The 51170-nt window shown below is 32.9% G+C and overlaps 10 protein-coding genes across 12 annotated transcripts; 6 read left to right on the forward strand and 4 right to left on the reverse strand.

Moving 5' to 3' along the window:
• The first annotated feature begins 282 nt into the window (after nucleotides 1-282).
• LOC118030934 (DEAD-box ATP-dependent RNA helicase 10-like) lies at nucleotides 283-5060 on the forward strand. Its single transcript, XM_035035204.1, has 12 exons — nucleotides 283-659; nucleotides 900-969; nucleotides 1550-1615; nucleotides 1984-2058; nucleotides 2147-2266; nucleotides 2799-2840; nucleotides 2922-2996; nucleotides 3516-3662; nucleotides 3805-3942; nucleotides 4293-4407; nucleotides 4508-4599; nucleotides 4727-5060. Exons 1-12 carry the CDS (start codon nucleotides 379-381, stop codon nucleotides 4835-4837), a joined length of 1332 nt encoding a protein of 443 aa, XP_034891095.1. The 5' UTR covers nucleotides 283-378; the 3' UTR covers nucleotides 4838-5060.
• Nucleotides 5061-5560: 500 nt separating this feature from the next.
• LOC118030932 (uncharacterized) lies at nucleotides 5561-10013 on the forward strand. 2 transcript variants are annotated; one of them, XM_035035202.2, is made up of 10 exons: nucleotides 5561-5700; nucleotides 5927-6291; nucleotides 6787-7031; nucleotides 7232-7316; nucleotides 7493-7678; nucleotides 7778-7945; nucleotides 8046-8243; nucleotides 9020-9191; nucleotides 9277-9448; nucleotides 9526-10013. In XM_035035202.2, the coding sequence occupies exons 2-10, from the start codon at nucleotides 5974-5976 to the stop codon at nucleotides 9617-9619; spliced, it is 1638 nt and encodes a 545-aa protein (XP_034891093.1). In that variant the 5' UTR covers nucleotides 5561-5700; nucleotides 5927-5973; the 3' UTR covers nucleotides 9620-10013. The 2 variants fall into 2 exon arrangements, with proteins under 2 accessions (XP_034891093.1, XP_034891094.1); XM_035035203.2 differs by lacking the exons at nucleotides 5561-5700; nucleotides 6787-7031 and having other exon boundaries at nucleotides 6158-6291.
• Nucleotides 10014-12777: 2764 nt separating this feature from the next.
• LOC118030923 (UDP-glycosyltransferase 71K1-like) lies at nucleotides 12778-14392 on the reverse strand. The gene has a single exon (XM_035035195.2). The coding sequence runs from the start codon at nucleotides 14333-14335 to the stop codon at nucleotides 12908-12910; it is 1428 nt and encodes a 475-aa protein (XP_034891086.1). The 5' UTR covers nucleotides 14336-14392; the 3' UTR covers nucleotides 12778-12907.
• A 3576-nt stretch (nucleotides 14393-17968) lies between these two features.
• On the reverse strand, nucleotides 17969-19076 carry LOC118030929 (UDP-glycosyltransferase 71K2-like). Its single transcript, XM_073405247.1, has one exon. It carries the CDS (start codon nucleotides 18969-18971, stop codon nucleotides 18051-18053), a length of 921 nt encoding a protein of 306 aa, XP_073261348.1. The 5' UTR covers nucleotides 18972-19076; the 3' UTR covers nucleotides 17969-18050.
• A 4424-nt stretch (nucleotides 19077-23500) lies between these two features.
• Nucleotides 23501-25302, forward strand: LOC118030928 (UDP-glycosyltransferase 71K1-like). Its single transcript, XM_035035199.2, has one exon. It carries the CDS (start codon nucleotides 23612-23614, stop codon nucleotides 25064-25066), a length of 1455 nt encoding a protein of 484 aa, XP_034891090.1. The 5' UTR covers nucleotides 23501-23611; the 3' UTR covers nucleotides 25067-25302.
• Nucleotides 25303-28655: 3353 nt separating this feature from the next.
• LOC118030921 (anthocyanidin 3-O-glucosyltransferase 2) lies at nucleotides 28656-30850 on the forward strand. Its single transcript, XM_035035194.2, has one exon. It carries the CDS (start codon nucleotides 28746-28748, stop codon nucleotides 30186-30188), a length of 1443 nt encoding a protein of 480 aa, XP_034891085.1. The 5' UTR covers nucleotides 28656-28745; the 3' UTR covers nucleotides 30189-30850.
• Nucleotides 30851-34454: 3604 nt separating this feature from the next.
• LOC118030927 (acyl-CoA--sterol O-acyltransferase 1) lies at nucleotides 34455-36140 on the forward strand. The gene has a single exon (XM_035035198.2). It carries the CDS (start codon nucleotides 34896-34898, stop codon nucleotides 36024-36026), a length of 1131 nt encoding a protein of 376 aa, XP_034891089.1. The 5' UTR covers nucleotides 34455-34895; the 3' UTR covers nucleotides 36027-36140.
• Nucleotides 36141-38333: 2193 nt separating this feature from the next.
• Nucleotides 38334-39972, forward strand: LOC118030926 (acyl-CoA--sterol O-acyltransferase 1). The gene has a single exon (XM_035035197.2). The coding sequence runs from the start codon at nucleotides 38789-38791 to the stop codon at nucleotides 39944-39946; it is 1158 nt and encodes a 385-aa protein (XP_034891088.1). The 5' UTR covers nucleotides 38334-38788; the 3' UTR covers nucleotides 39947-39972.
• Nucleotides 39973-43569: 3597 nt separating this feature from the next.
• LOC118030931 (mannan endo-1,4-beta-mannosidase 6-like) lies at nucleotides 43570-46195 on the reverse strand. Of its 2 annotated transcripts, none has more exons than XM_073405238.1 (5): nucleotides 45626-46195; nucleotides 45227-45424; nucleotides 44729-44850; nucleotides 44229-44460; nucleotides 43570-43829 (listed from the first exon to the last, which is right to left on the reverse strand). In XM_073405238.1, exons 1-4 carry the CDS (start codon nucleotides 45896-45898, stop codon nucleotides 44442-44444), a joined length of 612 nt encoding a protein of 203 aa, XP_073261339.1. In that variant the 5' UTR covers nucleotides 45899-46195; the 3' UTR covers nucleotides 43570-43829; nucleotides 44229-44441. The 2 variants fall into 2 exon arrangements, with proteins under 2 accessions (XP_073261339.1, XP_073261338.1); XM_073405237.1 differs by having other exon boundaries at nucleotides 44229-44440; nucleotides 45626-46193.
• A 1044-nt stretch (nucleotides 46196-47239) lies between these two features.
• Nucleotides 47240-48227, reverse strand: LOC118030930 (BAG family molecular chaperone regulator 5, mitochondrial). Its single transcript, XM_035035201.2, has one exon. The coding sequence runs from the start codon at nucleotides 47991-47993 to the stop codon at nucleotides 47358-47360; it is 636 nt and encodes a 211-aa protein (XP_034891092.1). The 5' UTR covers nucleotides 47994-48227; the 3' UTR covers nucleotides 47240-47357.
• Between the last annotated feature and the right edge of the window lie 2943 nt (nucleotides 48228-51170).

A 51170-nucleotide genomic window follows, 5' to 3' on the forward strand; every position in this document is an offset into this window, starting at 1 on the left:
TATAAAAATAATAAAAATAAATAAACAAGTTTATGTGTCTTTAACTATAGTTATAAAACCAGTATAATTAAAAAAAAAAAAAAAAAACCAGTATAATAAGTTAACTTGGTAGTGGTGGATTTGAAGCTTAATTTATGCTGGTTTTAATTTCGACTTTTTTTTTTTAATCTAAACAATGACCTGTCAATCAATGAATTAGCATGCCCAACCTGCCGGGTCCACCCGAGTTTGGTCGTATAACTATCGTCTTGACCTGGAATTTCCATAAGCAGAAGGTATATATATATAGCTAGCGACGATCTCTACAGCCAAAAAAACGGCCAGAGAGAGAAATCAGACCAAAGCAAACTTTTGCACATTAACGTTATCAGACAAAACATGGCAGAAGACAAGCAAGAAACAGAGAAAACATTCGCTGATTTAGGTTTATGTAAAGAACTAGTAGAAGCATGTGAAAATCTGGGATGGAAAAAGCCAACAAAGATACAAGAAGAAGCAATACCTTATGCACTTCAAGGCAAAGACTTGATTGGTGTAGCAGCTACAGGTTCAGGCAAGACTGGAGCTTTTGTGCTTCCAACACTGGAAGCACTTTTGAAAGATTCACAAGAGAGAAAATCTGTGCAACCCTTCTTTGTTTGTGTTCTTTCTCCTACAAGGTTGGCTTTTTTTTTTGTTGGTTTTCTTTGAATTTGAACCCAGATGATTTTTTGTTTTGTTTATTATATGTTTAAAGTTGGGTTTTTTTTATTGAATTATTTGAATGTGAAAAACCCAGATGCTTTGTTCTTGTGTATTTAGTGTTGTAAGCTTTAAAGTGTGTGTGTGTGTGTGTGTGTGTGTATTTTACGATGTAGTATAAATTTTTCAACTGGGTTTTGTTTTGCTCTTGTTCAAAGGGAGTTGGCAATTCAGATTGCTGAGCAGTTTGAAGCTTTGGGATCTGGCATTGGTGTGAGATGTGTAGTGGTAAGTTTTAAGGTTGCCCCTTTATTTCTTTTTGTTTTTTCGTTAGATAGACAGGAAGTAAATTGAGAGTTTTTTTTTTGTGATTATCTGTTCACTTCCATCACAAATTTATTATAGACATTTGGGTTGGTACATAAGTACATTAATAAAAACAAATCTTGATTTGCTGATAGAATATTTTAGCTTCAAATTAAAGACTCAGGTCATGTAGTTCTGTGCTAGGCACAAAATTGAGCTGTGCTATTTAATTATATAATTCACAAAATGGGCTTTGAGCATTGAAGGTGAGTAGTTTTGAAATCATGCCTGACAGCAGGACTAATTATGATAAGGAAATGATTTGCGACTGGGTAGAAGTTATGTAGGTGGTTTATTTTGTGGAGTAAATGATGGTGAAATGTTAAAGTTCAATGTTTATTAAAGAAGTATTGGAGTTAGAAGAAAAAACAAGGTTATGGTTTGAATCACTTTGAAGGGTAGATTCTGAAGATTGAACTGTATCATATAGTTTTCCATTCAAACTTGTTATTTTTTTTCCAAAATTATGTGAATGATAATCCTTGTTGTTCTTTTGAAATAGCTTGTTGGAGGAGAGGATATGTTGCAGCAATCTATTGTCCTTGCAAAAAAGCGGCCACACGTTATTGTAAGAGTTTCATTTACTAGTATGATACTTTGAGCTTCCTTTGACATACAGAGAGGATATAACTGTTTGGTTTTGTTATTCGATGTGGTCTTTGCATCTTTCTATCATAATCTGATAAGTCATAGAGCATATCTTAGCTTGTTGGCTCCCCCTTTCTCATTGTATAGGCGCGTGGGGTGGGATTGGTGCCTAATGTATGAACAAGATTGTTATATTCAATTTTGGTTGGAATTATTCTAAGTGGAAATTTCAACTTAAAGGTGCTTGCAAGAGAAGGAAGGAGATTTATGTGGATATATATTAAAACTACTACATGTTTTCAGTTGGAGGAAGCTCTCAATTTATCTCGGTTTGTTATTTCTTTGTAGGTTGGAACACCTGGTCGCCTTGCGGATCATTTGTCAAACACAAAAGGCTTCTCTCTTCATGCATTGAAATATTTAGTACGTCACATCTTATCCTTGGGCCTAGAACCTCCTTTTTTTGTTTTTTAAATTGTTCATGTTGCTTTATTATTTGTGCTGTGAACAGATCTTGGATGAAGCAGACAGATTACTGAGTATGGATTTTGAGAAATCACTGGATGAAATTTTAAAGGCCATTCCAAGGAATAGAAGAACCTATTTATTTTCTGCCACTATGACAAATAAGGCAGGTGTCATATACATTGAGATTGCCAGAGTTTTCTTCTTGTTTTTCTTTCTTTCTTCATCTATTTTTTTTATGAATATGCTGGAGTCTTCTTGATTCCAATGTTCGTGTTGCTGTGGTTGCTATGGAGCATAAAACAAGTCATTGCAAAATAAATTGCAGATAAGAACGTAATTTTTCTGCAATTTTTATCTATTCAAAGCTGATTAAAATAGTTTGTCGTAGCTAATTTCCTGAATTGGCTCACTAACATGAGTAGGAAATGGAAGCTAAAATATAAAATGGTTCAAAATATCACATCATCTTTTCTTTTGTTGTGGCTGATTGTATCTGTTTTTGGCCTTGTGGTTCTTCCAACTAAAAAGTTCATAAGGTTTGCAATAAAGTGAAATTAGAACAAATGCAACGAGCTTGAAATAATAAAATCCAAAATATTTTTTGTGTTGACAATTGAAATATTTTCCGTACATCCTAATGGAGGGAAATGAGATAAGGTTCAAAGTTTGATCAAGTTCTTATCTTGGTTTTGCAGGTGAAGAAACTCCAAAGGGCTTGTTTAAGGAATCCTGTAAAGGTGCAATGGAACAACTTTCATGCATCTATCACTTTCCTCTTCTAATTGTTTTCCTCACAAGCCAGAATTTCAATTTTCCAGATCGAAGCAGCATTTAAATATTCCACTGTTGACACACTGGAGCAGGGGTTTTACTTCATGCCAGCTGCGCTCAAGGTTTCTTCCTTTTCCATTGCTGCATTGCTTCACACATATTCTTCCTTTTTTACATATATGATGTATTCCACAAGCCCATTTGAAATTCTCTGTCATCTGCTGGTTATCCAAATACACATCAAGAATACTGAAGTTCTGGTTACAAGGAACTTGTTGTCTGCAATATCAGATGTTTCATTGTTTCCTGGTTTTCATAGCTGATTTGATTTTGTATGCCTGCAACAATTTTTTTCTAATTTTAAGATTGGAACGCTTGGAAGAACTTAAAGAATAAAAGGGATTATATTTGGTGCTGACCACCAAATACCTTGAGAAGGCATGAGTACTTGAGAGTTTGTGCATGGTTCACAGTGAGCCATGCATCTGGTGGTGTTTGAAGATGTTAGTCGTGGAATTATTCATGAGACTGCAGCATTTTATACCCCAATGGAAGCTTCGTGAAGCAAAAACTGCTTCCATTCTTTTACTCTATAATTAATCTCTCTCTTAGGTTCGTTTCATTTTGTATGCTTGCTGCAGGATTGCTATCTTGTACATGTAATATCATCAAAGAAAGGAGCTACTTCCATGGTTTTCACTCGGACATGCAGAGAAACTGACTTTTTGGCTTTGGTTCTTCGAAAGCTTGGTCTAGGGGCCATCCCCATTAATGGTCAAATGAGCCAGGTGTGCCTTAAATAATCGAAATATATGCATTTTTTTCTCTCTCCATCTATTCACGTTTCTTCTCCTCTGCCCATTTTTGTTACCTAAATGTTCTTGTGATTATAAATCAGCCCTCACTTTGTTAGAACAATGTTTTCTATAGTCAAACAGACTTGGAGCGTTAAATAAGTTCAAAGCTGGCGAGTTCAATATTCTGATATGCACTGATGTCGCAAGTAGAGGGCTCGATATTCCTTCTGTGGATGTTGTTGTTAATTATAATATCCCCACAAACGCCAAGGTTTGCCTTCTAATTTTCCAGCACTCTCACTCATACTTGAGTACACCATGTTTAAAGGTCTTGTTTCTAATCTATCTTCAGTCATAATTATTGCGGAGCTTTGAATCGCTTTTGGTTGTTTCCCTTTTTCCATTCATGATATTTCCCTGCATTTTCATCACTTTTCTGCAACACGCGCTATTATTTTCAGCAATTTGAATTTGTCACCACAATCTTGAAATCTTGCATCCAAACATTCACATCTACATGACAAACACAATAATTCCTTTAGATGATGAATGACTAGATGGAGTTGTTCGTGGATCATTTTGCATATATTTACAATCTCCTCTTTTCTAATTTGTTTACAGGATTATTTTCACCGTGTGGGTCGAACTGCTCGTGCAGGACGATCAGGGCTTGCAATCTCACTTGTAAATCAATTCGATATAGGACCATTTAAACAGATAGAGAAGCACATTGGAGGTTAGACTTAGACAAGCTGTTTTTTTGTTAGGAGCCACCAGGAGTATTTTTGGAAAAAAATGTGCTTACCCATAGACTAAACAGTTTGCTATGCTTTCAGATGATTTCAAGATACCCAAGTATACGGCAAATGAAGATGAAGTCTTGCTATTGGCAGAGCGTGTTACAGAAGCCAAAAGAATTTCCAGAAAGGTATTCCCTTAATTTTTCCATCATAATTGATAGGACTAAGTGTAGTGAAATAATGATATTGTTTTTATTACAATCTCATTCGAGTGTTTCTTGATTGATGTTCCTGTTGTATGCTGAACTTCCATAGAGCATCAAAGAGGGTGGAGGCAACAAGAGAACAGACCGACTAGACGACGAAGATGAGGAGGATATAGAGAAGTATTTAGGCATCAAGAACAAGAAGTTGAAGAGAAAATGAGACCAGCAAGCAACTCTTCTGCCTGAATGTTTCACCATCTGAGGATTCTTCCTCAGGAGATTTTTGTAGCATAACAAACACTACTCTGATCATCCAGTAAGGGGATGTGAGATTACTAGTTTACTACTTGTTTTGGCAAAGTTAAATTATAGGTTTTGTGATATTAATTATTTTTCATATGATAAAATCTTATAATATTAAATTTTATCCCATACTCTTAACACGTGCACGAGCCATGAAGATCAAAATATTGTTTGAGAATTACAGTATATGAAAAGCCAAATCATGGAAGATACAAAAAATGCCAAATTATTGGAAAATGTCGTTTTCTATTTTTTTTAGCTAATTTTATATCCAAAAATATTAGTAACCTTAAAAACACTCTAAATTATTATGATAGTATTAATCCTAAACAATTTTTTATATCGATTTTACTATCCGGCTGCTTAAATTTTTTAATAAAGCTCTCTGTTGGCATCATTTTATAAAATAATATCATTTCTAACTTAAATAAATTAAATTAATCAAGTATTTTTAAAAATTTTAAAATAAAATTAATACATATAATTATTTGATGGTAAAGGTAAAGTCCAAGACGAGTTGTATGGTATTTTTGAGATTTGTGAAAAAGAAAAAACTCTTGATAGTGTAATGGGCTGGACTTCCTTCTAAATGGTATTTTTCAACCCAGTCCACCAATTCAAAATTATGAAAACCACACGTCATTCCAAGCTGCAGAAGGTGCAGAAACGACGTGTCGTTTTGTCTTGGTTTGGCAAAACGCTCTTCAAGCAGCAGCAAGCAGCAGTCCAGTCTCGAAACTGGAAATATTTTGGGTTCTTTTCAAGATCACCAGATCAAAGGTAAGCTGTTTTCTTGAAAACCCTTTTGTTATTTTTATCCAAGTGTTTTTTTAAGGATTAAGGTTTTGGTTTTTAGATGTTTTAGAGCTTCAAATTTGCTTATTTTTATCATGAAATGTTCTTTTTATTGGTTACAGTTTTAATTTTTAGATGTATTAGAGTTTGGAATTTGCTTAAATCTTGCATAAACTGAGCTAGTATTTTGATATTTAATGTGCATAAACAGTGAGGGAAGAAAAGATTGTGAAAAACAAGAGAGTAGAGGAAGATAATATGGGGACTGAAGAAAGTGGCGGTGTTTCAAAGAGGCAGAGATTGGATGAGCTGTCTTCAGCTTCTGGTATTGAAAACCCACTTGTGCCTTACAATGATGTGGATGATGAAGAGGAGGATTTTGAAAGAGGGAAAACGGCTAATGGTGGTGGAAGGGTGGAGGAGAATAGGGGACAAGTTGTTGCAGCAGAGAATGGTGAGGAGAATGAGGAGGAAGAGGAGGAGGATTTGTATGGAGAAGAGAATAGTTTGGAGAAGAGGAAGAGTCAATTTGAGCCTCGTGAGGATTGCCCGTATTTAGACACTGTTAATCGACAGGTAAAGATTGCATCTTTTTGGGATAATTTATATAGATTTTGGGTTTATAAGTTGTTGAATGTGTTAAGTATTGGCGGTTTTGGATATGATAATATGGATTTTTGTTTAAATAAGGTTATCTGTATATTGTTGTGCAAAAATGCGTTAAGGATATGTTTTCTTGGGGTGTTTTGTGTTTTTGTACTTGAATATGTGGAAGGATGCTTTTTGCTAGATAATTTGTGTAGTTTGTAGGCATAAGTGTGTTAAAGGATTCATTTTTCTGGGTTGTATATGTGAGTTTTTGTGTGTAATTATGTGCACATAAATGTGTTAAAGGCTTCATTTTTTTGGGCTATATATCCGGGTACATTTTTGTGTAGTTATGTGGATATGTGTGTTCATGAATAAGTACAGTCAACATTATTTTGGAGAATATATCAGGATTGTGGTTTATATGTCTGTGTCTGTGTGCTTAAAATATGTGTTTGATTATTGTTTTTTGGGGGTTTGCAGGTCTTGGACTTTGATTTTGAGAAATTTTGCTCTGTTTCCCTGTCAAATTTGAATGTGTATGCGTGTTTGGTTTGTGGGAAGTATTACCAAGGAAGAGGGAAGAAATCTCATGCTTATACTCATAGTCTTGAGGCAGGACACCATGTCTACGTCAATCTTAGGACAGAGAAGGTTTATTGTCTTCCTGATGGATATGAGATTATTGACCCATCACTAGATGATATACGGCATGTTCTCAATCCAAGGTCTTTCTCCCCCTCTCTCCGTGGTGCATTATGCTTTTCCTGTGGGCATGGGGTTCTTGTTAGTATTCTTTCTTAGAGTTCCTGACATATAATTGAGATGGTAACAGGGGATGGCTATCTGTGGTGTTATTGGTTGCATTTTCTTTTTAACCCTCTTTATATGTTTACCAACTTCCAAGAACTTTGTATCATCCATGCAGGTTTACTAGGGATCAAGTCAAACAGCTTGACAAAAACAGGCAATGGTCCAGGGCACTTGATGGGTCTGATTACCTTCCTGGAATGGTAACCATCTGTCGTCTTACTTGATCACCAATTCATCACATTCATCACTGAATTATTGCTCATGATACAACTTCCTTGTGTAATAAGATGCAGATTGGTCCTACTTATTTATGTAAAAGATGCATATTTTGGACATTTTAACATTGTTTACTATCTTGCTTGATTTTGATCATCAGGTGGGTCTGAATAACATCAAGGAAACTGATTTTGTAAATGTCACAATTCAGTCGCTAATGAGAGTTACACCCTTGAGGAATTTCTTCCTCATCCCTGAAAACTATCAACATTGCAAGTCTCCTCTTGTTCAACGCTATGGAGAACTCACTCGTAAAATATGGCATGCTCGGAACTTTAAAGGACAGGTTTGATCCTTTGATTACTTCTTCGAAGTCATGGTTTTCCAATGTTTAAGTTTTGTTTCCTAATTTTATTTGGTCATCTATTCTCTTGGGACTTTTCAGGTGAGCCCACATGAGTTTCTCCAGGCTGTAATGAAAGCTAGTAAGAAACGGTTTCGCATTGGTCAACAGTCTGATCCAGTGGAATTCATGGCATGGCTTCTTAATACATTGCACACAAATCTTAGAACTTCAAAGAAAAATAACAGTATCATTTACGAGTGCTTTCAGGTGCTTTTTTACTTTTCCAATGCTCTTCAGTTTGTTTCAAGTTTGCGTGTTGATATTATTTATCTCAGTGGTGCTGGTCTAAAACTTCTTTTCCTGTTAGGGTGAGTTGGAGGTTGTGAAAGAGATTCCTAACAAAGCTATCACTGAGAAGAAAGAAAATGGTGATGGCCAGATTGATGGTAGAGCTGGTCATGATATTTTCACAGAAACGTCTAGAATGCCATTCTTGATGCTTGGACTGGATTTGCCACCACCTCCTCTGTTTAAAGATGTGATGGAGAAAAATATAATACCTCAGGTATTTATGCATTATGTTTTAGCTAGGTTGGAAATATTATTATTATGTCTGCTGCATAGTGCCAAAAGGCTCTCTATCTGAGCTAGATGGTATCATCCTGCACTATTGTTTGTGTTATAGAGATCCTAGTTATACGCATCAAATCATGTTTAATTCTCATTCCAAATGAAAGGATTCAAAAGACATGCTTGGTTAGAGCCCTAGGAGCGAATGTAGATGTCACTGCTCTGGTAATAGAACATTTAGTTGATTCTTCTTTTCAGATCTTTAAACAAGTCAAATTCTCAGCTTATGCCTCCATTATTCCTGGGAAATCAAGGGTTAATTATTGACCATGGAAGATAGAACATAGTTAAGTTTCTCTTCTTCTTCTTCTTTTTTTCTCACTTCTTATTCATCTATTGAGAGGAAGTGTTAATTTTTGCATCTGTTTCAACTCCTAGTTTAGTGCTTTTGTTGGTTGCCATACAAGTCTATATTTTTCTCAAATGGTTAAATTAAAACCTTATTGACCTGGAATTTAGATGAAAGCTGAATCAACTTAAGTATCCTAGTTTGGGTTTTCAGCTATCAGTATTTGCATGTGATGATCAGATGTGACCCAGAAACACTGGCTGTGTACTTTTGAGCTTATATATGTTGGGGTTTGTTTTCTCTAAGGTAGGGTAGCAAGGTTTTGGCTTGATCCATGGGTGGAAAATGAAGGATTTCCTTGGGTAAATTCTACTTATTCCCTTTCTTGGTGGATACTTATTTTGCATGTGCTATTGTTTCAGGTTCCTCTGTTCAATATACTGAAGAAATTTGATGGTGAGACTGTGACTGAAGTTGTTCGTCCTCGTGTTGCCCGGATGAAATATCGCGTCACCAAATTGCCACAGTATTTAATACTACATATGCAGCGGTTTAAAAGGAACAACTTTTTCATCGAGAAGAATCCCACCTTAGGTAAGGCTCGACACTAACAGTGGATTTTACTTGGAACTTTGTTTGGTTTTGAACTATCCTGTGCTAATTGTTTCTATGATTACAGTCAACTTTCCTGTGAAGAACTTGGAGTTGAAAGATTTTATTCCTTTGCCAATGCCTAAAGAACATGAGAGATTGCGCTCGAAGTATGATTTGATTGCCGATATTGTCCATGATGGAAAGCCTAATGAGGGTTTCTACAGGGTTTTTGTGCAGCGAAAGTCAGAAGAGCTATGGTAATTCAATTTCTAATCCACTTGTATGGTTGTGAATGAAACTTATAATTACATATCTGATAATCAATGTTTTGCAGGTATGAGATGCAGGATCTGCATGTTTCTGAGACCCTTCCTCAAATGGTTGCTCTCTCTGAGGCATACCTGCAGATATATGAGCAGCAGCAGTAGCACTGGAGTTTAGAAGTCCTATTGTCAACATGTTGTCATACTGTTTTTGGGTACAAGTAACACAAGAGTCTTACCTTCTGTACATGGTTGAGGAAAAATCGGAATATGATGGCACCATTGCTTGACAGGCACTTGGCAGATTTACTAAGCTTAGAAAAACATTGAGGTTTTGTAGAAAAAAGGCAGTACTTTGTCTGTTTCATACCATTAAAAGGATGAACAGTTTTGTTACTAAAAAACTTTCCATCTATTGTAGCAGAGCAGGAAACTTGAATAATTCGGTGATTATTGACTTGGGTGATTCAGATAGTGACTTCGGTTTGGTTGTCCTGCTTTGTGTACAACTTTGATCTGTAGGGATAAAAAAATGATATGCTAGCCTTTGGTTTGTTCATTGTTACCGAGTTCTCTTGGCAGTAATGTCATGAAAAGCAGTATTCGTAGGCTTCTCTTGTTTTATTGTCGACACTTCATTGCCTGGATTTCTTTCTGCTAGTATTTTTCTTACAGTGATGTGGTAGATAGTATTCTGCTTCGTATTGTTGTGATTTTTTAAAGTGCAGCAGTTTCTACTTGAAAAAAGTGTTAATGCACCCATCCACCCACGCACGCACGCAGAGACAGAGACAGCCTGAATTGAAGGTATGTATGCGTCCTTTCAAATACACACAGCCCTGCTTGAATGGTATATGTGCCTCCTTTCAGATAAAGTAGTCCAGCACACGGGGAAGCCCTAATATTGAATGGAGTGCTCAGTGATGGAGATTGCAAGCAATGCCCTCGGTAGGGAAGTCACTGAATGGAGGCCACGAGCCAGCAACCGAGACTTGATCCCCGAGTCTTTGTCGGGACGGAGACAGTAAAGATGCCCCCTTGATTCATAGCCACTTTCTAAAGGTTTCAAGTTGAGACTTGATCTCCTGGTTTTGGACATCGCTCTTTGGAGGTATAAAACTAGTATAAATGTAATAATGTTTTTTTTTTTTTTGTATGATTAAATTTGGATTGGGTTTGATTGACTCAATCGAATGAGTTTGACAGAATTAATATTTTATTTGATTTAAATAAAAACTTAACTCACATTAAATTATTCAATAAATCTTAACTAACACATCGAGGAATCTAGATTATTTAATTTGCACTGAACCATTTCGATCCTTCTGTATTTTTTTTCTCTCTAAATGATAAAAATGATAAAGGAGAGGCACCAAACAATTATCACCTCCACATATTTTTCATGACTAAACTACATGGATTGTCTAACAGAGTTATTTATCGATCAATAAGACATTGTTAAGTTCAAGAATCTCCCTTGGAATCCGTGGTAATAGGAATGCAAGAGGTGTTGTAGGGGGGGCTGAGAAGACTGATCTGCAGAATCATTCTTAAAATATAAGATAATAAGAATGGACAACTCTTGAATCAAAATGCATGTCTGCAGTTGTGGAGGATAAGTGCATATTGCGATTGCCATCTACTTTAGAGTCTGCAGAACCGTGTTCAGAGCGTGTATTAACGGGACTGACATTCCCTTCATTAGTAGCCATACCATCAGGGAATGAGGAAGTGTTGTCTGCAGTAAATAATGTATTAGCAGATGGTGCCAAGTCTGTAGAAGCAGCATTAAATAGATGAAACAATTATGTCAAGTCATTTTGTTGATTCCTATTTTTAAAGTATAAAAGCTTTCTTCAATCAGACTTCTCTTGATATAAACAATTTTTAAGGAGAATGATAGTATTTATATCCCTTTTACGTTGCAGAATATCCCAAAAAAACACACTTAGCGGCACGGCTCTTGGATCAAGCTTGTCCCGATGTAAAGCTTGTATATAAACAAAATAAAAGTAACCAAACACCCGTAAATGAGATAAATTAAATGATTGCTTCTGTAAAACTTTAAGAGAAGATTTAAAATATAATACTTGGCTAAGTAATCGTTTGATTAGATATGTAACAAATAACACTTTGTGAGTCCAAAATATTTTAGGAACATGCACGTGTATCTCTAGTTTTTTTTCAATAAATCTTTGTTTTTACATTCAGCTGCCTCAGGTATGCCAACACCGCTGGAACAGACCCTTGGATGGTGGTTTCCGAATGGATTATAAGAACTTTTGTGCACTCTATTCGAGCCCATTTGCTATGTCTTTCAATTGAGGTTCACTAAAGCATGTGGTTTGCTAACTTAATTGCTGACACAAGATGGCCATTTTTAGCTGTGGTTTCTTCTTTCCAATAATAACTGGAGGAAAAAGGTGAATGTTAAGTTTGTCGGAACAAGACCCCGTCTAGCTTGACATGTTAATTTTAATTTAATGACTCATTTATTCAAAGTTTGGCTTGGTGGGTCAATTTGGTGACCAGGTCAACACAATGACCCACTGACTCAGAGCTTGGCTTGGCCAAGTTTGTGAAAAAATCAAGTATATTTTTTTAACCAAAATTATTAGTTTTATTGCTTGGTATTTTATGATTAGGACTTTTAGTTTCATTTCTTGTTTCCGTCAATTTTTTAGATTTATTTAAATGATTATAAATATATTAAAAGATACAAACTATTGAAGAGAAAATATGTAGTAATAAATTTTTAAATTAAAATTTTTATGTCGTTATTCTACAAGATTTAACGGGTTTGTGTTTCATGTTTTTTTATTATTACTATTATCCCTCGCATCACTTCCTTCCAAACGATGGTGGGGTAGCTGAAACCAATCAGTGATGATTTACTGGTGGAGGAAGCAAATATCACTTGCTTTGTTGTGTGGTCAAGAACAAGATGCATATCCCCTTGCACGTCACTACACATGCAAGCAAGTTGGCATTTGGTGGTAATACCGAGGGTCATTAGATTTTAGAATTGCTTTGGTTTTATTATTAATTTGAGTTTTATAAAATGTTATGTTATTAGATATTTATATAATTATTAATTTTAAAATTTATAAAATTAATTGATACATATGTAAACCGGTCAAGTATCCATATTAATAATAATAATAATAATAATAATAATAATAATAATAAAATTAATATTAGTTGATGTGATAGATTTTAATGCTATAAAACAAAAGGAAAAAAAAAAAAAAGGAACAGTCATTTCATAAGGTCTCAACTTTAATTAACTTCTTCAGAAGGATAGGAAATAGATCACTACAACATGACCAAATCAAACAAACTATATATATGATAATTAAAGACTAACTTAATTTAATTTGAGGAATGAAATTAAGTCACAGTAGGAATTGATGATCATTGATGCAATCAACATGGTAGAAAGGCCTAAGCTCTTCAAGGTTCGCTTCCTAACCATTGATCAATCAAGTTTCCAAAAGCAACATACGAAGATCCACCCTCCACAACAGCTTTCTTCGCCATTTCACTGGTTTCTTCGGCCTTGTTCCTCAGTTCACCACCTTGTTCCATCATGGTTTTCACAGCTTTTGTTATCACCTCCGCCTTGACAAAATCTGTAGGACAATCTCTCCTAAAATCCAACGTCAATTCCACTGCTAATCCCAAGTCTTTCACCAGCTGAAATGCATTCATGTGTTGCTCAGCGTATAATGGCCAAGTTATAATAGGCACAGCATACCACAAGGTCTCCAAAGTTGAGTTCCATCCACAGTGTGATACGAAAGCGCCTACTGCTTTATGAGCCAAGATTTCTACTTGTGGTGCCCATCCACATAGCATCCCAACGTTTTTAGTTCTTTCCAAGAATCCCTGCGGCAAGATCTCTCCATAGTTGTCAAAAAAACTAGCTTGCAGCATCCCCTTGGAGGGTTTCAACCGGATGGACCATAAGAACCTATGTCCACTCCTCTCGAGCCCGATTGCAATTTCTTTCAACTGAGCTTCATCAAAGCCTCCTCCACTCCCGAAGCACAAGAACACCACTGATTTTTCAGGTTGATCATCAAGCCATTTCAAGATCTCGTCACGCTTGACGGCATCGGATCCTGACAGACTCTTTCCCTTGTGATCAATCAATGGCCCAACATTGAAAATAGGTGGTATATCATCTCTAGCCAAAAGAGCACTAACTGCATGGGACTCAGCTTCTGAAAATGTATTAACAATGATACCGTTGGAGTCCTTAAACTTTCTTCCATGGTTTGCAAAAGTCTCGTATTCCACATCGGTGTGCAATAACGACATAACACGGTAAGGCACGGGATTTGAAAAACAGGGGATGATATAGTCAGGGTCAGTAGGGCTAAACTTAGGCTCACCCTTGTCTTGTCTATCTGAAAGGTAAAGCGTCATGGCAAGAAAGGCAGCATCAGAAGTGTAAAAAACATGAGAAGGGACCCCAAGTTCTTTGGCAACATCAATAAAGGCAGTGCAGAACATATCAACAACAACACTAGCAATTGGTGCAGGATTGTGGGCCATGACTTGGTTAACAATAGTATCTTTTACAAGGGTTTTGTGATCATTGATGTAAGAAGTATAAGCACTTGCAGGGCTTACAGCTAAAGCTTCTGGAGGAGGTGCAGGTATGGTCTCAGGAATTTTGATGAACCTGATTTCTGTATGAATTGAAGCAAGCGATTCGCTGTTCTTGCTTATGCTACCGTAAAATGGATTGTTGATGGCAAGCATGGTTATCAAGAAACTGTCGTTTCTCTCAAGAACCATCTTTGCTAACTGAACAGCTGATACAAGGTGGCCAAATCCAGGTGCAGGGACAAAGACTAGCTGTGTTTTCTTCATTTTGGAGGTTTTGAATGTTCAATGTGGTGATCCTTGTTTGCCTTATAAGGGGCGCAAGGTCAATGCCAGCTGTTATGTTTTTTTTTTTTTTTTTTCCTAAATTAATCATCAAATTGGATATGACAAATATTACGAAGATTGATTTCATAGAAAAATTTTCTTGTAATATTTTTAAACAATTCAAATTAAATAAAAAAAATATAAATATAAAAGAAATACGTAAACATAATATTAGAACTAAAACTCTATACATAATAATCTATCCTTTCTAAATAGAAATTTACTAGTTTTTTTAGGGATAGTTTGTGTGAATTACTATTAGAGATCAGGTAATAAAACTATTTATAGTTTATGAAAACATAACTTTTAAAAAATAATTTAAAATAAAATAAATAGATATTGAAATAATAAATCTCTAAATAATTTTAAATTTAAGCTAATATGATATAAGACATTATATCCAGTTAGTGCGAGTTTGTGTGTATTGACAACTTAATATATTCAGTCATGCGAATTCTTTGTAGTTGTTAACTTGTTATGGTTTCAAATTGAGGAAGGACGTAGTTTTTAATGTCAACAACAATGATTGATTGTGATTGCATTTAATAGCTAGACAGTTGCATGGCTAGAAAGAATCCAAAGATATAATATATACATGATGATATTCTATTTAAATTTATTAAATGGCAATTTCGTAGGAATTGCTGAAGTGTTAAATTGTCGATGAAGTTTTTTATGAATTTTTATTTTTATTTCATTCTATTGTACTTTTCATCATTGGTAGTTATTTATGAAAAATATTATATCACAATTTATATCAAAATTATTGACACAAAAATTCTATCACTATTATCTTCTAAAATTATTGATGAAAATTTTTCATTGTCATTTCTGATTTTTATTTATTAATTTTATGGTAATAATAATAATAATAATCTTATGCTCAAGTTTATAATCCTATAATTAAAAAAATAGTATCGATACCTGAAATTGAAACTTAAATTTCATTTTTAAATTATATGAAATGTTGATAATACAACTAATCAAACATAAACCAACAATCATTCTAAACAAAATTTAAGAATTGATGGTATGATTCCATAAATTAATTTTTAAAATTACATTTTATAAATTTTTATCAAGTAATTCTACCATCAATTCCTAAAATCTAACAATCATTTAAACAAAATTTAAGAATTGATGATAGAATTACTTGGTAAAATTTTATAAAAATAAGCAAACTTTCTTAATAATCATATATACCCATCCTTCTTATTAAATGACATTTAAATGTCTAAAGTAAAGAATACCTACATCTAGCTAAAACAAAATTCGGGATTCTTCTACGATGAAGACGCTATCATTTCATGCACGCATCATAAACCAAAAATCCAAACCAACATGATCATATATATATATATATATATATATATAAAATGTAATGACACATAAACTTTCGAGTCAAAATATTATATTTTGAAGAGTGAAAATAAAAACAATGTTAGTCAATCTGAAGCTATCACATGCCCAACTATTCTAATGGCTCTAATTTTCAACTACTAATGAAAAAAAAAATACTAAAAAGTATTTTTTATATATTTTTAAATCAATTTATATATTAATTAAAATAAAGTATACAATATTAAGATTATTCAAAATGTTAGACTCACATCATGCAAAAACTCATATGAGCTTATCTTTTAATGTATCAAGAATGATTTTATTGGTGTGGGTTTTTATATATATATATATATAATCCTAAATATTTAAATTATATTTTTATATTTACCTCAATTAATTTTTTTTAAATTCTAAATTTTACAACCATGTAATGTATTGATGGGGAAGGCAGTGAGGTGACTGTTTCTGGAGGGACGGGTGCTTGTAAATTAGATAGTGATGGGTCGACAAGCCATGGCCATAAGCAAAAAGATAAAGGACGAAGAGAGAGAGAGAGAAAAAGTTGTGCATAATTTGTGTAACATGTGATGGTGGAACAGGGATAATAATCATATTATATATATGTGTGTATTTTAAAAAATATATCATATTATTTTTTTAAATATATTCAATAAATAAGTAGGCTTCGGTTAATATTCAAAAGTCTCATTTTAAATTATTATACCTGTCCCACCATTTTACACAAATTATGCACAACTTTTTTTCTTTCTCCTCGTCCTTTATCTTTTTGCTTATTGTCGTGGCTTGTCGATCCCTCACGGTCCAATTTACAAGCACCGGTCCCTTTCAAAACAGTCATTTTAAATTCCGGTTGGGGAGCTAAACTGATTAAATTTTAAATATATTTTTTAAAATTTATTAGTTTAAATTTTATAAATCTCAGAATCATTATAAATTTATATAATTATTAATTTTAAAATTTTTTAAAATTAATCAAGGTACATACAAGCTGGTCTAAACACCTACATTAATAATTAAAAAAATAGCATTAGTTGGTGTGATAGATTTTAATTCTATAAAACAAAAAGGAAGAAAAGAAAAAAAAAGGTAAGGTCATTCTATAAGACCTCAACTTTAATTAACTTCATCAAAACTAATATTGGATAGGAAACAAATCACTAAAACATGATTAAATCAAACAAACTATATATATATACCCACACTAACTTATGCCTTATTTATTTTTCAGAAAAATAAATTCCTGAAAATTATTTTATTCACTTTCCCATGTTTGATGAACATATAAAAAAAAGTGAAAGAAAACTCAATTCTGATCAAAGTGAAAAAAGAAGCTTTATGACAGGTTTTCCTTTTCTTATTCTAAGGAAAACACTTTCCCATGAAGCACCTCTTCTTTGCCTCGTCTTCATCTCCAAAAACTCTGTTAGCCTCTTCAGTGATAACATTCACACTAGCAAGCCACTTTCCAACATCAAAACGGGAAAAGTCGTTTCACTTGCAGAGGAAGCCATGCCCATGTCAAGCCCGTCAGCATAGACTGGTGAGTAATTGCTTATCCTGTGGCAAGATTGTCTGCGAACAAGAAGGAGAGGGGCCTTGCAGGTTCTGCAGCGCCCTTGTGTTAAAGGAAAGAAGTATGTATGCTGTTCTTGAAGAAAGCATGGGAACAATTAACAGTTCCACAACTGTGGATGTCAGGGAACCAAGGATCTCCATAGCCAATGTTCTGCCTTTGTTTAGCAGCCAAACCACAAGTAAAGGATGATCACTACTGCCATATTTGAAAAACTATGGAGATGGATGTAGCAGATAAAATGAGTGAAAGAATTTGCTTAGAGCAACTACACAGAGGCAGAGAGGCTAGGTTAGTTTGTGAAGTCAAGTCAAGCAATTATATTCAAGTAAATATGACCCTAATGATATATTCCATTAATTCATTAATAAATTATATTGTAAGTGATTAAATATTTATATTTAATATTTTTTATATATTAAATAAATTCTAAAAAAAATTAATTCATTAATAAATTATTTTCCAGTTTATTTTTCAATAACATAATTAAATACTGGAAAGTGTTTTTCAGTTTATTTTTCATTACACTATCAAATATCAAAAAATACTTTTTCGAAATTTATTTTTTTGGATTTTATTTTTTTCAGAATTCACTTTCTAAAAAAAAAACTATTTTTTTTAAATAAATATAGCCTTAATTTAATTTGAGAAATGAAATTAAGCCACAGTAGGAATTGATGATCATTGATGGAATCAACATGTTAGAAAAGCCTAAGCTCTTCAAGGTTTGCCTCCTAACCATTGATCAATCAAGTTTCCAAAAGCAACATACGAAGATCCACCCTCCACCACAGCTTTCTTCGCCATTTCACTGGTTTCTTTGGCCTTGTTCCTAAGTTCATCAAGCCATTTCAAGATCTCGTCACGCTTGACGGCATCGGATCCTGACAGACTCTTTCCCTTGTGATCAATCAATGGCCCAACATTGAAAATAGGTGGTATATCATCTCTAGCCAAAAGAGCACTAACTGCAAGGGACTCAGCTTCTGAAAATGTATTAACAATGATACCGTTGGAGTCCTTAAACTCTCTTCCATGGTTTGCAAAAGCCTCATATTCCACATCGATGTGCAATAACGGCAAAAGACGGTAAGGCACGGGATTTGAATAACAGGGGATGATATAGTCAGGGTCAGTAGGCCTAAACTTAGGCTCGCCCTTGTCTTCTCTATCTGAAAGGTAAAGCATCGTGGCAAGAAAGGCAGCATCCGAAGTGTAAAAAACATGAGAAGGGACCCCAAGTTCTTTGGCAACATCAATAAAGGCAGTGCAGAACATATCAACAACAACACTAGCAATTGGTGCAGGGTTGTGGGCCATGACTTGGTTAACAATAGTATCTTTTACAAGGGTTTTGTGATCAATGAAGTAAGAAGTAAAAGCACTTGCAGGGCTTACAGCTAAAGCTTCTGGAGGAGGTGCAGGTATGGTCTCTGGAATTTCGATGAACCTGATTTCTGTATGAATTGAAGCAAGCGATTCGGTGTTCTTGCTTGTGCCACCGTAAATTGGATTGTGGATGGCAAGCATGGTTATCAAGAAACTGTCGTTTCTCTCAAGAACCATCTTTGCTAACTGAACAGCTGCTACAAGATGGCCAAATCCAGGTGCAGGGACAAAGACTAGCTGTGTTTTCTTCATTTTGGAGGTTTTGAATGTTCAATGTGGTGATCCTTGTTTGCCTTATAATGGGCTCAAGGTCAATGCCACAATGCCAGCTGTTATGATTTTTTGTTTTTCTAAATTAATCATCAAATGGGATATGACAGTTAATACAAAAATTGATTTCATAGAAAAAATTTCTTGTAATATTTTTAAACAATTCAAATTAAATTAAAAAACATAAATATAAAAGAAAAGAAAGCTAGGTTTCATTAATCATTTTAAATCATATGAAATATTGATAATACAACTAATCAAACATAAACTAAAAATCATTTAAACAAAATTTAAGAATTAATGATAGAATTACTTGGTAAAAATTTATGAAAATAAGCAAACTTTCTTAATAACCATATGTACTCATCCTTCTTATTAAATGACATTTAAATGTCTAAAGTAAAGAGTACCCACATCTAGCCAAAACAAAACTCAGGGTTCTTCTACAATGAAGGTCAGTACATGAAATGAGAGGGTTAGGTTGGGACAAAGAGAAGAGGGTTAGATCGGAGAGATGGAAAGGTTAGGTAGGGAGATAAGATGGTTTGATTGGGAGAAGGAGAAGAAGGTTTGGTTAGGCCATTTTGAATATATATATATATATATATATATATATATATATATATATATATATATATATATATATATATAATTTCATGCACCATCATTGTCTAATACTTTAATGCCATGTTCATCATTTTTTATCATAATGTTTTTTCTCTCTCTCTCTTTTTTTTTTTTATCATCATCGTGTTAAATGTTCATGATATGAACAATTTATACCATACAACATCAATGCATCACCTTATAAGAAGCCCGATTTCCTAGAATACAAAAATCCAAGCCCATGTTTAGGCCCACTATAATAAATCCAAACTATGTTTAGGCCCAACATATGCACCCACTACAAGACATTGCACGTCAACTGAGCTCTTTCCAATTTTTCATTGCCAAGTGTTTCTTCGCCATCACCAACTCATCTCTGTTCATATTTTCATTTCGTAGCATTAAAATGTGTATGATTATTAATAAATTCAAAAATGTGCTGAAACTATCTTGTGAATTTGTTATCTTTGGATCATGTAGGTTTGGATTTCTCATTTATGAAGTGTGCAGAACGGTGACTTCTTCATTGTAGAAGAGCCCTAAATTTTGTTATTGCTAGATGTAGGTATTATTTAATGGAGACATTTAAATGTCATTTAATCAGAAGGATGAGTATGATTATTAAGAAAGTTTGCTTATTTTCATAAATTTTTACCAAGTAATTCTACCATCAATTCTTAAATTTTGTTTAATTGATTATTAGGTTATGTTTGCTATGATGTTATTAGCCATATTATCAATATTTCATATAATTTAAAAATCAAAGGTTTAATCTTCTTTTAAGTTTCAATACTATTTTTTTAAAATATAAAACTCATAATAGAATTATAAACCTGAGCATAAAATTAATATTATTACCAAAAATTAATAAATAGTATTGAAAATGTCAATGAGAAATTTCTCTTCAGTAAAGTAATTTTAGATGATAATGATAATAGTAATAGAATTTTTATGTCAATAATTTTAATATAAATAGTAATTTAATATTTTTCATAACTACCAATAAAAAATACAATAAAATAAAATAAAAATAAAATTTCATCAAAAACTTCATCCACAATTCAACACTTCAGCAATTCCTACGAAATTGCCAATTAATAAATTTAAACAGAATATCATCATGTATATATTATATCTTTGGATTCTTTCTAGCCATGTAACTTTCCATTAAATGCAATCACAATCAATCGTTGTTGTTTTTGTTACTTCTTCTTCTTTTTTAATAGTAAGGTATTATTAAGTCAATTTCGATACATTAAAAACCATGTCCTTCCTCAATTTAAAACCATAACACCTACAAAGAATTCGCACGAGTTAATATATTAAGTTGTCATCACACACACACTAATAGGATACTGTTCCTAATATTTTATTAGATAAATTTAAAATTATTTAGAGATTTATTATTTGAATATCTCATCTTTTTTTTTACTTTGAATAATTTTTTAAAAACTAGATTATCATAAACTATAAATCGTTCAATTGTTTCAGCCTTCAAACAGTAATTCATGCAAACTATTCTTGAAAAATCTCATAAATCCTTATTTAGAAAAGAGTAATTGCTATGCCTAGAATGCTAGCTCTAATATTGTGTTTTTGTAGTTTTTATGTATAACAACAACATCCTTTTTATTTGCAAAATAATAAGGCTTAGCTTCATATTTATAGGAAATCCTAAAAACTTTATAAATGACAAAATATATATTTTCTCCATTAAATAATACCATATATTATTTAAGGATAATTTTATAAATTTAATCAATTAAGTTCCTTACTTGATTTTTCTAATCTAGAAATATAATCCTTATATTAATTATATTTCAATCCATTAATTTCTAAAATATAGTTTAATCAATTCATACTTAATTAAATTCATCCTAGTTTAATTTCTAACTAATAGTTATTAATGTGCATGACTTATTGGTTCCTAATATGTTAATCCAAATATAAATTATAATTCTAATTAAATATAATTAAATAAATTAAATAATTTAATTTACTATCAATTCAACAATTGATTAATTTATATTTGAAAATCAGGTATATTTTTAGCAACGTGTTATGATTCTCTTAAATATTAGAAAAGTCATTAGTAGTTTGACTTAACCTTTTAGTGCCTGGAGACTCAGTGTAATTAATATCATTTTATCAATAATGTTTCAATTTAACATTAACACATGGAGTATATATGCTTTGTTAAATTTTGTTTATTCTCTACAAAATAGTCATTGATCGTTTGAATACTATTTTTAAATCTCATTCCATTTTGGCCAAGAATTTCTCGATTAATATTATTTGAGAATAGATGAAATATTTTTTCTAATTCACTTAGGGTGATAAATCATCTCTTGATCACTCAAGTACATTTATATAGTTCATATTATATTCAATGTCTACCCTTTCATTACCTCAATTAAAATAACATGTAACATAATCAAAGCACAACATTCTCTATATAAAAAAACTTAGTGATCTCAAGTCTAAGAATCACTTACATTACCATCACGTGAACCTTTTCATAGACATAGGTGATCTCTCCATATGAAATTCTCATGTAGATCAATTCAATGTACATGTCTTATAACAAATATCTACATATTAGTTTTAAATATCTCTTATACATCAGTTTATTAAAACAACTACTTCCTTTCATAAAAAAAAAAAAAAAAAACAACATAATATATATTAGTATTTACAACTCTAATGAATGTCCAGTATTTAATGTCCAGTATTTAATAGAGCACCGACCAAGATTATTTTAAAAACAATATTTTGATACAATAAAAATATCATAATTTCAACAATTTTATAATTTTATTTGGAAAGCATTTTTATTTCATAAACTTTATCTTTACTCTCAATTCATTAATATATAATATTTATAAATATTTAAAATAAATTAAATTTTTATTAATAATAAATAAGTATTTATATGAATATAATAATATCACATGTAACCAATTAATTAGCTACAATATATATTAAACTAACAGGAGGATATATAAAATATTATGTGTTTGGATTATAATTCTTTTATCAATCACTTATTACTAAAATATAAAAACTTGACCACCGCAATTTGCCTGCCGAATCAATTTAAAAAACTAAAATAATTATCTTAACCTTGTAAATTATATTGTTAATATGAAAAACTAATTACAACTTAAAACAAATTAAAAACTTAGAGTTTTAGTTTTTCGATTTGAAAATTTCAAATCTTAAAACATTGGTGATGAACGAATTCACGATTGATGGTGGCTTTTTTGAAACGTAACAGAAAGATTTCTAATTCAAATACTATAGCAGGTGACAATTAAACCATCAATAGTTCATGGATATTTATACCTTAACCTTATAGCCTGAATTAAAGGTATTTATACCTGCTTTCAAATATAAGAAAACCAAGGTGTCATCTTTCAGAGATGATGTAGTCCAGCAAACGGGGAAGCCGTAGCATGGAATGGAGTGACCGGAGATCGGCAGGGAAGGCACTGAATGTATGGAAGCCACCAGCTTGCAAGGGAAAAGACTAGCCAAGTTTTTGTCACGACGGAGACAGTAAAGATGCCAACTTGATTTGATCGATAGCAACTTCCTGTCTAAAGGTGTCCAGACTTGAGCCCCTAGTTTTTTACCTCTCTTCTGATTTCTTTCGCTCTTTTTCGTCAATAAAGATAAATATATCATTTCTTTTTTGGGTTGAATAGAATTTTTAATTTAGTTTATATATTTTTTTTTTAAAAAAAAATTTCGATTAAAAAATATAATTTTAAAATAAAGTGATTAATTAAACTAGCTTTTTCCTCTCTTGTATTTATATTTATCTTTGTTTAATTTAGATTATTTAACAAATGTTACATGAAAGTTTTTCTATGTAATCAATCTAATAGTTGTCATATCCAATTTGATGATCAATTTAGAAGAAAAAAAATCATAACAGCTAGCATTGTGGCATTGACCTTGAGTCTTTATAAGGCAAACATGGATCACCATATTGAACATTCAAAACCTCCAAAATGAAGAAAACACAGCTAGTCTTTGTTCCTGCACTTGGATTTGGCCACCTTGTATCAGCTGTTCAGTTAGCAAAGATGGTTCTTGAGAGAAACGACAGTTTCTTGATAACCATGCTTGTCATCCACAATCCATTTTCCGGTAGCATAAGCAAGAGCACCGAATCGCTTGCTTCAATTCATACAGAAATCAGGTTCATCGAAATTCCAGAGACCATACCTGCACCTCCTCCAGAAGCTTTAGCTGTAGGCCCTGCAAGTGCTTATACTTCTTACATCAATGATCACAAAACCCTTGTGAAAGATACTATTGTTAACCAAGTCATGGCCCACAACCCTGCACCAATTGCTAGTGTTGTTGTTGATATGTTTTGCACTGCCTTTATTGATGTTGCCAAAGAACTTGGGGTCCCTTCTCATGTTTTTTACACTTCTGATGCTGCCTTTCTTGCCACGATGCTTTACCTTTCAGATAGAGAAGACAAGGGTGAGCCTAAGTTTAGCCCTACTGACCCTGACTATATCATCCCCTGTTATTCAAATCCCGTGCCTTACCGTGTTATGCCGCTATTGCACACCGATGTGGATTATGAGGCTTTCGCAAACCATGGAAGAAAGTTTAAGGACTCCGACGGTATCATTGTTAATACATTTTCAGAAGCTGAGTCCCATGCAGTTAGTGCTCTTTTGGCTAGAGATGATATACCACCTATTTTCAATGTTGGGCCATTGATTGATCACAAAGGAAAGAGTCTGTCAGGATCCGATGCCCTCAAGCGTGACGAGATCTTGAAATGGCTTGATGATCAACCTGAAAAATCAGTGGTGTTCTTGTGCTTCGGGAGTGGAGGAGGCTTTGATGAAGCTCAGTTGAAAGAAATTGCAATCGGGCTCGAGAGGAGTGGACATAGGTTCTTATGGTCCATTCGGTTGAAACCCTCCAAGGGGAAGCTGCAAGCTAGTTTTTTTGACGACTATGGAGAGATCTTGCCACAGGGATTCTTGGAAAGAAGTAAAAACATTGGGATGCTATGTGGATGGGCACCACAAGTAGAAATCTTGGCACATAAAGCAGTAGGCGCTTTCGTATCACACTGTGGATGGAACTCAACTTTGGAGGCCTTGTGGTATGCGGTGCCTATTATAACTTGGCCATTATATGGTGAGCAACACATGAATGCATTTCAGCTGGTGAAAGACTTGGGATTAGCAGTGGAATTGACGTTGGATTTTAGGAGAGATTGTCCTACAGATTTTGTCAAGGCGGAGGTGATAACAAAAGCTGTGAAAACCATGATGGAACAAGGTGGTGAACTGAGGAACAAGGCCGAAGAAACCAGTGAAATGGCGAAGAAAGCTGTGGTGGAGGGTGGATCTTCGTATGTTGCTTTTGGAAACTTGATTGATCAATGGTTGGAAGCAAACCTTGAGGAGCTTAGGCCTTATCTACCATGTTGATTCCATCAACGATCATCAATTCCTACTGTGACTTAATTTCATTCCTCAAATTAAATTAAGTTACAGTCTTTAATTATCATATATATAGTTTGTTTGATTTGGTCATGTTGTAGTGATCTATTTCCTATCCAACATTAGTTCTGATGAACTTGGTTAAAGTCGAGGCCTTATGGAATAAACCTGTTGAACAGGATTGTATCTTATACCAATAAACTAAACATTCACCTTTTCCTTCAGTTATTACTAGAACGAAGAAACCACAGCTGGTGTTAATTCCTGCTGCAAAATTTGGCCACCTTGTGTCAACAACTGAGTAAGCAAACCACATACTTTGGTGAACCCCAATTGAAAGACATACCAAATGAGCTCAAGCAGAGTGCACACAAGTTCTTATGATCCATTTAGAAACCACCATCCAAGGGTCAGTTCCTGCTAGGAGATCACGTCAGAAGGATTCCTCAGAAGGACTAAAAATGCAAGCGTGATATGAGGTTGGACACCGCAAGTACAGGTCTTGGCATATAAAGCAATAGCTACATTTGTATCGCATTGTGGATGGTACCCAATCTTGGGAAGCTTATGGTATGGTGTGCCTATTATAACTGCGGCCATTGTATGATAAGCAACAAATTAATGCATTTAAATTGGTCAAGTTTTTGGGATTAGCTATTGAGATGAAAATGGATTATAAATTGGGTGATGGGGTTACAAAATTTGAAGTGCTTGGAAATATGGTTTTAACAATTGAATCATGCGTTAATTACAAGTTCTAGCAATATAGTTTATTCTTTATTGTTTATCAAACTTGTAGGTTGTTGTAAAAAATATATAACTTGCACAATAGTTGAGATTTAGGGATTTAAAAATGACAAAGTCAATAACCTTTAAACAAATGATCATCATAAATTAGAAAAAGAGTATTATTCTTAAAAATATTAGTGTTTATTCTTAGTTTTGATGTGATAAATATTTTGAAATTAAAAGGGTATTTTTATAGATAATAGAGATTTGAACAATGTGCCTGGATAGTTCATGAAGTAATTATAACCCTTGAATCTTGTTGTTTTTGCTAGTACAAGGAATAAAGAGTTGTTTTCTTCTAACAACATTAATAGAAGATAAATATCATTTACACAACATTAATAAATAATAAAATATCCCTTAACCAATATTAATGGTAAAGGAAATATGGTAAGTTCTTAGAAGACTTTTATACATTTAGAGATGTAGTAGAAAAATAAATATCTTGACATTAATGTTTTATATTAAAAGTCATAAGAATCAACAAACAAAGCCTTATGGCTCAACATGAGACCTATAATGATCATCAGACTCATGTCTGCTTAGGCTTAATACGTAACTGAACCTAAGGTATTAAATCTGGCAGTTTGTTAGACTCATGTTTTCTTGAGCTTAACGTATAGCTAAGCTCAAGGATATTGAGTATAGTAACTCGTCAGACCTATATCTACTTGAGTTCAACGCATAGCCTAACCCAAAAACATTAGGTCTAGCGTCTCGCCAAACTTATATCTACTTAGGTTCATTATTTAGCCGAATCCAATAACATTAGATCTAATGATTTGTCAGGTCATATCCATTGAGGCTATGCTTTTAACCATACTGAAAGGCATTGGACCTAGAAGAAAGATATTTACTTAGGCTCATTATTATGTCATGTTTAGAGATGTTGGGTATAAATATAAGCTCCACCCATCTAGTATTGAATTATCACCGTAACTTTGAACTTTTAAAAAATGACTTCTACTCGAAATTAATTTTTTAAAATATAATTTGGGATAAAGTAACCTTATGAAGGAAAATGAGGTAGGAAGCAGTGAAATGCTTGATAGAAAACGCTAATGAAGTGAAAAAATAAGGTTAAAGAAGCGAGTAAAAAGGCTAGGCAAGCTCTGTTAGGTCTGGGTGGATCTTCACATACTGCTTTTAAAGTTTGAAGTGGTTTTTGTTTTTAAAAAAAAAATTAGTTTAATTATTTTTTTTTATAAAAATCAAATCAAACTAAAAATAATTATTTTTAATGATTTTTTAGGAAAATAAAGGGTTGAAAGAAGTTCTTAGTTTTTCTAAGTTATTTTTACTTGAGAGTCTTTCCTTTATTTTTCTATTTAAAGATTTATATTCTCACAATTTGTTCATTTAGGTATTTTTTTAATGGATTTGTTAAACAATTTAAACTGTATTTGTTTGCACAATAGCTTAATACTTAGGGTATTATCCATCAACTTTAATAGATCTTTTTTTTTTCCACTCATTTAGTCCAACAACATTTATCACCCTCGTTTAATTTTTACTTTTTCAATTTCTATAAACACAATAAAAACTATTGTCTTTAGGATTGCAAGCTTAAAAGTTTTAGAAGTTCTTGTTTTAATCTAAAACATTTTGTTAATAACAATGAAAAATTAATAGTGCTAATAATTTAATTTGCTAATCTAAAATGGATTCAATTAAATTAAATTTATTTGATAAGTGTTGAAATTAAGATCAAACAAGGTTTGATTTTAAAAAATAAAAAATAATATCATTTTAATTTTTTAATTTTTTTAATAATATTAATTTGAATTGATTTGTCTAAATCATTACTGAAATCTATAAAAAAAAAAAATTATAGTAGATTTGGCCGAGTTTTTTAACAATGAGCAGGAGTTGATGAATAATTAATTTATACAATAGTAAATTACTGTTTTTTAACGGTAATTCTAACATAATTTGATTAATCAAATTCTAAGATTAAAGGAGGTCAAACATGAGAGAGAGAGAGAGAGAGAGAGAGAGAGAGAGAGAGAGAGAGAGAGAGAGATAGATCTTGACAGAGGATTAAATCATAATTTTTTTTTATTTTTTTTTAGCAGAATAAACGCTAAATAGAAGTCCTAAGAAAATGATTTTGTTACGAAAATGCAAGGAGGGGCAATCACAGGAAACAAATCTTTTGCCTTCAGGTATAGTTTTGAAATCTGATTTGGTTTGGTGGATTAACTTGGATCTTAACTAATCTGAAGTTGAAATCAAGCCGAGTTAAAAAAAAAAAAAAAAAAAATCTGGTATAACTTGACAAGTTGACCCAATAATTCAATTGATCTAATAAGACCCAATCAAAATCTAATTATAAAATCTATTAATTTTTATTTTTTTTATTAAAATAATTTTTTTTTAATTTAAAAAAATTAATTCACTTAAAATTTAGAATTTAAATTTTAAATCGGACCGGCTACTGAAACTGTATCTTAAAACTATAAGATCACGGGAAGACTGATATGATAAGTGAGGCAACCACCACCAGGTTGTCGTTTTATATTTGATGGGTAATAACCCAGCTAAACGACGCCTCTTAGGTTGTTGGCCTGGGTTTTGGTAGGGCTAGATTCTCTTGCTTCTTCTTTCTTTTTCTTTTTTTTTATCTCAAAGCATGAAACAATAATTATTGTAAAATAAACTAATAAAAAAATCTCTCTAGGAACACCATTTTTTCTTCACCTAATCGTCAACACATGGCAGCACTCAGTTATTGAAGATCAATAAATTCTCAACCAATTTTCAGAGTAAAAGGGCATTGAATTCCAACTCTATATAGTGCCCCATAACCCAGTCCCGTATTATTTATCCAAAAAATAGAAATCACACAGAAGCCAAAAAGCTTCCATATCCGCCAAAAATGGCACCCGCTCAAACCACCACACTCAAGAACGCACTGGTCTTCGTCCCAGCACCAGGAATTGGTCATCTTGTATCAGTCATGGAGTTTGCAAAACGTTTGCTTGAAAGAGATGACAGTTTCTCCATCACAATGCTTCTTATGTCCCCACCATTTGCACATGATGTTACAACCTATGTTGAGAAACTCAATGCAACTCACCCAGAATTTCAATTCCTTGGTCTGCCTACCGTAACCCCACCACCCCTAGAAGATGTTCTTGCTTGTCCTGAACATTTTGTGTCAGTTTTCATCGCTGATCATAAGAACCATGTTAAGGATATGATTGTCAACCATGTTTTGTCCAATAAGTCAGTTAAACTTGCTGGTTTGGTTCTTGATTTGTTTTGTACTGCCTTTGTTGATGTTGCCAAGGACCTTGGTGTCCCTTCTTATATTTTCTTTGCTTCTGGTGCTGCTTTTCTTGGTTCCATGCTTTACCTTCCTGATAGATTTGACAAGGGAGGAGTCACCTACAAACCAACCGATCCTGACTCTATTATCCCTAGTTACATCAACCCAGTTCCCTCCAGGGTGTTGCCAAGTTTGTTGTTCCATGATGGTGGGTATTCAACCTTCGTAAGCCATGCTAGGAAATTCAAGGAGGCAAAGGGTATCATTGTCAATACATTTGCAGAGCTAGAATCCCATGCTGTTAACTATCTTAATGGCGAGGCAGGTGTACCCCATGTTTACACCGTGGGGCCAGTGGTTGATCACAAGGGCAACAGTCCAGTAGCTGATGGGAACCAACGTGAAGAGATCATGAACTGGCTCGATGCTCAGCCAGAGAAATCTGTGGTGTTTCTGTGCTTTGGAAGTCAAGGGAGCTTCGGTGTGCCTCAATTGAAAGAGATTGCACTTGGGCTTGAGCAAAGTGGCCAAAGGTTCTTGTGGTCTATTAGGAGGCCACCGTCTCAAGAATCTTTGAACCCCGGTGAGGTTAATGATTTTAGTGAGCTTTTGCCAGAAGGGTTTCTGGGCAGGACAAAAAATGTAGGGTTTATTTGTGGGTGGGCTCCTCAAGTTGAAGTCTTAGCCCATAAAGCCACCGGTGCGTTTGTGTCCCATTGTGGTTGGAACTCAATTTTGGAGAGTACTTGGTATGGCGTGCCTGTTGTAACATGGCCCTTGTATGGTGAGCAACAAATCAATGCATTCCAGTTGGTAAAGGACGCCGGAGTGGCCATTGAAATGAAAATGGATTACAGGAAGGACGGCGGTGAGGTGGTGAAGGCAGACCAAGTAGCAAAAGCAGTGAAGGATGTGATTGAAGGTGCTAGTGACGTGAAAAGCAAGGTTAAAGCAATGAGTGAAACTGGCAGGAAAGCACTGTTGGAGGGTGGATCTTCATATGTGGCGTTTGAAACCTTGGTTGGTGTTTTGTCAGGAAACAAGGCTTGAAGAACTTACACGCCATGTTAAAATCTGAGGTTGATTCTGCACTTACTTATGTTACCTCCTGTCTTGGTTCTTTTGGGTGATGATGCTAGTGCTATGCTTCAACCCTGTTAGATTTGCTTTTGGTCAATCTTCCTTTTTTTATTTCTTTTTCTTTTTTGTCTACTATGATGAGTTCATGTCTGGTCCCCCTCTTGTACTCTCAATAGTCTACAATAAAATTATCTCTTAATTTATCAAGAAAAAGAAGTTGTTCATCTAGGTTGTAGTCCAGTGATAAAAATTTGCAAGAGGTTTGCTCTCTCTGTGGTCTCGGTTCGAGCTCTGGGTTGCTCATATGATGGTCATTGGAGGCTTACATGGTCGTTAACTTCAGGGCCCGTGGAATTAATCGAGGTGCGCACAAACTGACCCGGATACCCACGTTAAACTAAAAAAGAAAAAAAAGGAGTTGTCCATGATTTGAAAGAATTAATTTCATGCCACCTCTGTGCATGCATCAGGGAATGGGAGCAGTTGTTGTCATGTTTATGTTTGTACAAAAATCACTAAAATAAACCTCATTGCAGTTCCTCTGTGAAAATCTTCTCTTATTTAATTGAACAATTCTGTATCCAATAGTTTATTTTTTTATATATTAAATAAGGTAAGAGTCTCTTTCACAATTATAATTAGACCGTTTATAAGATTACCATATGAGATCCAAAGTCCTTTAAAGCTTTCATTGAAACAAAAACCTTAGTTGTATCTAATAGTTTATTAGCCAATCTTGATCACTTCAGGTTAAAAGAGAAATTACAAAGAAATCCAATTTTCCTAATTAAAATATCACTGGATTAATTTCAAGATTAACTTGTTCAAAACTCAAAATCTAAAGATTTTTTTTTTAATTGTGTGGTTCTCATACCTTTTAAAAAACAGTTTATAAGTCATCAATAACAATGACAAAAGATAGCGACTAAATTTAGATCGAGAGTTGATGTCTTCCACTAAAAAATAAAAATAGATGAACTACTCTAACAAGCTATGGTTCCAAAGTCAAATCATATCATGTGGAATACAAACGTGTTTCCTTCAATGGATCGACTGTTTATGAGGGCACCTAAGTAATAAAGACAAACCAATCTATAAATAAATTTATAGATTTTTTTTTATTATTATTAATATAAATATCCGAGTTAGTTTTTTTATAATTTAATTAATTTTATAAATTTTAAAATTAATAATTATATAAATTTTTAATAATTCTAATATAAAGTCTTTAATGAAACGGAGAGTTGGCTAAATTATTGAATTTTCTTTTCCTTGTGAAATAAAAACTTGTACATTTTCCTGCTTTCCCACTATAACTGTGTGACATCAGCCTGATAATTTCCTAAATCATGAATCAACACAAACAAAACTGGCCGACCATTTTTTATGTTTTTATGTTTTTTTTTTTCAAAAGAAATTCCCACTAAGTAATTCTTCATAGGGTACCTATAAGAAAGTCTTAATCATGCTATTTCCTATTTTAATAGAAAATTATTGATTTTTTTTAATTTCTCTTATTGTAATGGTTTAATTTAGAATATTCTTAGCCTTATTTTTTCACACCAAAAATTTATTATTTAATCTTAGAAATAATTAGTTAAAGATTTCTTTTTCCTTATTCGTGAGAACTTAATTTAACTAAAACTCAAATATAAATGTTAGTGACCTTTAAAAATCACTTTAAATCTTTAGTTAAAGTTTTATTTTTAACTGAAAAATACATTCTTTCCAATTCTAAATTTCCATCCCAACATTTTTCATGATTTAAACTTAAAACATGTTATATACATAAATTCGAGTATCAATAGCTTATTTCAATAAATAAAAAAATTAATTTTAATGATTATAAATTCTTCTTTTATAATGTAAGGAGATTCATGAGAAACTACCTCCGTTTTATATTATAAGCTAAAATGTTTTACTTCTCCCGATGGAAAAAAAGTTGAGTTATGTTAGTGAAAAATCTAATATTAAGTGTTGGAAGCGTAGTTATAAAATCCAAAACATCTAACGGATGGAACTGTAACCATATCAGTTTGTGTTAAATAAAAAATAGATCAAGGCATATATCAATCTGGCCTAAACTTATAAAAAAAACTTGCAACCAATTCTGTTAACTTTTTTTTTTTAAGAATTTTTTAATTAAAATAATATTTTTTTAATTATTTATTTATTTTTTATCAATTTATGTTGACTCTCTCAAATCACACCTCGTCTCGGGGTTGGCCTCCGAGTTAGCTATGGTAAGAAGTTTTATTGGAACAAAACTAGAGTGGTGCCCGTTCTATGCCATGGATTCACATAATTTTTCTAATAAAATATTTAAGTATAGTGAACACGCTTAAAAAGATAAAGAGAAATATAATAATTTGGGTTATAATTCTGACAAACTAAATAAGCTAGCTTTATTTGAATCATATGAAAAAAGAAGAAGAAGAAAGAAGAAGAAAGAAGACAATGATAGCAAACAAAAATATATGTAAATCATGATAACATGGGGGAAAAACTTTATCCAAGAGTTAAAAAGATGATGTTGTTTAATTTTTAGTCAACTAAACATGGAATCATGAGATATGATAAAAACAATTGGTGTAAGCAAACTCAAACCAACATGGTAGACATGTATATAATATGAATATTAAGGGGTGAGCTGGTCCAAATAATATGAGAAACATGTGTTCTAAGTCATGCAGTCGAGATAATTCAATAGAAAAAGAAATTGAAGAAAACCACATGTAAAAAAAAATATTAGACAATGATATCAAAAAAGAAAACAAGACAAAAAAAAAAGATATCAATCTCTGTTAACTTTTTAAATTCATGACCTAAGTCATCATAGCAGAATCGATATATATGAAAAAAATCAAGAAATCCAATACCTATGAAATAACACAATTAAGGATGAAATAAAAAAAAATCACATAAATAAATCCAAAATAAAAAAATAGCAATTAAAAGAATTAGGGTTAAATTGAAATAAAAAATAAATTAAAGGGCAACAATAAATTTTCCATTCGAAGTTAAATTGGAAAGAATAAAAACATTAAAAAAAATCAAAAGAATGAGGATAAAAAAAAAAAACCAATGCACTACTATTGTGTAAATAAATGAAAAAAAAAAAGTCGACAATGATAAATAAAAATGTAATCTAAGAAATTGAGAGACAAATATAGATCAAAATATTTAATATCGCAACATAAGTCATTTACCTAGTTTTATTTAATGGATTTGTTTATTAAAATCATTTTCTAATATAAATGGACATACACATAAAATTTATGAAATAAAATAAAAAAAAATAGTATGGAAGACTGCTCATATTAAAAATATTATAAAAAAATAAATATTTTTTATTTTAAAAAATAAATTTAAAATATATTAAATATAAAAGAAAAAAAATGAGGTCATGCATTGCTAGGCATAGTAAGCCAAAACTAATGCCTAACCCATCAATAAAGGACCCACACGTGCGGGTTTTAATTTATTTTTAAGTTAATGGTACAGACAACAATTCATCCGTCCTAATTCTTTGAAAACAAATAGACGATGCATCATTTGGAAAACTCATATTGTAGTTGCTACGATAGCTAAAATAACAAGATTCCTATTTTTTCACTCAAAAATCTATTTTTAATCCAAAACACCTAAGAAATACCATAGAAACCTTGTTAACTAATTCATGGCTTATAAAAACACACAAAAAAAGTCTCAAAATCCAAAATAAAAAATCTTTCCAAACTCAAATATGTTTTTTAGGCGCTTTCAAGGCAGAGAAAAACACATAATTTGAACTTCCCTCATTATATGGAATCATTTGACACAAAACCAGCCATTTTGATAGCGGAAGTTGTTGTCAATGACAACTTTTACTATTTACGTCAGAATCCGGCAAGTCCCATTTTTTTGCTCGTCCAAAAAAAATTAAAAAAAAAAAAAATAAAGTTTGATATCAATTTTTTTTTAAAGACTAATTATCTAATAACTAAAAAAAAATAATGGAATAAAATAAACTTATCAAACAAATCTCAAAGCGCCTATAATTCTTAATTAATCACAGTGAAACGAAACACAGTGAAGGTTAAAAAAATTCAAAGATTAAAAAAAATCACAGTGAAACGAAACACCTCTTCTAGTTTTTAATGTAATAATAATTCTTAATTAATTCTGAAATAGACCATTGTCGGTGCCCCATCATGGGCATTAATGACTTAGATAGGAGAGAGTGTAAAAATGCTAATTTGTGATCTTTGTCGCACATAGACAATCTCCACTTTGCACATGAATCGTCGTGCCCATCTCTTCTTTTCACCTTAAAAGACTCCTTTCCTTTTTGCCTTTCCAAAATTGAGTGGAGCACCGCATCTGGCATCCTCAAGCAAAGAAACCGAGAAGAAAACAGTGTGCTTCCCAGAAACTAGTGGAAACCACAATATTCTTTCTTCTTTCTTCCAAGAGTCGCCTTTTTCATGTAAATAAATGTAAACGCTTGCCTGTAGACAAACGTGGATCAACCGTTGTCCACCCTTTTGCCTTCCACGTTTTCTGTACACAGTTGGATATTTATTCATCAAAAGGATCGGCCCAAAAAGGGTTTGGTCTCTATATCCCGGCCTCTCCTTCTCTTCTTGTACATAGCGCCAGAGTGCAAAAATCAAAGGGAAGGGAAGAAAGAAAGAAATGGAAGATGGGGAGATGTACAGCATGATGAAGGTATGGCTCTCAATCTTTGCATCTCTAACTTACTGCTATATCATAGGAAAGATGATCCCAAAAGGTGTTACAAGGCTTCTCTGTGTGCTACCAATTGTTTGTCTATTTCTTCTTCTTCCTCTAGAACTCACCTCTATTCATTTTGGAGGGATGACATCTTTCTGCGTTGCTTGGCTTGCGAATTTCAAGCTCTTGCTTTTCGCGTTTGGCAAAGGCCCTTTGTGTCTAGACCCAAAAATCTCATTTGGTCGTTTTGTTTCTGTTGCTTGTTTTCCCATCAAAGTCCTACAAATCCCACCTCAAAAACCAAATCTAAATGGCCATGGCCATGAAAACCAAGCTCAAAAATCAAATCTAAATGGCCAAGATAGGCAAAAATTAATCTCTAGAAGGGGCCCTCATAAATCATTCCTAAATTATGCAACCAAGGGTCTTCTTTTGGCAATGGTGGTGGCTTCATATGACTATAGTGATTATATCCATCCAAAAATCATATGGCTCTTGTATTGTTTCCACATATATTTTTTTCTTGACATATTCCTAGCCATGTTGGCATCGGTGGTTCGAACCCTTTCAGGGCTTGAGCTAGAGCCACAATTCAATGACCCTTACCTCTCGACTTCGCTTCAAGACTTTTGGGGGAGAAGATGGAACCTCATGGTAACAAGCATCCTACGCCCGATTGCGTACGATCCCATCCTCTACACGTGTAAGAACTTCATTGGTCGCAGGTGGGCCCAGGGCATAGCAATTTTGGGTACCTTTCTAGTGTCTGCGCTCATGCATGAGCTCATTTTCTACTACCTCGGACGCGCGAAGCCCACGTGGGAGGTCACTTGGTTCTTTTTGCTACATGGAGTGTGTTTACCGGTCGAGATTACTTTGAAAAGGGCTGTTAACGGCAGGTGGCAGATTCCCAGGCCGATGCAAACTATATTGACCATTGGATTTGTGATAGCTACCGGCTTTTGGCTGTTTTTCCCACCATTTCTTGCGTGTAAAGCAGGTGTTAGGGCAATTGAGGAGTACGCGGCTGTACGCGAGTATTTGAAGGAAGCTGGTCATGCTTATTTTCCTTGGATTTTTCAACAAATCTAACGGCTTGTAAATATCTAAGATTTGAGCAGCTTATTTTGATTGAATGAACGGTTCTGATTTGATGCAAATCTACGAAATTACAAAAATAAGCATGGTGGTTGTAGTTATGATTTATGTACTCACTCGATTTTTTTCCGGTAGTCGGGCGGGTCAATTTTTCAAACATAAAAAAAAAAAAAGATCTAAACAGATATTTAGATGAAGAAAATTTCAATGAATAATTTAATTAACCTGTGACACGGGATAACTGCAAAAACAAAACAAAAAATAGGAACCTACAACCCGGAATAATATTATAGAAATGAAAATTATAAAAAATAAAAAATCTCAAGACCTATTAAAAATGATAAAATTAAAAAAAAAATGAATTCAAAACAACTCGATTTAATTTAACTAATATGTGATCTGGAATAAAAGAAAGGAAAGCAAAGGACTAGATAGTTTGATATTAAAAGATAAAATTAATTTTTTTAAAAAAAATAAAATTAAATCAAACTAATTTTTAAAATTAATAACTACCCTGCGGAAAGAAAACAAATCTTAAAAAAGTTCTTAAATATATATATATATATATATAAAAAAAACATAATTGAAAGATAAAATAAATAGTACGACAACCCTGATTTTTTGGTTGACTTTACATGAATTTCAAGTAGAGGCGAGAGAAAACAAGGGGGAAGAAAAAATTCAACCACCATCGGTTCGTCGTGATTTGAACAATAAGTGCCACCTCAGCAGTTTTGCCTTCACTAGACATTTTAGATGACACGACAATTGAGAAATTTTGGTTGACATACATTGCCCAGAATGGCACAGATGGCATGTACTCGCTAGCGCATGCACTTTTTCTTTATTATTATTATTATTATTATTTATATATGAAAATACTAATTTTTCCCGAATCTAAATAGAGCATAACAAAAAAAAAAAAAACCATACGGAAAATACTAAAATATCCCTCTTAGCCTTTATTATTTTTTTTTTACTTTTAAGGATATTTATGTAATATAATTGTGTAAAAAAACATATAAAGTACTTCAATCAATTTGAAAATGACTTTTGAACTCCTGAAAAAAATATCATTTTACCTTAACTAGCAAGGCAAAAACTTTGTGCAGGAGAATAGCAAAGTAATAATTACATTGTGCACGTCCACAATAAATTACCTCATAATCTATCATAAAACACTGATCTTTTTAGAGTTTTTTTATAATTTGAGCAAACATGGACCCCATCATTAAAAAGATAAGAAGATAGAACTAAAAAAAAGCATGGGGTGAATTTATGAAAAAAAATTCTATGCCTTTTCCAAAAAAAAAAAAAAGAAGGAAAAAGGGATTGTAATTTTAAAATTCTAGTGTATTTTTTACTATTTATTAAATTCATTTAAATATATCGAGTTAATGTGGAGATTGTGATTTTAATACCATTTAATTTAGAATAGAGATTTAGTTTTGATTGATGCATAAGTTTCGAATTAAATAAAAGTAATGAGCGATGATAGGAGTGCTTTAGTATAAAAATATCTTGATATTTTTCATTACTAACAAGGAAAAAAATATATATTTATGTGTAAATAATAATAATAATCAAGGAAGAAAAATATAAAGGAAAACTTGTTAGAAGCCATCTAGACTTTATTGATTCCATCGCTCATTTCTACTTAGTAATTTCTTTTGTGCATATAAATTGACGGTTCATGAACATGGAAACTTAGGATTTGCATACGCACACACATGAAGTTATTTAATATTTGAAGTTAATATTAATTTGAGAGTTGCTAAATAAATTAATAATACTTTGTACAAAGATTCAAGTGGATGTGTTATAGATTGTTTTATTGTATGTTATATATAGGAATAGGTGTGGACACTCACTTGCCTCAAGCGATATTTAATTATTTTTTTAGATCAAATATTTAGCAGACATTTCAAAACATATAATTAAAGAGTTTTTTTCAAAGAGCAATCAATAAAATTTTTGTCAACATAGATCATACTTTATACAAAATAACTAAATTCAAATAAATTATTTTAAAACATATTTGTGTATTGAATGGTAATATCGGGTGGTGACTTCTTCATTCATTATTTTATAGTATTTAATTGATCAGTAAATCTAAAATGGAATTAAATTAGCTAAGTTTTTTTTAAAAAATTTATAAGAACTTGTTATTGTAAATAGAAAATATTCACGAATTCAATTCGTACTAACTCATGTTTTCTTCCTTAGAAAAGCTAAAACTCCGGCCGGCGAGGCTCTTCCGATAGATGCCGGGATTCGGAGTCAGAGTTAAGGCTATCATGAAATACGTATTTAAACTGTATTATCATCCACTCCCTATCACGGGTCGGGCTTCGAGCTCACCGGCCCATGACATGTTTTGTTTGATCACTAAGCATTAGCAGCAGCGTGCATGTTTGTGCCTCCCATTCGTCAAGCTATTCCCGGGTGGCCTGCCTGGTCTCACTCAGCCATAACTCAGGTGACCAGACAAATTAGTACTCGACCTATAGTGCTAGCTACAATAATATCCAACATGGGAACAGCAGCAGCCAAGTGAAACAGGGAGCTGACGGCTAAAGAAAGTGGTTCAAAATATCGCTGGATATAATTTAGAAAGAGACTGGGAGTGGTTGCTGGTGTTTAATGAGAGAGTCAAATCACGGGTTCAAGTGAAAATGAGAGGTGAGTTGAGCCCCGTCCTTTAACAAATATAGAATGCAAGAGTCTCCTTCAACAATCACATCTTGAGAGTGAAAATGGGAGGTGAAGTGGGCAGCTTTCTCTTGGTATGGGTATCAGCTGTGGCATTGCTTTGCTACTGTCACAAGATAGGTCAGTTAACCCACGGAGGCACAACCAGGCTTCTTGCAATCTTGCCAGTCGTATGCATCTTTCTTGTCATGCCTCTCGGCATCCTTAGTCTGAGTGTTAGAGGTCTTACTTCTTTCTTCCTCTGCTGGCTTGCCACCTTCAAGCTCCTTCTCTTTGTCTTCGATCAAGGCCCTCTGTCATCCAACCCGCCCCTCTCCTTGCCACGTTTCGTTGCCTTTGCTTGCTTTCCTATCAAGATTCAACAAGACCCTGCACCAACAGTATCACCTCATGATCAAGAGCTTGTACATGTCGATGATAATCAAGATGTTGAGAAGCTCGTGAATGCTGAAGACAGAGACACCCCATCTCAAAAAATCGCCCCAAAAGGCCTTAAATCTCATCTAAACTACGCCTTGAAGTTTCTCCTACTAGTCATATTTGGTTGCATCTATACCAAGGAAGACTATTTCCATCCAAAATTTATATTGTTCCTCTATGTTATCCACATTTATATTGCTCTAGAATTAATCTTGGCCATGTTTGGAGCCCTAGCTCGAGCCTGTCTCGGTGTAGAACTCGAGCCACAATTTGAGGAGCCATACCTCGCCAGCTCTTTGCAAGACTTCTGGGGTAAGAGATGGAACCTAATGGTCACTAAGATCCTGCATCCAACTGTATACAGTCCAATCCGGTCAACTTTTAGCCGTTGGATTGCAAAAAAGTGGGCTTCATTACCGGCTGTGATGGGTACATTTTTAGTCTCTGGTCTCATGCACGAGCTGATTTTCCTCCACATTGGGCGCCAAAAGCCAAAGTGGGAGGTCACATGCTTCTTTCTCTTGCATGGTTTTTGCTTGGCTATTGAAATAGGTATCAAGAGAGAAATAAAGGGTACGTGGGGGTTGCCTAGAGTGGTGGCAGCGCCGCTTGTGGTGGGGTTTGTGGTGGTTACTGCCATGTGGTTGTTCATGCCCACCGTGGTTCGTTGCAAGATTGATGCTGAGGCACGGATGGAGACTATTGCTTTCATTAATTTTGTGAAAGGTGTTTATATCTACTTGAAAGATGTTTTCATAAATCATAATGATCATAAATTTTAGACTAGCACCTAATTTTGTCGCAATAACTATAAGTTGTTGAAGCCAGAACCTGTATCGGCAAGACGGCAAGCACATTTATAAACTTCATTTATTAAAATCTTAGACGGGTTCGAAATTTTGTTTAATAATTGCTCCCATGCATGCATAGTTTAAAACAATATACCAGCTGTTTGATAAAAACCATGATGAAGATATTTATTCGATATGCCCAGTACTTTATTGCAATATACCCTAGGATATCGTCTAATTAAGTAGCATAAAAAAATAACATTTTGTTTCTATCTTCTACATAACAAAAATGAATATTGAATTGATAAAAATATGGTTAGTTAAAAAATTTAAAATATAAATACAAAAATATAAAATAAAATAATGAATTAGCAGAGGCAAGAGATAAAAGTTGTCAAAAATCAATTTAATTCAAAAATTTAAATTATTAGATAAAATTAAATGATATGATTTATATTAATCTTTAACACATCCTTCAAGTGAAAGTTTTTTTTAACTTGAAACTTGTACATGCTTACACTACATTGTACTTGATTTTTATTAAATAAATAAAAATAATGTGATTTAAATTCGTGATCGCGTGGTCATCAGGACTCAGATATCATGTTAAAAAATCAATTCAACCTAAAAATTTAAATTGTTAGATAAGATCTCATGATATAATTTATATTAATCTCTAACAAAGATAAACATAAAATAAATATACATCTAAGAAAACTAGCAGGAAACATATTATTATTATTATTATTATTATTATTATTATTCAAGACACTAATCAAATATTTTCTAAAAAAATTTCAACTAATTTTTTTTTTTAAATGAAAGACACATGTTCTTTTATACTGAATTAAAAACAAAACATAATAAGAGTAGAATTAATTAAGAATATAGGATTTTAAGAAATAATTCATTTGAGATCGTTAAACCCATATCAAATACGTACTCAACGAGTAAAAAGCTATATGAAATAGGTCATTTGAAAAGGAATCCAAAGGACATTCTTCTTGGTCTACTAAGGAGGTAGAGTGTGAACGGAGTGGATTAAGAAAAGAAGACTTTGTCTTCAACCTCCGGTAGGTCTGCATTCCCTTCTATGGTGTTAATTAGCAGAATTCCTCGCAAGAGCAACACCAGATGGAATCCTCTCAAGGTCAGGATATGAAGCTGTAGAAAAATGGAGTTGTCTCGCCCATTCTTTCCCATCTCAGAGCAATCTGGAAATATTATGTTTCCGTTCATATTGATCATAGATTCCATATTAGTTTTACTCCTTTTTTTTTTCCTTAAGATTAATGAATTATAAGAGAAGAACCCAATTGAGAAATCCAAATTATTTGAGAATAATATTGATATAATAATTATTTAAGGGTGAAATTGATACTATCCTAGTAATAAGGTATTCTAGAGCTGGTTTTTGCTCACTAAAATTAATTTCTTCACAATTTGGGTTTTTAGTAGACTTTTCTCATTTAAAAAAAAAAAAAAAAACAATTATGTACCCAAACCATTATATGTAGTTATTTACATTTTTTTTTTTTACTTTTATAATATAGTCAGAAAGGCGCGACTTTGTTTATTTTTATGTTTTAAAAACATTTTTCTAAAAAAATATTTTTTTTTATTTTAAATTAATATTTTTGTATGTTTTCAGATTATTTTGATATGCTGATGTTAAAAATATATATTTTTTAAAAAATTTATTTTAATGTATTTTCAAGCAAAAAATATTTTAAAAAGTAACATTTACCATACTCCCAGTTTTTTAGGGGCCTTATAATACAAAACGCAATTTAGTTTATTATCAAATACCTTATCGCGTTTATTTCATCTCAAATATAAAAGTTGGTAAAAAACAAACGCAGCCTAAAAGCAACATGGGTTTAATAAATAAAAAACTAAAAAAACTAAAAATACTATTTTAATTTTTCATGCTTATTTTACTTGGTTTAAAAGGAATGCTACATAAAATATTAAAATATTTTTTGAAAATTTATTTCTATATATTTTTTTAAAAAAGTCAAAACCAATAAAATGAAATCAATAAAAAAAATAAATCAATTAAATACATGTTATTAAACTTATTAAAAAAAAATATTTCTTTCATTTTAATACAATTAGATTTTTAAATAATATTTTTTGTGAAAATATATATAATGATAAAAATAATTATATTTATACTATTTAAAAATATTATTTTATTAATCTAGATATTTAAAATAACATTTTCTCTTCTAATTATTTTAAATTAAAATATGTAAACTATGTTTTTTAAATTTTTAAATTTTTTTATTTAAAATTAATATTTTTTAATTATTTTTGATGTGTTAATATTAAAAATAATTTTTAAAAAATAAAAAATTATTTTAATATATTTTTTAAATAAAAAATATTTTAAATTCTACTGTTATCAAATAAAAAAGTAGGGTAGTATTTTGACTAGGTGGTAGGGGGCGGTGCTGCCATGTAGTATAAACATAATTGATGCAGCAGACAGCCGAAGTACCAAGGCGTGGCAGAAATTCAATGTCTTTGGCAGAAATTCAATGACTTGCACTGAGAAGTGAGACCACAGCTACACAACCCAGATGTTACGATGTGTTTGGGTGTGCGTGGTTGAGTCGTTTTTCTAATTTTTTTTATTTAAAATTATATTAAAATAAATTTTTTATATAGAAAAATAATTTTAATCATTAATATATCAAAATAATAAAAAAAATCATTTTAAATAATTTTTTTTAAAATTTTTCACAAACATCCATTTTTGGCTGCACTTCTAAACAGAGTCTTACAGCAAGCACAAACTATAGTCAATCTAAATAATTTATCAAATTAATTTTTTTTACTTTTTTTTTTCAATCCAAGGATTGATTTGCAGAGGATCTTACACTGAAATGGAAAGCAACGTGAACATAGATAGCATCCCTCAAGTGTGTGGAAAAGAAGTGAAGTCTGTGTCTTGGAAGACAATGTCAACATAGAATTAAGTGTTAGAAAGGAAAAGGCAATACTAAAACATGTGACAATGCCAACAATATAAGTACATATCATACTTTAGTATCAAAGTTTTGAAACACATTCATCCATGGTTGTAAAATCTGGTCTGCCCTGGTAGGACTCGAGGTCTAGACATGTCTGAATTAAATAAAAACTAAGAGAAGAAAAAAACCTGGATCACTGTCACACTTTCTTCATCTTCTGTTCTTTCTATTTCGAGTCGCACATGTGCCCAATAGATCAATATTCACTCTGTTCGAATACAGAAACAAGGCCATTTCCTCCTCTTGAATCTGGATAGAATTGACAGAACCTGAATCGCCCTCACAGTTTCTTCTTTTTGATCTTTCATTTCAAGCGTGTATCTTTTGAGCCTCCCATACCAAGAACAGTATAAAACCTCGTATTCAACTCCGAAAACTTCTTCCCACCTCAAACATAACAGTTGCTGTGTTTCATTTCCTCTCATTTACAACTGATCGAAGCAAGGATCATTCTGTTGAGGCTTTCTTTGTCTTTTGCTTTTTGCAGAAATACTTTGCAGCCTACATGATTGTTGTTTTATCAGTTTATAGGTGGAAGGATAATCTTGGGGCACGAAAGAAAAATCATCAATGTATCCATCCACGCCTCCAACTAATAACTGCCAGATGAAGGCACCAGCACCAGCCCGCCTATTCTTTGCGGATTCATAAATTTTATCATACACTGTTTTCAACAAAACATCTCTGTCAAACACTCCCTTCTCATCCACGTGCGACTTGAGCTGACTTCTGTGAAAAGAACTGGTTTCCTCAGCGCAATGTCTCCATCACTTATATGAGAATCCACCCAATCGGAAAGATAACTCGTTCTCTCTTCCAAATCACCATGTGGGATCCTACAATGCATGGTATAAAGAGAAACAAGAGTATATCTATCAGGAATTTATAAATATAAATACTTAGCTCATTTGTTTACTCTGGCCTTCAATCAACTGTGTTACCAATCAATTGAACTGCACTTTATAAATGTAACTTCTAGGTTGCCATAGTTAGCAACATTTAGACAGCATGGAGCCGAAATCAAATGAACAGCACTATATCTTCTCAAACGGTTGACATTGCATCACTATTTCAAGCTTAAAGCAATCTTCCTATCAGCTTACGTTATGGGGGTCCTGACATGGCATTGTGATAGACGGGTGTGGTAAACCATGATTCTTGTGTAGCTCATCATTATTACTGGACCCTAATCTACCATACTCTGCCATATAATGAACTGGAAATGAATTACTAACCAGCTGTCTGGATATGCGTGAACTGATGCAACATTGATGTTGGATATTGCCGAGTTTGGTATGAAGTCTGATCCAAGTGAAGCTGCCCAAATCCCAGGATTCACTTCTGACTTGTTAGTTGTATTCAGGCCATAAAACCCTTCAAGTCCAACAGTCACCACATGTCTTTTATCCAAGCTTTTGATAGATGCAGCCATCCCAGCAATCCATGCCTTAAGCCAAAGGAAAAGCACTACAATGATCTCAATCACATTTGATTCAAAAGTAAACCAGAAAATTTGCTTAAACAACAACAGCGCATATCCTTTTGGTAATGTTAATAACAGATATGAACAAACCACCCCGCCATCATAGAGAACTAGAGAAAATGATATTATTCGGCTAAGAATGCTTCCATCAAACAGCACCATCACCCTTCTCTCCAGATTCCATCCAAATCCTTAGTTTATTATTGAAATTCTATGCCAACATATACAGAGAATGAAAATTCAATGGTTCACCTGAAGGCAGGAGCTGAAGAACTTGATGAACACCGAGGCTCATTCATGAGCTCCCAGGCGAAAATTGCCGGTTCTTCAGAGTACCTAACTCCACTTAATGAATTCTTTCTCTTCACAACTGCCTGGAAAATGCATAACAGAAATCTGCAGCCAAGAGATTATCATAATGCAGAAAGAGAAGCATAGATTGCCAAGTCCCAAATCTTGAATGTCAGCTCTTGTGAAATTTCATTCCTATTACTTACTAATACAGCAGTAATTTTAGCTTAAAATGATCTAGCAGATGATGCACAATCAAATTTCAGATGGTAAGTTATAACATATCATATTAAGTTCACTAATTAACTTAAACAAATAGAGTTGTCACAAAACTCACTCATATTCAATGCTCCCATTCATTTTACAATCAAATAATGCCTGTTAAGTCAAAAACAAATTCCATGCAATTGATTAAAATCCAATGACTTAGCCTTGGAGGTGTGAAACATAGCATCTCACCTTAATATAAGCCTTGAAGTAATCTTTAATAACTGGGTTCGAAAAGAATGAGTCATCTGATGAAGAGACATTAACTCCAGCTTCCTTTGCCCACTTCACATACTGAGTTTTTCCACCAAACGCAACCAGGTTATTCACCAGACTGAGAATTAACCTAATACGATTCCTTCTTGCTTCAACTATCACATAGTCCAATCCCTGCAGACAAATACCTTCATTAAACACAAATAGTTCCCAAAACTGCTTCAAGATTGTTCCTTTATATGTCATTGAAAAGCCCATAAGCCTTTAACCACACAATTGAGGCCATTCATTAAACTTAACCTCCCCTCCAAGATCTGACAGCCAATTGAAGGCAAAAATCTTAATTTTTACAACCTTGAGAAGTTTATAACTTACTTTGAAGACCCTTTCGTTGAAGACACCAGGAGAGACCTGCAAAGCATCAGGCCCATGACCATCACTGAAAGCCCAAGTCCTGCAAACAGTCAACCCCATTTGAGATCCTCTCTTAAGCATCTCAGAAACCTTTGATCTTGATGAACTCCACACACTCTCCATCCTCAACCAATATGAATTCCAACCATTAACATAAAATGCTGATTCCCTGTAACCATCACCATCATTGATGATGATGAATTGAGTGGAGTCAATCCCATCCTGGGTTGCCATAAAAAGACGGGAAAACTGAGGCTGCCGTTACTGTTGTTGAAGTTAAGGTAAAGAAGAGAAAGTAGCATGAGTATTCCTAGGAATGGATACAGTCTTTTGTCTATCCATTGGGAGTCCATTTCCTGTTTTCTGAGCAGACACTGAAATATGTTTTTTATTCTGTGTTCACGGTAATTAAGGATATAAACAAAAGCCACCGAGATTGCGTCGCTAAAAATGTGAAATCTTTTGCGGTCGTAATTTAGGCGGTGACTGGGTTTGGGGGAGTCTGCTCACTGGACTCGTACTTTTAAAATTAGTTTTGAAAAATATATTAAATTAATTTTTTTTATATTTTAAAAATAAATATGATTGAATGCAGCAGCCTGTCATGTTAGCTTTTGAAGTAATTAAAAATATTTTTTAAAAGAATTTAAAAAATATTTTAAGTTATTATTTTTTTGATATTTTTAAATTATTTTAATATATTAATATAAAAAATAATTATAAAAAATAAAAATAATTTTATTTTAATACATTTCTAAATAAATAAATATAGAAAACAAAACCAACCAAAAAAATAACATGTTTTTGTCGGTGGCTCTAATTAAGCTTTTGGCAACGGAGTCACTTTGTTGCTGTAAATATGAGGAACCGGGAAATTACAACAGGCTTTATACTTGCTGCCATGACAATTTGTGTTGAATGTTGATATTTCTCCGGCGGAAGCAGAGCTATTCTCCGGTCAGCTTTCTTGCATCTCCGGTTCTAAAAATTGATTATACTTGTTACAAATGTATTATTCATTTTGTATTTAAGATTAAAAAAAATTATTTTTTAAGAAATTTAGTCTCAAATTTGAATAATATTTTATTGATTATAGATAAATCCATTCATCCACTCAAATAAAAAAAATTATATGTTAATTTTTATTTATTAACCATATATTATTTCAAGTTCAAATCAAATAAAAAGCGGGGTAGAGATCTTTTATGAATTCAATTGTTCGGACGTAAATAAACTTTTTAAAATGCAAAGAAATAATTAGTTTTCACAGGGAAATATCAAAATACACTGAACGTTTTCATACAGGTTTTTCATTTTGAGAAAAACAAAGAGTGTTTTAAGCAGTCGATATTGTTATCTCAATAGCTAATTACAAAATTTTGAGTGATTGTTCAACATGTTTTGAGTCATATTTTCATAAAATTAGGATCAATAAGTTATCTTTCTAGTGGAATCATTCGTTGTTTTTGTGAGGAGGAGGAGGAATACAAGTTTCTGGTAATTAACAAAGCAAACTTTTGTTTATGATACAAGTTCAGTAATTAACTTTTGTTTCTATACACAGAGATGGCAAAATAAAATTCAAAAAGTTTCAATCAACGAAGAAACAAAATAATTTATGATCATCACTCACTTGTACAACTAAAAGTTTTGATCTTTAGGCACAAAAAGATCAAAAGTTCCAATCTTTCTTTCATGGTTCCTTCAAAAACCTCTGCAAGCATCTAAACCCAAGATATTGAGCACAAAACTTCTCCATTTCTTCACCACCTCTCTCCATACAAATCTCCTCCTCCATCTCCTCCAACACCATATCCCATCCACCATAAGGGTCCCACTGCCACCCACAATAGTCACCACCATCAGCACCAACTTTTGCTTCACATATTGAGTCCAGTATTTCCTGCAACCCCACAATCCTACGGCTGACTTTCCTTCTTGCTTCTCTCACCGTTGGATCAACCCCAGGTACTGAATCGAGCCTTAGAAGCAAGCCCATCAAGGCCTCATTCATCCCCAGCTTTTCTTTCTCACTACTTCTTATTGCATCCACTGTTTCCTGCCGTTGGATTTGGTTTTGTAACTGATCAGCTTCAGAACTAACAGCTGAGATTTTCTTGTAAAGGGTTCGGATCATATGTGTCCTGTAGCAAGATTGGATCTTGGTGGCAGCAGAAGTGGCAGTGCTTGATTGGGTGGTGGATTTGGGGGAGGGGGGCTTGATGGGGATTTCAATGGTTTGTGTAGGGGTAGTATGGTCATCATGGAAAGAGTAAGTGACTGTTGTGGTGGAGGAAGAGAAGTAGCTGTAATTGCTGGATGGGTTCATTTCCTCAGCCTTGAAAGAAAGAAGGAAGGAAGACAAGACGGTCAGGGAGTGTGAGATGAGAGTGAGATTTTATACAGAAGGTTTTGGAAAATTTTGCGATAATGTCAAGGATTGTTTGTGGGCTAACGTTTTGATTCTTTTTCTTGAATGATCTTGCCGTTTAGCAGGGGACCCATGATTTGCTTTTTACAAACGGACATGCTTTTTGGCCAAATGCAAGTGCTTTTGATTCTGTGGTTGATTTCTGTAACGTTTGTGATGAAATAGTAAAAACTTTATATTGAATTTGAGATGTACACGACTGAAGTGTTTGGGCATCACACGCACCCATGCAAAAATAAGGCCTTTATATAAGAAGACTGATGAAGATTATGTGTTTTTAAATGGAATTTTGTTTTGTGTGTTTACCGGGTATCTAATATATATTTATACATCTTAATTGCATGAAATTTTTTTATATAATGTTAGAGTAATTATGGAGAATAATTACATTTTCTAACAAGATACAAAAAAAAATGTTCCTTTAACATCACATTGAAATCTTGATTATCAAAATGGTTACAAACTTGAATATCATTACCTTTATTCTAATTAATAAATTTTAACATAAGATAATGTAAATTCATGTAAGTTTCAAGCTTAAATAGTTTTCATTCGAGAGAATATGTTAAATAATAATATAAATTATATTTTAGAGTTTCATCTAACAGTTTTAAACTATTGTGTTGAATTGATTATTTGACATGTTAGAAAATAATATAAATCATATATTGGGACCTCACATAACAGTTTAAGCTTTTAGGTTGAGATGGTTCTTTAACATGATATTAGAGTTTTGATGATCAAATAATCATGAGTTTAAATTTTCATCATTTGTATTCTAATTAATAAAAATTAAGCACAATGTAATGTGAATCTGTGCAAATTTTAAGCTTATAAAAGCTTTTCACTTGATGGGATGTGTTAGATAACAATATAAATCATATTTTGAGATCTCACCTAACAACTTAAGCTTTTAAGTTGAAATAATTCTTTGATAGTCAATTTATAAAATGAGTTTGTTGATTGTTATACTTCATTGTCCCATTGGTGAAAAATATTGGCACTCACAAGTGTTTGACGAGAAAGTTTAGTGTCATATGGAACAAGGTGTGTTCCATACTATTGGTGATAGTTATTGGAGAGAAAACTAAATGTCACCCCTGACCTTAAGGATGTCTTAATAATGCATTGTGGTGTGTGTCAATATTAAACATCCTGGGATGGATTTGCAAAAGATCAAGATTCAATCCTAGTAGTTAGATTGAGGTCCAAATACAATATGTTAATGAGGGTTTAAGCTGCAAGAATTTTCATTTAAGCTTAACAAAACAAATAGGATGTCATAAAAGGACAACCACCACTCTCATTTGGAGTATGACCCAAACAAATACTAACATTATCATGATCACTCTAATTATTTTGTATATTATTATAGAAAACACTAAAATATGTAGTGTTTTCCTTACAACAGCTGCATTGTGGACACACAATTAGAGTATTGTGGACTCATTATGCAATGAGTTTTTTTTTCATCAATTTTTATTTTATTTAATCCTTTTATCGTAAAATTTAAGGCTCATTGAAGTTATACTGTTAAGGAAAAACAAAATTGAAAGACAAAGAACTAGGGTGAAAAAGGTGGATAAAGTGGTGGAAATTTCAAAGTTTGCGCATAAAAAAATCACTTTCATCCTCCTATTTTTCCAATGATACCCCAGCAGGCGCATTGTTTTTTTTTTTTTTCTCCATACAAAACAACAAAAAGAATCAAAAAAAGAAAAGAAAGAAAAAACAAGGGTGACTCATCACGGGGCTAAAAATAAAAGGCATGCCTAATCTTTCAAAAATTTGGTAAAAAAAAGGCCCTTTTTAAGTATATATATATATACAAAAAATTATTACTATTTTTCAATAACATTAACATGTGACGCGGCGTTTTCATATATATATATATATATATATATATGAAAACGCCGTCACATGTTAATGTTATTGAAAAATAGTAAATAATTGTATTTGTAAAGAAAAACGTAGTAGTAAGATTTGTTTATTCATTATATAAGCTTCAAATTTAATACATGAGAGAATTCTTTGAAGAATGAGTTCAATACAAGATGTTCTCAAATATTGTTACCTTTGAAATCTTTAATTCATGGAAGTTGAATTTTGATGATCTGCAGGTCTCAGAAACATGTGGGGATAAAAAATCTCTGGTCAGATTCAACATGGTGCATTGTGTTCTTCAGGCCGATCGAGGTATGCTACGAAGCATGAAAATAGACAGAAATGGAGTCGAAGCTCAATCCAAGACAGCCTTAAATGGTGTAAAAATCTGCGAAAAGAACTCAAAATCAAACCCCAGCTCTTAGTGCATTGAAACCCAAGCTCTGATTTACCAGAGAAGGGTTAGAAACAAACAGGCACAAGATCCAGATTCTATTACACCTGTGGGTTGAATAAATTACAGATTTCGCTGAATTCAACTACTGGATACACAAGATCACGATAAGAGTTATCTTTGGATCTGTTCGTACATCAACTAAAAACTTAAAACGTATCTCGACATCGATTTTGCTGCATTCAACGTATACACAACGAACAACAAATTACCTGCCACCCCGAGGAAATATGCTTCTTCAACAATCAACAGCTCTACTCGAGTTTGGAATATTATAGCACAGCCGGACATCGGCTGATGCAGGCTCAGAGCGCAATCCAACATCAAGGTGACGGGAGGATTCTTCCGGCCGGCCAGAGCAAGTGCCAAACCCAGAGATGTGAACACTGTAACCATATATATCTCCCAGAAATGGATTAAATTTCAAGTAGTGTTTTTTTTTTGCATTTCACGCGATACAGAGGAAGGAATGCACGAGGAAAGAACCTTGGATCATCTCCATTTAGTGAGAGTGGCTTTTGCCCATTCCATGTTAGCTCTAACAAGCATCCAGAAGATTCTGGCTAGCTCCTGCTTGACAATACAAGGGGTAGCTGTTGTTTTCAGTTAGAAGATGATGGATAGGAAAGAAAAACTGGAATTCCAGGAATAAGAATTCTGAGAATATGGTTGCTTAAATAATATGATTTCTTACGTGGATGGAAAAATTTATATAATAATCCGTAACTTTAACTCTT

This window comes from Populus alba, chromosome 16, assembly GCF_005239225.2.
Source record: "Populus alba chromosome 16, ASM523922v2, whole genome shotgun sequence".
In the NCBI taxonomy this organism is placed as follows: Eukaryota; Viridiplantae; Streptophyta; class Magnoliopsida; order Malpighiales; family Salicaceae; genus Populus; species Populus alba.

Excerpts from the sequence above, each read along its gene's own strand:
- LOC118030934 (XM_035035204.1), top strand. The coding sequence starts at position 379 with ATGGCAGAAGACAAGCAAGAAACAGAGAAAACATTCGCTGATTTAGGT. Across the intron at positions 2,059-2,146 it reads TTCATGCATTGAAATATTTA|ATCTTGGATGAAGCAGACAG; the intron begins GTACGTCACATC and ends TGCTGTGAACAG. Across the intron at positions 4,408-4,507 it reads GATAGAGAAGCACATTGGAG|ATGATTTCAAGATACCCAAG; the intron begins GTTAGACTTAGA and ends CTATGCTTTCAG.
- LOC118030932 (XM_035035202.2), top strand. The coding sequence starts at position 5,974 with ATGGGGACTGAAGAAAGTGGCGGTGTTTCAAAGAGGCAGAGATTGGAT. Across the intron at positions 7,317-7,492 it reads CTGATTACCTTCCTGGAATG|GTGGGTCTGAATAACATCAA; the intron begins GTAACCATCTGT and ends TTTGATCATCAG. Across the intron at positions 7,946-8,045 it reads TCATTTACGAGTGCTTTCAG|GGTGAGTTGGAGGTTGTGAA; the intron begins GTGCTTTTTTAC and ends TTTTCCTGTTAG.
- LOC118030923 (XM_035035195.2), bottom strand. The coding sequence starts at position 14,335 with ATGAAGAAAACACAGCTAGTCTTTGTCCCTGCACCTGGATTTGGCCAC.
- LOC118030929 (XM_073405247.1), bottom strand. The coding sequence starts at position 18,971 with ATGAAGAAAACACAGCTAGTCTTTGTCCCTGCACCTGGATTTGGCCAT.
- LOC118030928 (XM_035035199.2), top strand. The coding sequence starts at position 23,612 with ATGAAGAAAACACAGCTAGTCTTTGTTCCTGCACTTGGATTTGGCCAC.
- LOC118030921 (XM_035035194.2), top strand. The coding sequence starts at position 28,746 with ATGGCACCCGCTCAAACCACCACACTCAAGAACGCACTGGTCTTCGTC.
- LOC118030927 (XM_035035198.2), top strand. The coding sequence starts at position 34,896 with ATGGAAGATGGGGAGATGTACAGCATGATGAAGGTATGGCTCTCAATC.
- LOC118030926 (XM_035035197.2), top strand. The coding sequence starts at position 38,789 with ATGGGAGGTGAAGTGGGCAGCTTTCTCTTGGTATGGGTATCAGCTGTG.
- LOC118030931 (XM_073405237.1), bottom strand. The coding sequence starts at position 45,898 with ATGGCAACCCAGGATGGGATTGACTCCACTCAATTCATCATCATCAAT. Across the intron at positions 45,425-45,625 it reads TCAACGAAAGGGTCTTCAAA|GGATTGGACTATGTGATAGT; the intron begins GTAAGTTATAAA and ends ATTTGTCTGCAG. Across the intron at positions 44,851-45,226 it reads ACTTCAAGGCTTATATTAAG|GCAGTTGTGAAGAGAAAGAA; the intron begins GTGAGATGCTAT and ends TGCATTTTCCAG.
- LOC118030930 (XM_035035201.2), bottom strand. The coding sequence starts at position 47,993 with ATGAACCCATCCAGCAATTACAGCTACTTCTCTTCCTCCACCACAACA.